Source organism: Aquarana catesbeiana, linkage group LG10 (genome assembly GCF_042186555.1).
Source record: "Aquarana catesbeiana isolate 2022-GZ linkage group LG10, ASM4218655v1, whole genome shotgun sequence".
Taxonomy (NCBI): Eukaryota; Metazoa; Chordata; class Amphibia; order Anura; family Ranidae; genus Aquarana; species Aquarana catesbeiana.
This window is the reverse complement of record NC_133333.1, coordinates 235,427,681-235,499,769: the sequence shown is the minus strand read 5'-3', so window position 1 is coordinate 235,499,769 and position 72,089 is coordinate 235,427,681. Positions and strand designations below refer to the sequence as shown.

General features: G+C 44.0%; 2 protein-coding genes across 2 annotated transcripts; one reads left to right on the top strand and one right to left on the bottom strand.

Annotated features, from left to right (window-relative positions):
* Positions 1–17,879: 17,879 nt before the first annotated feature.
* On the bottom strand, positions 17,880–59,614 carry LOC141111293 (exosome complex component 10-like). Its single transcript, XM_073603458.1, is given in 22 exon segments — positions 17,880–18,033; positions 21,237–21,330; positions 21,732–21,806; positions 22,898–22,990; positions 26,228–26,334; positions 26,449–26,524; positions 26,603–26,650; positions 28,943–29,054; positions 30,696–30,746; positions 30,837–30,985; positions 35,103–35,259; positions 35,335–35,525; positions 37,958–37,999; positions 38,001–38,102; positions 38,557–38,667; positions 41,580–41,655; positions 42,581–42,683; positions 46,719–46,884; positions 46,980–47,084; positions 49,587–49,710; positions 53,923–54,059; positions 59,462–59,614. Coding segments are annotated over 22 exon segments (2,235 nt in total). The 5' UTR covers positions 59,552–59,614; the 3' UTR covers positions 17,880–18,007.
* A 7,763-nt stretch (positions 59,615–67,377) lies between these two features.
* On the top strand, positions 67,378–70,077 carry LOC141111292 (uncharacterized). Its single transcript, XM_073603457.1, has 2 exons — positions 67,378–67,544; positions 68,614–70,077. Exons 1-2 carry the CDS (start codon positions 67,533–67,535, stop codon positions 70,042–70,044), a joined length of 1,443 nt encoding a protein of 480 aa, XP_073459558.1. The 5' UTR covers positions 67,378–67,532; the 3' UTR covers positions 70,045–70,077.
* The last annotated feature ends 2,012 nt before the right edge of the window (positions 70,078–72,089 follow it).

Genomic DNA, 72,089 nt, shown 5'->3' with positions numbered 1-72,089 from the left:
CTGTTTACGGTGGAGTTTTACTGATGTACAGCAAAACAGGGCAATAAATATAAGACAGAAAGACCCAAACTTCTATGTTGCGTATTTCTGATGAACCACCAAATACAGTTATAAGATCAATATGGTACTGGCTAGCTAAACCAACATAACAAGACAATATCTTTTCTGTTATGCAGTTCTGTAGTGCAGTCACATAGAACCAACATGGAAAGAACCCAAGCAACCTGCAGCATTGTGTTTTTCCGAAGTGCAGTAAGGTAAGGGAATCTGAAACAGAAAGCACCAACAAGCTTCAATGTTGAGTATTTCTGCTGTGCAGCCACATAAAAACAGACAGCCTTCCTAGCTGCGATCTTTCTGGTGTATTGCAAAGTAAGGCAATAAACTCCATGATGTCTATTCTTGTGTGTAGCAAAACCTCAACCAGAAGGGAAACTTAGGGCTCCCACACCTGTGCGACCCAACCTGCAACCGCAAAAACGCAAGAGAAAAGTCATACACTATGGCTTCCAATGGGAACCAATTGTGTCTGTGCAACTCCAGGTCGCGGCGCCACCAAGCAGACCCTGCTTTCTGGATCCACAGACCTCAAGATTACACAGGTCGCAGGTAACTTGCAATTTTCAGGTTGAACAAGCGAGGGGTCCCCAATGCTGTATCTCCCTGGAGGCGTGCAGCCAACAACCCCCTGCTGTGTATCCTTAAGAAGCAGCAAGGTAGAACAATGAGAAACAGAAAAGACACCCCTCACTGCTGTGCCTTTCTGATATGCAGCCGATAAGGCAGTAAATATAGAACATACAGGACACAAACAATCTTCAATCTTTGTGTATGTCTGATGTGTAGTAATATACCAATACTGAGCAGATACGCCACCATCCTCAATGTGTCTCCCTGCTGAGGCAGTAAAAACAAATCAGAAAAGGACAAGCAACCCCACTGCTGTGTCCCCTCTGATATGCAGCCAATAAGGCAGTAAATGTAAGACATAAAGGGACAGACAACCTTCAATCTTGTATATATCTGATGTGCAACAATATAACAATCTGAATAGAGATAGCACATCCATATTGAAGGGATTTGGCATGCGACTCAACATGTAAAATCGCATGCCTAAAATCGGCAACCTTTGCCGTTAATAGCACTGTCAGCCTGACGCCACTTTGCGGGGCTGCACCTATTACCAAAAGGCAGTACCAGTACTACCCCTGGCACAGGTTCAATTTGTATTTCCCCACAATTCAGGACCATCAATCTTCACTACTGCCTTTCTAATAAGCAACCAATAAGGCAGTAATACAGGACACAAAAAACCCCAGACAGAACTCAATTTTGAGTATGTCTGATGTGCAGCAATATAACAAATATGAGCAGAGATGTCATAAAACTCAATGATGTGCATTTCCGCCATGCGTCACAAGACTAGAAAGTACAGACCACCTTCCCTGTTGTATTTTTCTGATCTGTAGCCAAATAAGGCAGTACCTTTAGGATATAACAGACAACAACAAAGCTTCAGTGCAGTGCATTTCTGATGTACAGCACTATACCCCTTATGAGCAGAGATGTCACAAATCTCAATGTATATTTCTGCTGTGCCACAAAATATCCCAGCAAGGACAAACCTTCACTACTGAGGTCTACTGGTGAATCCCTTTATGCAATAACCAAACAGAGCAATTTGATCCCTAGGCATAGCCTGGGCTGTAGATACTAACACTTCACCCCCCAGTGAAGGAGCAAATTCTAAAAATGGTTAGACACCTTACCATAGTAGCTGTTGTCCTACCTTACCTCCGTAGACTGAGCAAATGCTGGTCAGCTCACACACAGGTGGGGCTGATCAGAAACTAAAGTCTCAATGAGCCCCGCCCTAGAGACCAATTTAGGATAGCCTCTAGAAAAGGTGATCACCAATTTAGCCTGGAGGAAAATAGCCACCTGCAGGCCTTAAACAAGCAATCATGTATCTATCTAGCTCTTGCATATGTTTGCACAGAAAATCCTTAATTAAAGGATATAGGAAGCGATTTATGGTAAATCGCCTTTAGATCTGTCACTGAGTTGACTGCAGCCCAAACCCACAAAAAGGTTTTTCTTACCTCCTGCACTTCAATATAACCACAATGTAAAGGTGGAGTGGGAGGTTGGGGCTTATGACTTCAGATTCCTAGCAGCTGGGCTAATAGGGCCATATAACCTAGTGCACCTGCTGACCAGGAGAACTTACTCCTGAATCCTTCAACCATTGCACAATCCATAAATTGTTCAGTGGTATACCTGGCCTGTAAGGAACTCTTTGTATCTACCAGGTCCTCCCCCCCCTTCGCTCTATTCATCCCTACTAATGTCCCACAACCGGACATGTAGGGAGAGTGTTGGAAACCTACTGTTGTGATAACCACAGTGTCTCTGCTGTAAGAGGGAGCTGTGGCTGGTGGTATTAGCAGTAGCTTCTGGGCTATTTTGTTATGCAGACCCCAGGTCCTGCACTGCACCACTTAGTAAATACAGGGGGAAGGGGAAGAAATGCCTTACCTACCTCTTTCCCATCTGAGGTGGTTTAGGCACACTCGCTCCTCTGCACCACTTGTCCACCATACAGCATCTCTGATGTAAGAGGGAGCTGTAGCTGGTGTTTTTAGCAGAAGCTTCTGGGCTATTTGAATCTAGACCCCAGGGGAGATTATCTCAAATGCCCAGAAACCATCAGGCTGGGATTGGGGATTTTGCACCTAAATTCCCAAGGTAAAGGAAAGTACTCACCGTTGTAGTCTTCCCCTTTTTCCACAGCCACCGGGCTTGCTTTTCCATCCTTATGGTCCACACGCAAGGAGGATAGCCGCCAAAGTGCCCCCCCCAACTACTGTCCCCATAGGGAGCTGCAAGGTTAGGCTGTGTCCTGCCAGTCAGTATATACACCTGGGGGGGGGGGGGGGGCAATGCCGTACGTTCCTCATTCCATTCTGGAGGTGGTTTAGGCAGACATCCACCGTAGTGAACTGGTGCCTCCTCGAAAGGAGGATGTGGGCACCTGCTCCTGCTGACTCTCAGCCTTCCCTCCTGGGTAAGAACGCGGGTCGTTCAAGCGGCGCCCTCCCCAGCAGCCCACGCGGGCTACCAGGGGCCCAGGAGTCGGGGGCCCTGGAAAGAACTGACAGCCAGCACCCCTGTCTGAACGGACGCCCGGACAGGTAAGGGGGGGGAGACAGGAAAAAGGCCCCTGAAGTTCTGGGGACACCACTGTACCCAGGGGCCTTCAGCTCTCAGGGGGGCTCTTCCAGTTTCTGCTGCCCCCCCTGAGGAAAGGATAGGGGAACCCCCCAGGAAGGATAAATATATCCGGCCAGACCCAGAGGCCCATCAGGTACTAACCAGGCCCGACCCTGCTTTGCCTCCGAGATCCTACGAGATCGGGCAGGCGGCGCCCTCTTTCACTTTCAGGGTGATGTGGCCGTAGGCCTTCCCCAGGCATTTGGTCCGGCTCCCAGGGGGGGACCACCAGCGCCAGGCTTCGGGTCATTTGAAAAAAACAAACGGTTTCGCTGTGTAGGGAGAAACACAATCAAAAACTGAGGATCAAGGGGAAGGGTGGGGACTTAAAACAGCTGTCGATTGATTGTGTTTCCTGTAGGGAGGAGCCTCTCATCTCAGGTGTGCCGTCCTGGAAGATGACTAGAGAAATTGCCGATATGCATGGCACATGCTTTTCTGCCCAGATTAAGATCTGGTTCACTTCACTTTGAGCTGCACGACTCCTGGTGCCTCCTTGGTGATTGATAGAAGCCACTGCTGTGGCATTGTCAGACTGGATCCCGACAGGGCAACCCTGTAGCCTGAGTGTCCAGGCCTTTAGGGCTAGATACGCTGCACGGATCTCCAGAATGTTGATGGGTAAGGTCCTCTCGGTTTTGGATCATCTCCCTTGGACAGTCGACTGTTCCAGAACTGCTCCCCAACCTGAAAGACTGGCATCCATTGTTACCACTTTCCAGGTAACCGGTAAAAAAGGATTTTCCTTTTTGCAGATTTTTGGGTATTAACCACCAACTGAGGCTCTGACGTACTGTAGGAGACAGATGCATTGGAAAATCTAACGCCTGAACCCTCTTGTTCCAGGCATACAGGATACTGTGTTGCAGCAGTCTTGAAGGAAACTGAGCATAGGGAACTGCTTTGAATGAAGCCACTATCTTTCCCAGCAGCCTCATACAAAGGCGAATAGAGGGACCCTTCTTTGCCCTGACTACCTGAATCAGTTCTTTTATGGCACTGATCTTTGCCTGGGGTAAAAATACCTTCTTCTGGCTTGTATCCATGATCAGGCCCAAATACTCTAGTCTTCTTACTGATTTTAAAGAAGACTTTTCTAAGTTGAGAACCCAACCTAGGTATTCCAGGTAGTTGACTGTGGTGACCAAGTTCTGGGCCAGGTGGGCTACAGACCGGTCTATCAAGAGCAGGTCGTCTAGGTATGCTATTACTGTTATACCTTGGGCCCTTAATCTGGCCAGAGGAACAGCCAAGTTCTTTGTAAACACCCGAGGTGCAGTAGCTAACCCGAAAGGCAAAGCTATAAACTGAAAGTGGCGTTTTTCTACTTCAAAACGCAAGTACTTTTGATGAGCAGGGATAACAGGTACATGCAGGTACGCATCCTTGATGTCTATAGACACCAGAAGTTGTCCTCCTTGTAGGATGGAGACTACTGATCGGATTGATTCCATGCGAAAGGACCGAATCTTTAGGAATCGGTTTAGATCCTTTAGATCTAGGATCTAGAATAGGTCTGACATCTCCATTTGGTTTTGGAACCGTGAAAAGGTTTGAATAAAACCCCAATCCCTGCTCTTCCGTGGGAACAACCACGATAACTTTTTGCGACAATAAATAAATAAAATGATGCGCTTGTATTATCTATTAATTCATGTGCTACCTCTTGTGCCTATTTATTGCTTCTAAAATAAGTGAAACATTGTGTCAAACTTTTGTTAAATAGTATCTTGTGTTTAGATAAACCAAAACAACTCCATTGCATAGACACATATAGAGATATGTTCAGGAGACAATGTGTTCTGAGCCTATTTCTATTTAACACACCCAGAAGCTATCAGCCAGTGAGTAATAATAAAGATTTCCAATATAATTATAACATCAAAGTCAAAACATAGTTGTTAATCCACCTAAATAAGTTAGAACGATACCTCCTCCTCTGATAAACCCAGATTCAATGAGATTGTTAGCTGTGGAGCGGCTTGTCTATGGTAGCCGCCGGCATAGAAGAGAAATGTTCTCAGCTCCTTCTCCTCCTGTTAACACTCCCAGACACTTTCAGCCAGTGAATGATAATGAGAATTACCACTAGATAAAGCTTATAGTTATAGGATCAGAGACAAAGCATAATTGTCAATCCACCAAAATATGTTAGAACAATGCCTCCTCCTCTGATATGCCCAGGTTAAGTAAGACAGTCAGCTGTGGAGCATGCTTGTCTGTAGTTAGCCGCCGGCATAGAAGAGTAGGTTGCTCAGCTACTTCTCCTCCTATTATAAGCCCAGGCTCAGTGAGACTCAGTCAGCGGTGGATCAGCTTGTCTGTGATCATCCACCCGAATACAGGAATAGTTTGCTCACCTTCTACTTTTCTTCCCCCATATGCAGGATAAGATTAAAAAGAGAAAAGAAAATACCATTGCGCAGATATCAGCAAAATTTTAAATACCATAAGAAGCCACTTAATTCCACTCACATGCTCCCTATGACATAGTGTTATGGAAATGATTAAGAGCTCCAATCGAGCTCAAGGTTATCTGCTGCTGTCTCTAATTTGAAAAGTGTTGATATGCATGCATATAAAAGTAAACACACTGAGACACGCTCAGTTTCGTTACTGTTACACTTCTAATTTATTCAAGGCGGTGTTAATGTTTTATACACACAAATACGTCATTGCTATGTCAGTCTAATAGGTACATCTCATTGGTCAAGATAGAAAAGAAGATGGATAATTTTCATAACGAGGTTTGGCTCTCTTTGTTCTTATCTCCAGTTCCGCGTTCTTCTGTGTGTGGGAGGTAGGGGGTACACGCCATTTTGAGAAAATATAGGAACAGAGCAAATCTGTATACTTATATAATGAGTAAGGAGAAAAATATGTATGCACATAAGAAAATAGACATTTTCAGATTACTATTATTATTATCTACATCACATTCCTTCACAATCCCCCCTAAAATGACTATTTTCTCTTTTCTGTCCCTAATACTAAAGGTCCTACTTTTTAGCCTGGCCCTTCTCCTCAGCAACTCTTTTAGGCTGTATATAGAATTGGGCAGCAACTGTTCACTTCCCTCCTCGATACAGCTGGAGAGGTGCAGTCAGGCGCTATCTATCCCTATAACCCTATAGGATTGTGAGATTATGGACAGGGAGTGACTGTAGAGGAGTGAAGGGTTTGTCATCTTCCATCATAAGGAGGTCCTCTTCTTCTTGGTGGAGAAATGTAGGTGTGCTATTGTCTACAGCCTTGCTCATTAACTTTTTTACAAAAGGTAGAATACAGCATATAATCAGGGCTAAAAGGACCAGGATTATTAATACCGTTACCCGTATCTGGGCGAGCACCTTCTGCCACCCACTCATCCAGCTAAAATATTGGTCCCATGGGTCTGTGATACCTGAGTTCTTCTTCAACTCTAGTGACAGATCTTCTAATTTCTTTATAGCTAAAGTAACCTTACCATTTGGGCCAATATTATCAGGAATGTATGTACAACAGGTTCCCGTTTTTTCCTATGATTTTACAAAACACCTCCTTTCCCAGATAACACCATGTCTAAGGCCATCCGGTCCTGGAATGTCATGTAGGAAGTGGGGGCTAACTGATCAGAAATTCCCTGGAGGGCATCTTTAGAGTAATTTACAAATCTCTGTTGGTTATAATATGTATAGTGTCAGGTCACCTAGAGGCTGGGTGACAGATGCACACCGTTGGGATCAGGAGTGCACTGCAAGGTAGTAGACCCTACGGCTGACTGCTGCGGATTGTACCCTGGGAGGTTCAGGAATCAGGTTTACTGGATCACTGACACAGATCCCACTGGGAGCTAGAACATAGATTCCCCAGGGCGCGGAGTCTAAGAGCCAGCAGGTGTTCACCAGAGCCTCTAGTGGTGAGGATGGACTGCGCTGCAGTCTGGTTCCAGGTCGCGGTCCCCAGGGTCTCACAGCTCACGCTCACGGTAGACTACAGGAGATGAGGAAGGAGGGAGCTGGCTGGAACATCAGGGTCACAGGCAAACAGGGATGGTCGGGAACAGGCCAAAGTCGGTAACAGGAATCAGATGTAGGAAACACAGCAAGTACACATAGAGGCTAACACACAGTGGTTGATCAGCACTGCTGGCTTGCAGTGCACAGGTTAATATAGGGTTCCCTGATATGGCCTGGGGTGGGGCCATGCTTAGAGGGGAGGTTACAAAAGCAGTCAGGTGAGGGTCAGCTGGTCTCTAGAGATGAACACATGGAGACAGGTATGCTGATCGACAAACTCTATTGCATAACCATGACATGTAGTTAATTCAATCTACATTCTTGCTGACAGTTGTTATGGGGATCAAAGACTCAAAACCAGCTTTTACCTGATCCCTGCCTTTAAACTCATCAGGGACCCCCCTTGTAACCCCTATGACATGTATGTATACATGAGGATCAAAGCTTCCGGAGAGAGCTGCTCGCTTCCTCCTCTGACTGTGTGCTGGGTCAGTGTATGTATCAGGGGTATCTTTGGTTAGGATATGGGGGCTTTCTATTTTCATCTTTTTTGTCTAATGCACTCTGTGGTCGCCCAGTCTGGCCCTGTGTTCCAACCCACTGGCCCCCACAGAAACCACAACTCTGTCCCCAGTAACTGTATGTATGGCATACATATATGTCCTTACCGTCAGGGATATCACTGTACCAATGGCATCACCATGAAGGGTCAAACGGACAAGGTACTATGTCACAGTAATCTAAGGTAAAGGTGGTCACATGTGTACCTGAAGAGTTACACCAAAACGTAATTATGTTATCATTTTTGTGATGGCCACCTCCTGGGCCCCTCCCCCCTAGATCAAACAGAAAAAGGATATGCAGCACCCGAAAACACGCTCTCCTGCAGTGATAAGCGTGCATTCAGGTGTTCTTCCTGGCCAACTTGACTGAGGTGGCTGTGGTCAGCAAAACTTGGAATGGACCATCATAACTTGGCTCAAGGATCTCCAGACAGTAGTTGGTGTGTTCCTGTATCTAATTCAGGATCTGGAATGGAAGAAAACACCTGGACATGCATTCAGGTTAATTCTCGTGATAATGTGGTTACATAATTAGTCAACACATCAGACTGTAACTGTAACTGTTGTGGAAAGTAACAACCAAGTCTGGGAGCTGAACCAAACAAAATTTCATAAGAGGATAGGGCATGTTTCCCCTGGGGGTGTGTCTGACACTGAACAGGGCAATGGGCTAACTGTCTGGCCAACTCATGTTAGTCTCTTGGGCCATCTTTAACATCCTGTTTTAGTGTCCCATTCATCCTTTCTACCTTCCCGCTACTTTGAGGGTGGTATGGGATGTGTAGTGCCAACTGAACCCCCAGTGCTGCCCAAATCTCTTTAGTAAGGGTTGTTGTTAGGGCTGGTCCCTGATCTCTCAATATCACCTCTGGGACCCCAAATCTACATACTATCTCACTCAGTAATTTCTTAGCTGTGGTCCTGGCAGTCATGACCACTTCCACTAGGGCGTATTCGAATCTGCCACTTCTTGGCACTTGAGAATGATCAATTTGCATCCTCTGGAATGGGGTATAGGGCTTTTGCCAGGTGCTTCTTCTGTGCATTCTGGGTTACATTTGGTGCAGATAATGCATGATCTGCAGAAGCTGTCGGTCAGTGGAGTAACTCTTGGTGCAACACTTGTTGATAAGAGAGTTCATAAAAGTCTTTGTCAAGTGGGCAGCTCCATGTGCCCATTGCACCACGGCTGGGTACATACTCCTGAGTAGACAAGGCTTCTTGTTGCACTCGAATAGTCCATTTCTGAGAGTTGCTCCTTTTCTCCATTTCCAGCTTTCCTTCTTATCCGGACTTGTTGTTTCCTGTAGTTCTTTTAGATAAACTCTGTCCACTGGGAAAGTCTGTAAGGTAAGCACGGGGTGGTTTTCTTCTACCACCCTGCTGTCCACTTCCCGCGGACCACCAGCTGTCTGTTTAGCAGCTGTATTGGCTCGATGATTGTCTTAAGCTTCCTTTGAGTTCATTTTGTCGTGTGCTTTTACTCAGAATAGTCACTTGGGTTGGGAGAAGCAAGGCATCAATCAAGTTTTCACAGGTGTTCCTGCAGCCATCAGGAATCCTCTGTTCTAGATAACACCATAATCATGGGCAATGTTGAAAGCATATCTTGAGTCCATATAAATGTTGGCTCTTTTTCCCTCTGCCCATTTACGTGCTGTAGTAAGTGCTTATAGCTCTGCCTCCTGTGTAGACATCACCGGTGTTAAGGCTTCAGCTTGTAGAACAGTGTTTTCAGTGGTGACCGCGTGTCCTGTGCGGTCACGGGGGTAACAAGTCAAGACTCTACTCCTCCTCCTCCTTTCCCCCCTCGAGAAGTGGAAGAAGGGTGGTAGGGTTCAGTGTTTGACAACTTAATAGAGTAATGCTGTCCAGTAGGAGGGAACACAGGAGTCTCAAGTGTCTGGTAGTGGACAAGTGTTTCGGCTGGATCTTGGTTGAATATGGCAACAACGTCATGGGGAACAAGCAGAACGAGGCAGTGTCCGAGGACCAAGTTCAAAGTTTTGTCAAGCAAGTCTTGTGTAGCAAATCCAGCTCGGAGACACAATAGGCCTCCTCTTGCTACCGCATCCAGCAGACAGGAATAATATCCTATGGGGCGTAGGCTGATGCCATGTGATTGGGTGAGTACACCTGCAGCATGTCCCAGACGTTCGGATACAAAGAGCTTGAGCGTTTTGTCGTAGGCTGGGAGCCCTAGCGCCGGGGGTGGCGCACTCAAGGGTTTCAAACTTTAGATATTTCTTCAGGAGACATCTGGAAGGGTCTGATTGCAGAGCATCAGTAGGAAGGCTTCTGGAATCCATGCTCTGCACTAGGAAATTAGTCCAAGGAAAATGACAGGTGTTGAGCACCACTGCAATTTGGGCTTTGAGGCTCTGCAGCCCTGGTTGGCAAGATAGCACAACAGGCTTTCTGAGGTGACTTCAACAGGGGGTAAGTCAGCTGCACAAAAGAGAAGGTCATCAACATGTTGGAAGAGAATCACTTCCGGGTGTTCCTTTTGTCATGTGTTAAGGATGATGGCCATAGCTTTTGCAAACTGGCTTGGAAAGTTCTGTGCCCCTTGTGGCACAACTGTTTAGGTATGTTGCCGTTTCTTTCCGTGGATGAATGCGAAAAGGTACCAGCAGAAGGGGTGAGGGTGGACACTGAAGAAAACGTTTGTAAGGTCCACCTCTGTGAGGTATTTTGCAGTCAAAGGCATCCACAGTAGGTACCTGGTTCTCTTTTTAGGATTCTCTTCTTGGGGTTATTGTGGTTTCCGGGGCAATGAAGCGCCCTCTTTTAGCTTGACTGAAACTGGTGGCACCTTTAAGTTACCGTTGTCTCCCGGTCCTGTGGACCATAGGCACGCAGGGATTCTGTCAAGTACTTCCTGCAGTATTGAACTTGAAGTTTTTTTTTTTTTTTCTTCATTAAGTGTCATCAGGAGAGGCAGAGAACACAAAGCAGATGAGTCTTCTAAAGATAGGGGAGTATGTAACTTCACCCCCCTTCAGGCGTGTCCTGATTGAGGCCTGTAGTCTGGACAACACATCAGCTCCTAGTAGATTCAAGGGACATGTAGAGGACACCACAAATCTGGCAAGCAAATCAGGAAGTGGAAAGGAAAGAATTATTAGGCAGGTTCACCGCTCTCAACACACTTTTGGCTGCACCCCTGTCAATGAGGAAAGTGGTAGGTTTTTCGTCTGGGACATCTTGGGGCTCTGCATTCTTTTTTGAAGTGACCCCGTTTCCCACAGTTGTAACAGGTGATCCTTTCCCTGGTATTGGGCAGTGGTGGTGGACTAGTGTAGGTGGGATCTTCGTCATGGGTTACCATGAGGGGCGTTGGTTTTTTACCTTTTTGATTTTCTATACCTCTGGCCACCAACAATAAATCAGACATTTTCATTGAATGGTATTCAGGGCGGGCCACCATCAGGCCTTTTCTGATATCCTCTCTGAGCCCTGAAACAAAAGCAGTTGATAACATGTGTGTGTGTGCCTTTATGAGTCTAGCATGATACTTCTTCACAGACTCCCCTTTATCTTGGGTAATATCTTGGATTGTGGTCTTCTGATCCGTCAACTTCTCCTTTGCCCAGTCGTGGAGTTGTGCACAGAACTCCACGCCTGAGGTGTAGGAAGTGGCACTTGTCAGGCAGGCATCATTGAAGGCCATCTGCATGACTGGCCAAAAGACATATCCTGCTTTGATTTGGCATAGGCTGATCAAGTCTCTCCAGGCAGCTGAGTAAGTTTCTTGTATCTGCACTATCCTGTGGTAGAAGGGAATTGGCTGCTTCTCTGGGTCAGGCAGACTTGTCACTAAGGCCGCTGCTTGTGATAGAGTAAAAGCGACATACATCACTGGTGCCCCTTCTGGTAACCGAGACTGTTGTTGGGGCAGGGGCTGACAAGAGGCACTGTTCTTTACGGTTGCCAGCATGTGTTTGAGATCCTCTCGGAACTGAGAGTCTGGAGCCGGATTGGGGGTTAAATCAGTGGGTGGCCTTGCTGCCTGCTGTCGGGCTTCCCACTCAGATGCTTCTTCATCATTAACATATCCAGCCTGGGAATGTGATGCTCCCGTATTGGGGAAGACAGGTGTGTGGTATGAACCATCTTGGTCTAAAACAGGGAGGGCTGGGTACAAGCTGTTTAAGCTTACTGGGTGTACCAAGATGGCCGCCGGCAGGAAGTGCACTGGACTGGGTAGAAAGTGAAGGCATGGGTGCACTAAGATGGCCGCCGGGCTGAGTTGTCACAGTGGGTTGTGCTTGGGTGGTGAGAAAGGAGTGGTTGTTAGACGGAGGGCAGTGCTGTCCCTCCCCTCCTTTGTTTAAAGTTCCAACATATCATCAGCTATACATACATAATACAATCGCCATCTTTCTTAACTTCCTTTATCCAATTTTCTTTATCACACAGGATTTTTCTCCCTGTTTCTTCTGCAACATAACTTTCGTCACTTCTTTCAACTTTGTTAACTATTTCAACATCTTCTTCTCTCCTTCTTTACAATATCACTTTCATTACAATATCACTTTCTGTTTCTCGGCTAACGTCTTGAGAGGGGAATACATACAACCAAGGAGTTAATATTTTTCTCAGCGTTCTTATCAGCAAATTCCTTCGGTGTGGGCACATAAGACTAATGTACAGTTAATCTCAGAACAAGAACAAACACATCAGGGGTAGTGAGGAGCAACGGCCCGCGACCCAACAGATCTCCCGGGCAGCCCCCCTCCGACTTTAACCAGTCCCCACCCCCTCTCGTGTATATAGCAAACAATAAACCACAAATACAATCACGACAGGACATTACACCTGCCACTCTCTGAACCGTAAAGCCTCAGCAGGCTAAGATAAACGCAAGGGCAGACCACCCTGCAAAAATAAACCCGTTTATAGACGTTTTTCTACAGCTCTACACCAAGAGGCCGACAACTCTTCTTGGGGTGAGTCCTCTGTAACGCTTTCAGACTGCAAAGCCAGCAGCTGAGATAACTCTCAAAGGTTCCTTGAACCTAGAGTACACCTGTCTATAAACGACTGCTACAAAAAAACTATCTCATCCCAGAGGCCGACAGCTCGTCTGGAGATGAGACCATACATTCACGCATGTAGCACTTTTAGACTGCTGAGTTTCGTAACCCAAAGAATGACAGACAGTGAACAAAAAAAAATACAGTCAGCAGAAACCCATCAGCAGGTTCGTTAAACAACCTCAGGCGAGGAAATACCTGCCTCTAAGACAGTCTCAGCATACCGACAGAATCCAGCCGTCAACCGAAAGATAAGAGAGTCGTACAGTGGTAAGAATATAAATCAACTCACCGGTACTGTTAGGGCTGCGCAAACCCCACTCTCATTAATCAGTTAACGCCCGAATGCTTGTCGCGGTATAACTTCGACCGTAGCCTGAGGTCCCGGGTTTCGGCACCAACTGTTATGGAAATGATTAAGAGCTCCAATCGAGCTCAAGGTTATCTGCTGCTGTCTCTAATTTGAAAAGTGTTGATATGCATGCATATAAAAGTAAACACACTGAGACACGCTCAGTTTCGTTACTGTTACACTTCTAATTTATTCAAGGCGGTGTTAATGTTTTATACACACAAATACGTCATTGCTATGTCAGTCTAATAGGTACATCTCATTGGTCAAGATAGAAAAGAAGATGGATAATTTTCATAACGAGGTTTGGCTCTCTTTGTTCTTATCTCCAGTTCCGCGTTCTTCTGTGTGTGGGAGGTAGGGGGTACACGCCATTTTGAGAAAATATAGGAACAGAGCAAATCTGTATACTTATATAATGAGTAAGGAGAAAAATATGTATGCACATAAGAAAATAGACATTTTCAGATTACTATTATTATTATCTACATCACATTCCTTCACAATAGATCGCATTTAAGAGGATAATGGTCAGTCACATCCAGCTCCGTGCTGCTGCTCACACACTACCAGGCAGATCGCACTCCAAACAGAGCGTCACAGGCTAATTCTCCCCATGCGTATCATCACTGACACGTGACTTTTTCAAGCAAAAAAAGTCACGTGTCAGCGATGATACGCGTGGGGAGAATTAGCAGTGGAGTTGTTTTGGTTTATCTAAACACAAGATACTATGTAACAAAAGTTTGACACGTTTCACTTATTTTAGAAGCAATAGATAGGCACAAGAGGTAGCACATGAATTAATAGATAATACAAGTGCATCATTTTATTTATCTATTTATCTTAATTAACTGTGGGGTGTCACTAATTGACTGCAGCTGTATTACCTTTTATTTATTTATTTTTCACTATTGGATTTTTATTATTTCCACATAAATCTTTTTAGTCCACTTCAGCGCTTTAGGAATTGTATAATTGATTTTTGCGACAATAGTCGCTCCAACGCTAGAAAGAGAGAGACTTCTTTTTCTCTGGGTCTCTGGGAACATTTGATCTGAGGAAATGAGGAGAGGGGAATTCTCGGAACTCTAGTTTGTAACCTAGAGTTAATGTGGAGAACACCCATCTGTCCTGGAAATCCTCAAGCCAGAGCCTTGAGAACTGTAGCAGTCTTCCCCCCGCCCGAGCGAGCGGGGGGCGCTCCTTCATACAGAGGCTTTAGCGTCTTGTCTAGTAGGCTTCCTCCCCCAGGACTTCTTTTGTCCCTGGGTCGACTCTGAGATTTATTTCTTGAGCCTGGCGGAGGAGGCTGTCGCCTGCCTGGAGGCTGATGCTCCTGGCACTGGGGACAGAGCCCATTTAAAAGGCACGTTTACTCCTTTTCTTAACTGGTAAGAGTGTGCTTTTCCCACTAGAGATCTTTTGGATATAATTGTCCAAATCCTCTCCGAACAGCCTTGCGCCACGAAAGGGAAATCCAGCCAGAAGCTTCTTACATGGCGATTCGGTTGACCAATTTTTCAACCATAATATTCTACGCATATGCACCAACCCAAGCGTAAGGCGAGAGGTTTGGATGATAGAATTAAAAAATTCTTGGAGTCTCCCTTACCTTATCCAGCTGCAGGGTTCTGTATAACAGACCCAATCTTCACCTCCCACAGTGGGCTCCGTTTGAAAAACCTTCAGAGACTGGGGCCCCCTTGAATAGGGGGTTTCGCAGTTCTGAGCCTGTAAAGCACCCCGCCAGGGATATGGCTGAAAAAAAAAAATACTGGATCCCGGAGTCTAGCTCTCTAAAAATAGAAGCGTTACAGGTAAAACCTCGTTTCTTTGGACACGAGGCCTGGGTACCATCCAATTTGGCTTGGAAAAGACACTTTGAATGGATCCGGTTGCATGACTTGCCCCAGTATAGGATATTCCTTTGGAGCTCAGCACAGCACATCTTTACTCGTGACCAACACCTAAGACACTGGCGAAAAAACGGAGGTATTCCCAGTCAGGGGAGGGATTATATAGGGGGTTGAACTTCCTGTCTAGGGTGTGCTAGTGTCCAATCACCTAGTGATACCCTATATAACCCATCAGTAATTACTGAGGCTCTGTGTCCCGTGATGTACAAAAAAAATAATAATATATATATATATATATATATATATATATATACACACACACACACATACACACACACACACACACACACACATACATACATATATACATACACATACACAGTGGTGGTATTTTTTTTTGGGGGGGCGGGGGGGGGGGGTAAACAATCCACCCACCGCCATTAGTGTCAATGGTCACATATCTAAAGAGGCAGAAAATGCTCATTTGTCAAGGAACCCCTAGCAACGTCTGGAAGAACCCTAGGGGGTTCCATGGAGCCGTGGTAGGGAAGGGCTGGTCTACACCAGAGGTGTTTCTGCCCCAGTACATCTTGATCCATTTGAGTGGTTTTAAAGTTTCATTCCCAAAGTATACAGAGCAGGAGTTCTGACTTCACTTGCTGCACACTTGTAGTGGTACAGTGACTGGAAAGCCAGAAGCAGCCAGTAAATTAGCATTTTCAGCAGCAGCTCAGGCATGGAAGACCCTCTATAGTCTCAGTAGACGATTACCTGGTTTATGAAACAAGGGATGGCTGTGTGCCAGGGGCTACAATGTCTCCTTTAGTCATTGCATCGCTTTAACTTTTCTAATCAGACATGATTCACTAAATATGAGTAAAAATCACCCCATACACTCCAAGGACCCCCATCGAGCCCCCAGATAAGAAGGAAATACAACTACGCCCCAGCAATTTATTGCCATAGTGTATACAGCAGAAGATAAGACATCATAGAGAGATCTCTGCATACATCTGCATCAGCAAAACATCGGACTGCACAACACCAAGCTTATCGATCACATCACACAGACAGCGATCACACACTGCGAGGACAGACCCCTCGAACAGCCAGGGGATGTGCTGCTCCAATAGGTAATTCTTCACGTGCAATGTGTTCATCCTGCAGCTCCTCTATGATCTTCAAACCTGGATCACCATGATCTCTGTATGCCTCCCCCTCACTGCTGCCCAGTGTCTCCTCCTGCCTGAGCCGCAATCTCTGGAGCAATCCCGATCCTCGGCTACACCTCCAACCCCACCAATGAGCGACCTCCTCCTCCTCTGCGGCCAATAGGATTGCTTCTCCTCTCAGCCAATCGGACGACGGGTCTCAGGGCCCACTTCCTGACTGGCTGGGAGGAGAATCAGGAAGAAAATATCGAATATTAATTTGCTATTGTCACACAACTGGGTGGGCTCGGGGCGCACCCTTTATTGAAGACAATTAGAGCCCCAGGCTCAAATCAAGTGCAAAAAACCCCCCCAAAAAAACCCACCCCATTGGAATCTATGCGTCCGACACCCTGCATGTAGATTAGGGGCCGGACCCCCTGCGCCCCATATGGACGGGCCGCCACTGTATACACATATTATAGATATTCAGTGTCTGGATGTTTATCAGCATCCAGTAGTGTATTTAGGTTTTGTGCTGCCCTAGGCCTGACTAAACTCGTGCACCCTCTAATTTAAATATGACCTACCCCTTGCTGTTTAAGACCCGACCTGAAATTTTTGAGTTGGGACACTAGTTCTGAGGGCAATGGATTCCCTTAATTTGCATAGATTTCCTCTCACTTCCTGTTTGGCTATGGGGCAGGAAGTGAAGGGAAATCTCTGCAATAGGACAGGGATGGTTTAAAAAAAAAAAAAAAACAAAAAAACAAAAAAAAAAAACCTGACAGGGGCTATAACCCTCCCTTATTCTTTCCAAAATGAAGGAGGAGGGAGGAGGAGGAGAGTTGCCTATAGTTCTACTTTAAGCACAAATTTCTGATAATTTTATGGAGAGGACTAAGAAGATAGAACCATGCCAATGGTGCAGCAGAAAACATATAGCACAGTGAGGAAGGTTTGTGGTCCAGGATGAGAGGACAGTCAAAATTAGAAGCAGCAACCCCCCCTCCCCCCAGTTGTTGAATGCTGGCCGCCTGCATATCGGAAGCAGTGCGGCCGCTTTATGGGGGCGCTAGACTAATTTGCCTCTCAGCCCAGTCCACCCCATAAGACTGCCGCTAAACAGTAAGCCAGACTTTCCGTGCTGCCCCCCTGCAAAGTGCTGCCCTAGGCCTGGGCCTTGTCGGCCTAGGCCAGAATACAGCGTTGTCAGCATCAGCAGGCCCTTCCTCCAAATACTTCTTTCTGGGCCCCCAAATCTTAGGAAAACAGCACCAACTCAGAATAGTGAAGCCCCAAAATATAAGAAAATCCCCCACACGAAGGGTAAAGTGGCACCTTGACCTGTCTGTCACCTCTTAATATGGCCCTGTCACTTTAACATGTATACAAAACATAAAGCAAAGCCCAATGCTGGCATACAGAAAACATTTAAGATCATCATTTATAGTTCTTACTTTTCCTGACTGTGCTTGTTTATTTGGGTCAAACTCAGACCGACCTTCCACACGGCTGCTACCTGTATGGGAAATAAAAGATTTCAAGGGTGAAGCTTGGAAAAGAAGAGAGATGTATCACAGGAGTAATGCCTGCCCATAAATGACCCAGAGTGCCACTCACCTGCAAACACCTTGAAATCCGACTTGCTGTAGTCGAAGGGAATGAAGGGAACCTTGTCCACAGCCGCTTCCTCCCCTGTCTTCTCCACGTGTTTTAACCTCTTCTTGTCTGATTTCTTGGTTTCAGCTCCTGGCTCGCTGGCTATTCTCTCACGCTTCCTGCTTGCATCCTCCTGCTGTGGAAAAAAAGGCATGTAAATCCAAGAACAAAAAAAAAAAACATATTACATCTTACCAGGCTGTATAAGTGGTGGGTGCTCTAGTTTATTTTTCAAGCTGTGAAATTAACTTGCCCCTGGCTAAAAACACACATCTAGCCTAGACCGACAATGTTGTGATCATCTGCACTGCACATGGCTCATAACATGATTCTGTGCTTGTATATATCTATATATCTATATATATATATATATATATATCTATATATATCTATATCTATCTCTACACACACACACACATTAAAATTTATATATATATATATATATATATATATATATATATATATATATATATATATATATATATATATACACACACACACACACACACACACACACACACACACACACACACACACACACGCAGCATCCAGAAAGTATAAATAAAATAAATAAAAAAAAAAATTTTTTTAAAGTGCCCCTGTCCCCGCGAAGCGAAGAAAACTCATACGGAAGTCGCGCCCGCATATGTAAACGGTGTTCAAATCACACATGTGAGGTATTGCCGCGATCGTCAGAGCGAGAGCAATAATTCTAGCCCTAGACCTCCTCTGTAGCTCAAACCTGGTAACCGTAAAATTTTTTTTAAAGTGTTCCCTATGGAAATTCATAGGTACCGTAGTTTGTCGCCATTCCATGAGTGCGTGCAATTATAAAGGGTGACATGTTTGGTATCTATTTACTCGGCGTAACATCATCTTTCACATTATACAAAAAAATTGGGGTAACTTTACTGTTTGGATTTTTAAAATTCATGAAAGTGTCCCTTTTCCAAAAATTTGCGTTTAAAACACCGCTGCACAAATACCGTGTGATAAAAAATATTGCAACAATCGCCATTTTATTCTCTAGATTCTCTGCTAAAAAAAAATATATAAATATATATTATATATATATATATATATATATATATATATATATATATATATATATATATATATATATATATATATATATATATATATATATATATATATAATGTTTGGGAACTCTACGTAATTTTCTAGCAAAAAATACAGATTTTAACTTGTAAACACCAAATTTCAAAAATAGGCTTAGTCATGAAAGGGTTATTAAAAAATAAAAAAAACCCATGTACATAAGTGTATGATGCTACAAGCTTGGCACACCTATTTTTGGGCAGTTTCTCCCATTCTACTTTGCAGGACCTCTCGAGCTCCAACAGGTTGGATCGGGAGCGTCGGTCCACAGCCATTTTCAGACCTTTTCAGAGATGTTCAATCAGGTTCAAGTCTGGGCCACAAAAGGAAATTCATAGAGTTGTCCCGTAGCCACTCCTATGTTATCTTGGCTGTGTGCTTAGGGTCAGACCTTTGCCCCAGTCTGGAGCAGGTTTTCATCAAGGATGTCACTGTACATAGCTGCATTCATCTTTCCCTCGATTCTGACTAGTCTCCCAGTTCCTACCACTGAAAAATATCCCCACAGCATGATGCTACCACCATGCTTCACTGTAGGGATGGTATTGGCCACGTGATGAGTGGTGCCTGGTTTCCTCCAGACATGATGCTTGCCATTCAGGCCAAAGAATTAAATCTTTGTTTCATCAGACCAGAGAATTTTGTTTCTCATGGTCTGAGAGTCCTTCAGGTGCCATTTGGCAAATGCCAGGTGGGGTCATGTAAGCCAATCCTCAGTAAAAGGCACATCTGGCCACTCTACCATACAGGCCCAATTGGTGGAGTGCTGCAGAGATGGTTGTTCTTCTTTAAGGTTCTCCTCTCTCCACAGAAAAAAGCTGGAGCTGTTAGAGTGACCATCGGGTTCTTGGTCACCTCCCTGACTAAGGCCCTTCTCCCTCCGATCACTCAGTTTGGTCGGGTGGCCCACTCTAGGAAGAGTCCTGATGGTTCCAAACTTCTTCCATTTATGAATGAGTGAATGGAGTCCACTGTGCTAATTGGGACCTTCAATGTTGCAGAAAGTTTTCTGTACCCTTCCCCAGATCGGTGCCTCCATGCAATCCTGTGAGGTCTACAGACAACTCCTTGTACTTCATGGCTTGGTTTATGCTCTGACATGCACTGGTAACTGTGGGATCTTATATAGACAGGTGTGTGCCCTTCCAAATCATATCCAATCAACCTAATTTACCACAGGTGGACTCCAATCAATTTGTAGAAACATCTCAAAGATGATTAGTGAAAACAGGATGAACCTGAGCTCAATTTTGAGTATCATGGCAAAGGCTGTGAATACTTATGTACATGGGAATTTTTGTTGTTTTTTTTTTTTATTTTTAATAAATTTGCAAAGATTTCATACAAATTTCTTCCACGTTGTCCTTATGGGGTATTGTTTGTAGAATTGTTAGGAAATTATGAATTTAATCCATTTTGGAATAAGGCTGAAACACAGAAGAGTGGCAACCACTGTAGACCAGTCATCTAGAGCTGTATAAGATTTCTTGTGTATTATAAACCGGTGTACTCCTTTTAACCACTTCAGCTCCTGAAGGTTTTACCACCTTAATGACTAGGCCATTTTTTGCCATTTAGTGCTGCATTACTTTAACTGGTAACTGCGAGGTCATACAACGCTGTACTCAAACTAAAAACTCATAATTTTTTTCACACAAATAGAGCTTTCTTTTGGTGGTATCTGATCATCACCACAGGTTTTTTTTTTTTTTTTTTAATTTATATCATAAAAAATAAAAAGTTTTATTTTCTGCTATAAAACATATCCAAAAATAAATACATTTTGCCCAAAATGTATTCTGCTACATGTCTTTGGTAAACAAAAAATGTTATAGCATCTACAAACTATGGTATACACTGGAATTTGTTTTTTTTTAAATATATACTACCTACGGCGGTTATCAGAGACTTAAAGTGGACTGTGATAGTGCCGTGGGCAATCTGACACTCTCACTGGGGGGGAACTGACTAACTGCCATTACCAGTGACATCGCGAGAATACTATACACTGTCACTGTACTGACACTGGCTGGGAAGGCGTCAACATCTAGGGGTTAAATGTGTGGCCAACAATGTGTAATGTATTGCTTTTTACTAAATATCTTCTATGCAGGGAAAAGAAACAGCAATCGTTCCGCTCTGTACAGAGCCCTGTGTTGATTGTCACCTGCTTCAACCCCCCCCCCCCCCCCCCCCCCCCCCCCCCCCCAGAGGTCCTACCTTTTTCTGCAATCCTCTTCTGTTTGGCCTCTTCCTTGGCCTTTGCTTCCCGTTCTTGTTGCGCTATACTCACAAGCTTCCAGCGGTTGCTGATCTAAGGTAGGAAGGGGAATTAAAGTCAAATCTGGACCATTCGGCAGTGATGGGAAATATGTTGTCACAATGTACTGAGTGGTCCCATGCTCACTTTAGAATACCTGTACATATGTTTTTATAGATTATTTCAAGTTGTACCCCAAATGTATGTTACGACATGCATAATACACTGCATGCCATTTTCTAGTTTAATTCTATGCTAGCCATACACCTCACATATCTTTGTATTAGCCCTCTTACACCCCCCCCCCAGTACTTTAGTACTTTAACTTTATGACAGATGAATGGACACAACATATCAGAACCATGACCCAAGTTACATATTTATTTTGGGCCTTAATTTGTTCCACAGATATTTGGGGGTTTTCTGAGCAAACATAACTTGTTAAACGTGTTCACCTCAAACATTTTTGTGTTAGGATCCAGCTTAGCGGCCTGAGAAGCATGGGCACCTCGGATGTCAGATGGAAGGAACTGAAAGATAAAAGAATTGCTTTGAAATACATTTCAGTCAAGATAAAAAAAAACATTTACCTAAAAGTAGGGCTTATTTTAATATTTAAAAAAACCAAAACAAACAGGTTGATACTTGCCTACTCTCTGCAATGGTATTGCACAGAGTGGCCCCTTACCTCCTCCTCTCCTGGGGGCCCCTGCCCCGATGCTCTCTGCTCCTCCGCTTTTCTGTGTGCCCCCATAGCAAGTCACTTGCTATGGGGGCACAGGCGTTTGCTCGCTCTAGAGCTGAGCTGTGTGTCCATTGACACACACAGTGTGGTTTGGCCCCACCCACCCTCACTGGATTTGATTGCTAGCAGCAGAAGCCAATGACTCCCACTGCTATCAGCAAAGCCTGTGAGACCAGGAAGAGGGGGAGAGAAGACTTGCAACCGGGCACAGCACTGGATTGATAAAAGGACAGGTCAGCATAGGCGGGGAGGGCAAACATGCAGTGCAAAGATTTTTACCCTAATGCAGAGAATGCAAAGGATAAGTTCACCTGTCATAATATGTTAGAGGTTACACCCATATTCAGGGTGTAACATAACATGTTACGAACAGACCAGCCCCTTCACCTCCCCGATCCACACTGTGACAGCTAGTGGGGTTCTTCTCCCTCCCCGCTGTCACAATTTAAAAAAAAAAAAAAAAAACCAACATGGCAGACCAGGGCTCCGCCCATGTCACTGATTGACAGGGCTCTGGGCATGGAAATAAGGTCATAGTTTTCATTGAACTACCACGGCGCTGTGGTTGTTCATTCATGCTTCTGGTCAAATGTCAGACAGGATGTACGGGCAAGCAGATACACTGGCAGATCTGCTTGGAGACCTGCATGGCATCACTGGTGCAATGCTTTACAGGCTCCAAAAAAAAAAAAAAAAAAATTAAATAAATGTACATTACTTTTTACCTGCAAAAAAATATGTGCATTTATTATTTTTTCCAAAAAGCGAACTTATCCTAGGTTAAAAAACAAAAAAACAAAAACAAAAACTTTAGTGTTTAGAAACACTTTAAAAGGCGACTGGTCTTCTTTAGATGTTCATGCACAGATAACTTACCATACGGAACGGGTTGTCAAAAGACTCCATTATACTTCTGGCCTTTTGCTTTGCTACCGAGATGTTGCTTACATCCTCCGTTTCATCAGAATCCTAATGAGGAGAACAGAAGGAATTAGTGTATTTCTGAAGTAAAGAAACACATTTAGTTACAAATACAACCAAACTGGCTTCAGAAAAAGAAAACATGCTTTATGGAGTGGCCCAGTCAGAGCCCAGACCTGAACCCCATAGAGATGCTGTGGATTGACCTCAAGAGAGCCGTTCACACCAGACATCTTACAAATGCTTCTGAACTGAAGCAATTTTGTAAAAAGGATTATTCGAAAAATTCCTCCTGAACAATGTGCAGGTCTGATTCAAAGCTACTGAATGTGCTTGCTGCCAAAAGGAGGTTCGACCAACTATTAACTACAAGGGTTCATTTACTTTTTCCTCCAGCACTGTGAATGTTTTATAAAAGACACGAGAAATTAAAGAATTGTGTTATCAGCTTAAGCACATGGTGTTTGTTTATCGTTGCAATTAAGATGAGGATTAGATCACATGTTTTTTGGCAAATTACTGCAGAAAAACAGTTATTTCCTAGGGTTCATATGCTTTTTTTTCTCATTGTATCTGTATTATTAGGCTGTATCCCAATTAATAAAATAGCCACTTGAAGACCGCAATCGGTATATTTACGTTGCAGCTTTCAAGTGATATACCAGAATGATGCCTGCAGCTACAGGCATAATCCTGGTACTGTTTGTTTCTTCCAGTGGTTGGCTTTTTTTTTTCCCCCCCAAAGACAAGCAGCCGATGCTTCTCCGGGTTCTCCATCCCTCTTGCCCTCTTACCAGAGAGCTTTTTGAGGACTTGAAGGTCTCCGATCAGCTCTATGGTAGAGGAAAAACGGAAGCGATCTGTACTGTGTCACTTCCAGTTTTCCCATATGTAAACAGCACCATTTTTGAAATGAGAAAGCATCTGATCACACTGATCTTGGTGTGATCAGATGCTTTTAAAGCGGAGCTCCGCTAAAAAAAAAAAAAGAAAAGAAAAGTCAGCAGCTACTCGTCTCCCCCTCCGCTCGGTGGCACCGGCATTCTAACTGTGGGCGCCCACTGCGCATGCGCGAGCCGCGCCTGGCAATCATCTGGGACCTGTGACGTGTCCCAGATGATTGGAGGGGGCAGAGCTGATCTCCCTTTCAACGCCGAGGGAAGTGATGCAAGAAGCCGAGGCGAGCAAGGAGGCAGATTACAAAGGACCCCCTAGCAACAGGCATTAAGAGGTGAGAAAAATAAAAATTTTCTCCAAATGTTTTTTTTTTTTTTTTAATTTCATGCATATTAATTTTTTTTTGGGGTGGAACTCCACTTTAAAGAGCAGAGGAGACATCTAGGGTCTAAATAACCCAAATATATATATATTTTTTTTAATTGGAAAGATTACCTGTCACTGTCTATTGTCGTTAACATTCTTTGTGACAGCAATAAAAGGTTTTTTTTAAAAAAAAATTTAACCACTTCAATACCAGGCACTTAGACACCTTCCCGCCCAGGCCAATTTTCAGCTTTCAGCGCTGTCGCAATTAGAATGACAATTGCGCAGTCATACAACACTGTACCCAAACCAATTTTTTATCATTTTGTTCCCAAAAATAGAACTTTCTTTTGGTGGTATTTAATCACCTCTGCGGTTTTTATTTTTTGCGCAACAAATTAATAAAGACCGAAAATTTCGAAAAAAAAACAAGTTTTTCTTTGTTTCTGTTAAAATTTTTTGTAAACAAGTACGTTTTCTCCTTCAATGACGGGCACTGACATGGCGGCACTGACATGGCGGCACTGATGGGCAATGATACGGCGGCACTGGTATGCGGCACCGATGGGCACTCATAGGTGGCATTGATTGGTACATATGGGTGGCACTGATGTGTGGCACTGATAAAACATATTGGGGGCATTGCTGGGCAGATCTGGAACATAATGGTGCCAATCGTGCCAATTTGTGGGCACTGATTGGCACAGATTGGGCACATGTGGAAGGCCATGGGTACATACCTGGCCATCCACATGTTGCCCCTTCCCTGGTGGTCCAGTGTGGTGATCTGAGGGGGGGCTGTGCTGATAAACAATCAGCACAGACCCCCCCGTCAGGAGAACCGCCAATCGGCTCTCCTCTACTCGTGTCTGTCAGACACGAGTGAGGAAAAGCCGATCAATGGCTCTTTCCATTGACAGTGTGATCAGCAGTGATTGGTCCAATCACGGCTGATCACGTGGTAAAGAGCCTCCGCTGGAGGCTCTTTACCAAGATCGGTGTAGCGGTGTGTCAGGCTCACACACTGCTCCATAGATCGCCGCGATGCACGCCCCCGGCAGCATGTTGTCCTGCTGGACGTCATATGACGCCCAGTCAGGATAACTGAACCACTGCCCGGCCGTCATCTATGGGCTGGGCGGGAAGTGGTTAAAAGAGGGTGTAAAAAAAAAAAAAAAAAAATGTGAAAAAGCACCCCGTCCCCATTCGTTGGTCTTGCACACATAAGTAAATGGCGATCGCACTACACATGTGCGTATCGCCACGAACATCAGAGCGGAAGCAATAATTCAAGTACCAGGTCACTTCAGTGCCTCTCTATTAGTAACCTGTAAGGCTTTTAAAGCATTGCCTATGGAGATTTTAAATACCGTAGTTTGGTGCCATTCTGCAAGCACACACAAATTTTAAAGCGTGGCATATTAGGTATCCATTTACTTGGCATAACAACAGCTTTTTACATTTTCCCAAACACTTTGTATTATATTGCGTTTTAAAACTGCCAATACCGTGTGACATAAAAAAAAAAAAAAAAAAATTTGCAAAACCCACCATCTATTCTCTAAGACCTCTCTCACATACATATTGTTATATTATGTTTGGGGTCCAAGTAAATTTTCTAGCAAAAAAAAAAAAAAAGTGTCAGAAAAGGCCAGGTCTTAAATAGGATTAACCTATTAGTGTCCTGAATCTAAAGCTGGCCACACACTTTACACTGACAGATCCCTGCATCAACACAAGCGGTGTGTGATGTAGGGATCTCTCTCCTGCTGACACTGTATTCTGACCTCCCCCTTACTCCCCACCAAAGTACACTAATCAGAAGCTCACAGCCATTGGACTGCGAGCACTGACAATGCTTGTTTTCCAGTATGCCCATTTGACAGAAGTCGGTTCTGTTGAACACATGGACCGAAAGTCGGTCGGTTCCTGCTGAACTGACTGATTTTCGGTGCAAGAGTGCCGGGTCTTGATCTGGTCATTGGCCTCACCTCCCCCCCCCCCCCCGTCAGCAATACTTACATTGAATATAGAGAGAGTGGCGCATGGCAGTACTTTGACAGGGCTGAGCGGTCTTGCAGGGACTGGCTCCTCATCATTAAACAGGCTGCCGGCTGCTAATGGTACCGCTAGGGAAACAAATGATACAGTTTTAAGGTTTTAAAATTGATGAAGAACATGTTAGAGAACAAACAATTTTACAGTTGAAGGTAGTGGGCAGCAGATGTGGTCAGATGTCTCACCTGCCCCAGTGTACGGGTCATGTAGATATGGAGAATAGGTCGTGTCATGTGGCCCGAACAGCTGGTTCTCCATTTTCTGAGTAAGAAAAGGAAAATGAGCTTACAGAGAGTAGCTCCCTAAATTGTACAAATTGCAGACGGATATGTAACTTACCTCGAAATTTGGCATGGGACCTTTCTTCTTTGCTGAGCTAACGTCTGACTGTAACAAAAAAAAAAAAAAAAAAAAAAAACACACCACAGTATTAATCTATCCATACCAATCTGCACAACGCAAAAGGTTACAATGGGCCAATATTGGTCATGTAAACCAAGCATGGTGGGACAAACTAGTATTACACTATACTCTTGTGCTATGTGGTCTCAGTGCTCTGATTGGCTACAGAGTTGTCGAACTGCAAAAGTTAGGATACTCCTATTCGCTGCAAATTTGTTTAGCATGTTAAGGATGACCTTCTCTGATTGCTTAAAATTTGAAGTACAGCCAAAGCTCTTTTGGCTGTACTGCTACTGTGGATAACAGGAGTGTGGTTCATTCTGCACTCCTGTGACCCAAGCTTGGAAAAATTCACAACCATATGGTTAGGATCTGCCCACATGCCTGGACCGGCACCCAGCTCAGTATCTCAGCGTGCCACTAGGGAAACGCTGAGAGGCCCCCTCCAGTGCCCACCGCTCTGGCGAGCATGGAGGGGCAGAGCAGAAAGCTACTGACTGACAGTCACCACCTCTCTGCTCAGGGAGCTCTGAGAACCAAGTGATCAGCGACGTTTGATTGCTCGGTTATCCGGGTTACAGCCAGCGGGGAACAAATGCTGCATCAGACCGATGCGGCATCCACCTAGGCAGGTAAGAAAAACACAAACCCCAGACTTCTCTTTTAACCCCTTCCCGGCAGGTTGGCTCCCCTGGGCGAAATTACATTACTTTGCCTTTTGACCACTAGGGGGCGTGCGCCGGAGGCACACGCACGTGGCTTGCCACCGGAGCCGATGCGAGTGCCTGGCTGGCGCGATGACCGCCGGGCACCCGCGATCGCTTGTGACAGAGCGAAAACCGGAATACAGTAATCAGTGCATTTTTTTGCACCGATCGCTGTATAATTGTCACTGGTCCCAAAAATGTGTCAAAAGTGTACGATCTGTCGCAATATCGCAGTCCTGATAAAAATCGCTGATCACCACCATTACTAGTAAAAAAAAATAAAATAAAAAAAAAAAAAAAAAAAAAAAAAAAGACATAAATCTATCCCCTTTTTTGTAGACGCTATAACTTTTGCGCAAAACCAATCAATATATACGCTTATTGTGATTTCTTTTTACCAAAAATATGTAGAATACATATCAGCCTAAACTGAGGGAATTTTTTTTTTTTTTAATTTGGGATATTTATTATTATAGCAAAAAGTAAAAAGATGGTGTTTTTTCAAACTTGTCGCTCTTTTGTTTATAAACGCAAAAAATAAAAAAAATTAAAAAAAAAAAAAAAAAAACGCAGAGGTGATCAAATATCACCAAAAGAAAGCTTTATTCGTGGGAAAAAAGGACATCAATTTTGTTTGGGTACAACGTCGCATGACCACGCAATTGTCAGTTAAAGCGACGAGGTGCCGTATCGCAAAAAATGGCCTGGTCATTAAGCAACCAAATCTTCCAGGGCTGAGGTGGTTAAAGGCTAAGACCACCTTTTAGCAAAAAAAAAAAAAAAAAAAAATACATTCATATTTGAAGGAAGAAAAAAAAAAACAAGAAAAAAAATTATATTTAGTATTTTTTTTCCCACCTAGAAACCTGCAAAGTGTTGCAAATGTGATGAGATGAGTGGAGTGCAGGTGCAATGCAAGGCTCCTGCACACTCCTCCTCCAGCTCTTGTAAGGGAGGTACAGGCTTTCAGTCACAGAGCTGGAGATAGCGTCAATGGACTACGAGTGCGGTGATTACTGCACTTGTGCTTGATTTGGAATGACATGTCTGTCTTCCGTGGCTTCTTGTAGTTTAGTTTATTTACAGATTTCTGTGACTGAGTGACACAGCTATGCAGTTTGGAGGAGAGTGTCACATTTGCACAATATTACACCCTAAAAAAGTTTAAAAGCACTTAAAAAAAAAAAAAAAAAAAAAAAAAAGAAAGAGTTAGTTTTCTTCAACAAATACTCCCAATGCTCTAATTCAGGAGTCTCGAACTGATGGCCCTCCAGCTGTTGCGAAACTACAAGTCCCATCATACCTCTGCCTGTGCTTGTAACGGTCAGCCTTGCAATGCCTCATGGGACATGTAGTTTCACAACAGCTGGAGGGCCCCCAGTTCGAGAGCCCTGCTCTAATAGGATACAGGCGGGCCTTGACCTACAAATGCGGTGACGCTGAGATCGTTTTATTTGGACCAGCCTGCAGCCAATGTCCTAGACATCTCCAGGTCTGCTCATGATCAAGGCTGTGGCCTCATCCTATAACAATTCATTATATTAAAAAACATTCAAGTAACGCTCCTTACCTTCAGTAGCGGGACCTCTCTGGCTTCTTGAATAAGCAATATTAATTCATTTATTTGTTGTCTCACAAGAGGTGGCACTGGATTACAGCAAGCCATGATGCCCTGTGGCTCCCTACACAAAAAAAAAAAAGAAAAGAAAAATCATTTCAAAAACAGATTTCACAGAGAAACAGTCCAAATAAACAGCACTTGAGTCAATTGACAAATCTCTCGAAGGGTTATTAAACCCTCAAAGATGAAATATATACTGTATGTAACAGCAGAATTCACACATTTCTCATAATGCTGGTACATTTTTCTAAGCATCCCTGCTTTTCAGAACAATTTTGCATCCACACGGATACCTATAGTACTTTCTCCTATAGGGTGACTGTGCTGCTAAATGGGGTCTTTCTGGAGCCCCAGTCACCATAATGTGAACTCCCCTGGCCAGGCCCATGCACAAAACAGTACTGAAGCCCTTAACACTAAGACACTGCCCTGGATCTCCCACCAGTACAGCAATTGACAGCAGCTTCCCTTGAGCACTTCAATACCGGACACTTAACCCCTTCTTGCCCAGGCCAATTTTCAACTTTCAGTGCTGTCACACTTTAACGGCTTCAGATCCGTGCTATTACCAAATGACGGCAACAGCGCGGATCTACATTGCCGGGACGACGTCTATTGACGTCGACCCATGCACGAGCGGCCTGCGCGCCCCCTGCAGGGCACGCTCGGTGATCAGTGAGTCTATGAGACTCGCCTGATCACAGATCAGAGTAAGGGGTCGGTCCCGACCCCTTACCACATGATCAGCTGTCAGCAAATGACAGCTGACCATGTGATGTAAACAGAGCCAGTAATCGGCTATTTTTTCTCCTCGCGCTGACAGCGTGAGCAGGAAAAAAAAAAAGCCGATCACCGGCGGCCGTGAGAGGGACATCAGTCCCGATCACGGCGATCATCTGCCAACTGCCAGGGACACCTAGCAAAAAGGGAGCAGTGCCACCCTATCAGTGCCGCCTTAACTGTGCCCACCAGTGCCGCCTTAACTGTGCCCACCAGTGCCGCCTTAACTGTGCCGCCTATCAGTGCCCACCAGTGCCGCCTATCAGTGCCCACCAGTGCCGCCTCATCAGCGCATATCAATGAAGGAGAAAAATTACCTGTTTGCAAAATTTTATAACAAACTATGAAACATGATTTTTTTTTTTTTTTCAAAATTTTCCATCTTTTTTTGTTTGTTTTGCAAAAAATAAAAATCCCAGCTGTGATAAAATACCACTAAAAGAAAGCTCTATTTGTGGGAAAAAAAATGATATATAAATTGTTGTATGACCGCGCAATTGTCATTCAAATTGCGTCAGCGCTGAAAACTGAAAATTGGTCTGGGCAGGAGGGGGGTTTAAGTGCCCAGTAAGCAAGTGGTTAAAGGACAATCAGTCATGCAACACTGTACCCAAATGAAATGTTGATTGGTAAATAACCACAGTGATTACTTAGATGATCACTGTATAAGCAATCATTTCTCTGTGTGCTGGCATCCAATATTAAAGTGTTTACTACTATAATTGCTGCGATAAGCCATAGCAATCACATGGTACAGGGACGCTGTGATTGGTCACAGTGATCACATGGTACAGGGCCAATCACAATAGAAAACAATAGCATCACGAATGACAGCCATTGTTTACCACTGGACATGCAATCACAGCCTAGTACAGACAAGAGGTCCATTTGGCCTCATTACTATTAGTGGGGAAAAACTTACCTGGGAAGCTCCTCAGAGATCTTGAACATCATGTGATTGGGCAGGACATACCTGAAACACACAAAATTGGTGGTGAGAAACCCTAAACATAGAGATTAGAGAGCTTGCTCTTGCGTAGTTTACTCTGCTGGTTGTCTGTACCCTGTACTTTCGTCCTCCTGGCGCGCCATCTTGTCCCTCCAGGCATACAGGAGACGGAAGGCTGATAGCTGCTGGGTGTTGAGGTGCCTCTTCTGCTTCTGATACAGCTCCAGATAGGATTCATCCGTGAAGATGGGTTTCACAAATTTCTATAAAAGAAAAAAGGAAAAACAATAAAAGGAGGGATCTAAAGATAAAGTGCAAGTAAACCCAAACAACAAAATGATCTTATTTGGTCCCTTTTGGGGGGGCTGATATCCTCATCAACCCTAAATCTACCAGTAGCTGTTAACAGCAACGAAAAAAATAAGACATAAAAAATATAGCACAAGAAAAACATTTATTCTTCTAAGGACACTAAGCTCCACATTAATATTTTTCAGTAATCTTTTCCCAGAGCTCCGATAACGCCACCTGTTCTTACAATGGACTATTACTGCAGACCAGATGGCCTCTACTGATCAGGACAGGTGCTCTTTAATCTGAGGGACATGTAGTCACCTACAGGAAAAGTACTGGAGCTGAGGGGGGAAAAGAGCATAAAGCTGGGATTATGAAATGATTGAAAAAATTCAAATGAAAGTGTCAATTGACTGTGCAGCCAAAATAATCTCTAAAATGTATTTTTTTTATTATTATTATTTTCATTTTTTTTTACTTTCATAGCCAAGAGTAGTTTGACTATCCTGCTTTAATCCCTAAACACAGTGAACATTTCCAGTTTTGCATTAAATATTACATAGTTTTGGAAAATCTAAATGAAATTATACAATTTGTAACGTGTATTGCCAGCTGTAAACCTTTTGCTACTGACATACAGTAGAGGTCATACATTGACAGCAGCAGGTTTTATACACACTCCCTGTGGGACGGAAGCGACCAGTCACCTGTACAGCTTCCCAATTGCTACCACACACCCCTGTAACAGCTCATCTTCCAACATGAACCCCTGGTATATTTCCCAGGCTCCCATCAGCAGAACAGGGAATTTGCATGACAGTGCCCCTGGGTAGAGGGGAGGAAGGTGGCCAGAGAACATCTGTTCATTGCATTGCACCCCCCCCCCCCCAACCTGAAAGGGACATCTAAAACATTACTTCTGGGTTCTGTCGTCACTTTCCCCAACCTCTATGGTCAGGGAAGAAGCTAATGGAGAGATCTGAGATCTAATAGCTTCAGTAATTGCAGATGATTGCAAAATGAGCAAACAATGTGACCAGGAAGTGGGAAAAGCAAATAGAATTCAAGGATGCATGACTAGAGGGATCACCAGCAGGAGGAAGGAGGTCCTGATTCTTCTATATAGATCTTTATATCACCAGAGGGGACACCAGCAGGAGGAAGGAGGTCCTGATTCCTCTATATAGATCTTTATATCACCAGAGGGGACACCAGCAGGAGGAAGGAGGTCCTGATTCCTCTATATAGATCTTTATATCACCAGAGGGGACACCAGCAGGAGGAAGAAGGGTTCGATTTCCCTATATAGATCTTTATATCACCAGAGGGATCACCAGCAGGAAGGAAGGGGGTCCCGATTCCTCTATATAGATCTTAGTGAGACCTCATAGAATACTGGGGTTGATTTACTAAAACTGGTGAATGTAAAGTCTGGTGTAGCTCTGCATAGAAATCAGCTTCCAGGTTTTTTTGTCAAAGCTTTATTGAACAAGCTTTAGTTAGAAGCCCACTGGCTACTATGCAGAGCTGCACAAGACTTTGCATTCTCCAGTTTTAGTAAATTAACACCACTGTGTAGAGTTCTGGAGACATCACTTACAAAAAGATGTTGATAAGATAGGAGTAGACCGGTAGCAAAAATGGTGAATGGTCTGGGAGATAAAACATATGGAGGAGCGACTTCAGGAACTTAATCACTTGACCTTCGGAACATTTACCCCCTTCTTGACCAGGCCATTTTTGCAATACTGTGTTATTTTAACGAACAAATTGCATGGTCATGCGACACTGTACCCAAATAAAAATTTGTCATGTTTTATTCCCACAAATAGGAGCTTTTTGGTGGTATTTGATAACCTTTTTTTTTTTTTTTTATGAGCTCTAAACAAAGAGCGACAATTTAAAAAAAAATATATATATATATATATATATATATATATATATATATATATATATATATATATATATATATATATATATATATATATATATATATATATATATATATAAAAAACTTCTTACTATAAAACATATCAAATAAAAAAAACCACAAAAAATCTAATTTCTTCATAAATTTAGACCAATATGAATTCTGCTACATATTTTTGATAAAAAAATCCTAATAAGTGTATATGGATTGGTTTATGTGAACGTTATAACGTATACAAAATATGGGAAATATTTATGGAATTTTTTATTTTGTTTTTTTTTTAAATATATACTAGTAATGGCGGCGATCAGCGACTTATAGCAGGCCTGTGATATTGCGACAGACTTTCAGACACTGACATTTTGCAGGAACCAGTGACACTAGTACAGTGATCAGTGCTAAAAATATGCACCGTCACTGTACTAATGACACTGGCTGGGAAGGGGTTAAACGTCTAGGGCACTCAAAGCATTAACTGTTTCTAGCCAGTGTTTGTGTGTACACAGTGTGGTGCTTTCACTAGGGGAAGAAACTGGTTCTAGTCTGCTTTGCAGAGACACAGGATCACCCCTTTCCCTGTCAGAAGTGAGTTTTGCCTTGTTTACAAAGTAAAACACAGGAGGACCGAGATATGCCTAATGATCAACGTGTGCCGAAGGACAGAGTCCCCGGGACCCACAGATCAGCTTCTGCTATCACAGCAGAAGCGGCATGCCCTACGCAGGCGGAAATGCAAAAATCACACACACTCGCTGACGAAGTCCTGTGGACGTAACGCCTCGTACAGGGGCGGAGTCTTACGCTCTGACGTCACCCGCTGCCATCTCACAGCTGTTCGGACGTGAACAGTCTGTTTTACTCTGCTTCACACCGTGTTATTTTATTATCCGATCAGCGCTATACGAGCGCACTTTTTAAAGTGTATCACACTCAATTTTTTTTATAATAAATTGCTTTACGGCTGCATCATACGGACCACTCTTAGGTGTCCCCCCCCCCCCCCCCGTCTTCCCTTCTTGCTACATTGCACGGGGAGTCCATTTGTCCATCTGCTGCATTGGAGAGACATCTGCTGGGAACTGTTGAGGACAACCAGAGGATCCGAGCCATGTTGATCCAGTGTTTATGGAATCTATGCCCTTATGACCTTCCATCTGGTAAGCATTCTATATGCATATAAGTGGAGAAGATCTTTGGTGTTTTTATATTAAGACAGGAGAATTGTGTTCCCTCATATATGGACTTTCATCTATATCATTTGCGCTGCACTTAATTTGTTTTTTATTATGTTATATGGGCTTGGTGTTAACCCTTAGTGTTACTACATTTATTTTGTTTGCGCTGATTGCTTCCATTTTTGAGAATATTATATATATATATATATATATATATATATATATATATATATATATATATATATATATATATATATACACACATATATACACACACATATACACACACACACACACACTGCTGCCCTGTAGCGGTAAGAGTGCTATAGGACAGTCAGCAAGTGGTTAAATGTGTACAGTCTGGAATAGAGAAGGGAAGGCGTGATTGAAACCTTCAAATACATCAATAGGGTGAATAAGATTCAATAGGGCAGGATTTTCAATATGAAACCAAAATCAAGAACACCTGAACATGACCTCAAACTAACTTGAGGAAAGTTCAAAACTAATCTTATAAAGCATTAATTTTATTGAAAGGGTAGTTGATGCTTGGAATAGAGTTCTAGCAGAGGTAGCGAGTCAGTCAACAGTAAGGGGTTTCAAACATGCTTGTGACAAACATAGATCAAAACCAATGAAAATGAAATATATATACCAAAATTCACAGTAGCGAAACAATAACACCTAATTAGTTCAGTGTTCAATTGAACACTGAATTAGGTGTTATTGCTGCACTACTGTGAATTTTGCTATATATGCACTTTGGTATATATATTTCATTTTCACTGGTTTTGATATTTATGGTTGTAAGTTACAGCATTGGTTGGTAAAGAGAACCCGTCTCAAAAAAAAAGCATCACATAGGGCTCTCTTTGCCTAAATGAAGAAAAATTACGTTTACTGAAAAAAAAAAAAAAAAAAAAAAAAAAAAAAAAAATTTAAAAGCAAAGCAATTAAAACCCTCCTCAAAACATTTCCTACCTTCAGACAGATCTCTTTGCTCTTTTGCCAGACCAGTTGTAGAAGGTTCTGTTTACCGTTGGCGGCATTCAGAAGATCTGTCCTCATGCGATCGTAGATGTACAGCAGAAAGTGAGTGTCCGCCCGGGCATACTCGATCATCTCCTGTGGTAATGGGCTGTTGGCCAGAAATAGCTGGTTAAGATTGACTGTATTCTCAAGTATTTGTTGCGTTTATTGGTTGGGGACTCACCGGATCCTCCAGTCAGCCAGTTGGTACTTCTTATCAGACACAACGCTGCAGTAGTGTTTGAGGAGGTGATCTAGAGAGTTCCTCGCAAGGTTCAGCAGGCGAGATCCTTGGTGGGTGTCAAACAAGTTTACAATATATAAGCCAAAATCTTTTTGTAGCCACTCAATATCAGAATCTGCACCATGCAGGACCTGGCAGTGGGGGGAAAAAAAAAAATAAAAAAAAAATAAAAAAAAAGGGGGGGGGGGGGGGATTAGTATCAGATAAGTACAATTACAAAAAAAAAAAAAAAAAAAAAAAAAAAATAATATCGTACACACTGGTTAAAAAGGAGATATTTATTGAAGATTTACAGAAAAAAAAAAGAAAATACAGGAATAAATTGCTGATGGCAGGAACAGGTGCTTCATAAAACCCAAACGTTTAGGACACCGACATCAGTCCCCCACAGCTACAACATTATACAAAGTCCCAAAAGGAATACTAACAAAAAGACATTTTGTCCCAGTGCATATACGTTGGAGACACTCTCGGTCTGTTCCCAGAGACCTCTGTCCATCCTCTTCTGCACCCTCTGTTCGGCTTTTTATGCATTTCTACTTCGATGAAACCTTCATGTGTATTTCATGTTTTTAATCACTTTGACCAGTGTTGGGTCATTAGTATCCTCAACACTAAGTACCGCATTTAAACTCCACCCATTGCCAGAAGAGCCACCAAAATATATATTTTGATGAATGGTTTTAACATTATTTTTATTTTGTAGACTGTACCTACAACATTAATTGCAAAAAACTATCCCTGAGGAATGAGCCAAGATTACTTCAAAACACGTAGGATATGTTGACACAACTCTTTATAAAAATTGGATAGGTGTACTGTAAAAATATGGTGCGGTAACATGTACTCCATTCTTTTATTGTACATTGTCATTTTTTGATATGTTTTTCGACTTTTTGTAAACCAGAACAAATTCAACTTTAAATTTTAATGCAAATATTTTTTACTCGGTCATGCCTTTAAAGCCCCATGTTAAGGGGCGAAACTGTGCTTTTCCATATATTCTCTCTCTGTTGGGGTCCCCCAGGGTTCTGTTCTTGGGCCTCTCCTATTTTCAATCTACACCTTCTCCCTGGGTCAGCCGATAGCCTCTCATGGCTTCAAATACCATCTCTACGCTGACGACACCCAAATCTATTTCTCTACCCCTCAGCTCACTCCCTCCTCACGTATCACTAACTTACTAACAGATATATCGGTCTGGATGTCCCACCACTTCCTCAAACTCAATCTATCCAAAACCGAACGTATTAAATTTTTCCTCCACCACTTGCCCCTTTCCCCTGATCAATGTCAAAATCGATGGCACATCTATCAGCCCATCCCCGCACGCCAAGGTCCTAGGTGTAGTCCTGGACTCTGAGCTATCGTTTAAGCCCCATATCCAATCACTGTCCAAATCTTGCCACCTCAACATCTCCAAAATACGCCCCTGCCTAACCAATGAAACCACAAAGCTCTTAATTCACCCCCTGGTCATCTCTCGCCTTGACTACTGCAACTCCCTCCTCATTGGCTTACTTTTATATAGGCTATCCCCCCCCCTTCAGTCCATCATGAATGATGCTGCCAGACAAATCCACCTTACCAATTTGCTCTGTCTGCTACTCCTCTCCGTCAATCCCTTCACTGGCTTCCGCTCACCCAACTAAATAAATTCAAAATACTAACAACTTACAAAGCCATCCACAATTTAGCCCCCAGCTACATCACTAGCCTAGTCTCAAAATACCAACCTAATCGTTCCAAGACCTCCTGCTCTCTAGCTCCCTCGTCACCTCCTCCTTTGCTTACCTCAAGGACTTTTCCAGAGCCTCTCCAATCCTATGGAACTCCTTACCCCAATCTGTCCGATTATCTCCTACTCTCTTAGCTTTTAGACGATCGGTGAAAACCCTCGTCTTCAGAGAAGCCTACCCACACCTAACAACTGTATTTTCAATTTCTCCATCAGTTCATCCCCCCACAACTATTACCTTTTGTTTCACTTGACCCTCCCTTCTAGACTGTAAAGCTCTAACGAGCAGGGCCCTCTGATCCCTCCTGTATCGAATTGTATCGTAACTGTACTTTTTCCCCTTATGTTGTAAAGCGCTACACAAACTCTTGGCGCTATATAAATCCTGAATAATAATATTATTATTATTATTATTAATATTATTATTAATAATAATATTCCAGGGTTGTGGCTATATTTAAGCAGATAAGTGAAACCTATTTTTTTTTTTTGAGTACTAACAAAAGATGTTAACTAAACCATTGAGATGTAGGACTCTGTACAAGGGCTTACCAAACACAGTGATACCACAAGTCTGACATAGCAGCACTATAACTGGAACTCCAGGAGTTAAGCAGCTGAGAAACAATATACATTCTTAACACATCAAGACCCCCAAGCATAACCACTAAATTGGAGTCCAAACGATTGCTACAACCAAGAATCTGTTCAGTCCTACCACATCCTAACACCAGAGACAGAAAGCATTATATATGTATTTTACGATTTCGCCCATAGTTACAACTTTAAACGTTCAGGAGGTTTACAACGGTTTAATCTTCTGACCTTGACAATGGAAGGATCCGTAAAACTCTCATTCAGGATGTAAAAGGTCACCGCGGAGCTCAAGAGGATCAATAATAAAATCCTCACTGCGGGTGGAGATCTGCAGGAGGCAGGTGAGGCCCAGGAAGCTGCGGTACGAATGGTGCTGCAAGAGGAAGAGGACAATTATTAACGAACAGGCAACAAACACTAAAGATTCTCCTTAACCTCTTGCTGCTCATGCAATGCTTGTGAGCGGCAGCAGGGAAGGTGGACTTTACCGACCACATGCTACACATATGTGTCCATAGGCGGCCCAGTTTTCTGTACTGAAAGCGCGCTCACAGCACAGTGATCAAGCTTCCAATCTTTAGTAATGTTCGGGAGCCGGCGTCAGTTCCTGATCATGTAACCACGGGGACAGCCAATCACAGAGGTCACGCGATTGGGGTTTAATAGTAAATGTTGATAAGAATCATGTTTGCAGTGCCCATAGTAACAAGCATTTAGCTTCTCTATCTGAAAATCCTCAGACTAGAATCTAATTATTTTGGGTAGCGCAAATTTTTCTATTCCTACAGATAATATAAAAACAATTCTTGTATCGGATGACGTCTTACCTCCAGATCCACAGCAAACTCTGAGCATTTTAACAACTTCTCATTTAGCGCTACAAGATCATCCAGCGTGTTGATAAAATGGTAGGGGACGTCGTTCAAAGGTACAAATGGCTGGTAAAAACAAAGCAACATAATTAGTTTTGCTGCCATACTGTCTTTGCATTATAAAGTTGCAAACTGCATAGCTGTAAAAATAGCAGCTGTGGCAAACATTGAACCTTCACTATATTTTTATACCGATTGGTTCTCTTTAACAATCATGAATGTGGTCAAATTAACAAGTACTGAAGTATCAAACAATGGCACATAACGCCAGATCTGAAAATCGATTTTGAACAAGGTCAAGGAGACAGGACTATGGTTACATGAGTAATGGCAGGAGGTCCTTACATGTAACATGTAGTGATGGCCTGAAAATTATCAGCCGAAAATAGGGTTTTCAGCCTTGTGCCAAAGGGTAAAAAGTGGCAATAATGGCTGCCAAATATGCACCAAAAATGCAACAAGCAGGATTTTTAACACCGCTTCAAAAAAGGTGCCGATAATGGGCAAAAATAATTTCACAATATTAAATTTAAAAAGGTTGAATATAATACATTTATAAAAATATTTATATATATTTTTTAAACTGTCAATTTTGGTTTTGGCCAAGTGCATCCTGAACTTTCGGTGCACCACTAGCAACATGTAGAGAGGGCATTAAGGAAATGGGTCATATATAAAATATTCCCATTGCAAACATTTCGGGAGATGGCAAAAAAAAAAAAAGCAAGCATGTAGCAACTTCCAGATGGTAACATTATAAGCAACAGTATACAGTATATTGCCAATACACTATGGATCTTTAGGATAATGTCCAAATGTTTATTCTGGTGATCACATCACCAGAATAAAAGGTACAACATTGGAGAGTCACGCAGGACCCCTTTGTGGCTCCGAAACGTTGTACGATACCGATGTGATCTCTTGAAAAAATAAATAAAAGTTTGGGATGTTATCTTAAAGCTCCATGATGTGCTGGCGATATGTATGTACTCTTGCTAAAAATTAGGGGTGCAACGGATCAAAAAACTCACGGTTCGGATCATTCCTCGGATTAGGAGTCACGGTTCGGATCAAAAAAAAAAAAAAAAAAAAATCTCCCCCACTGTAATATCCACAATCTCCCTATTGGCAGGGTGTGGCAGAGTACTGCAGGGTATTGGTGGGTATATTGGCAGAGTATGAAAGAGTATTGGCAGGGCATGGAAGAGTATTGGCAGGGCAGTGCAGGAGGGCATTGCAGAGTATTGGCAGGGCATTGCAGAGTATTGGCAGGGCATTGCAGAGTATTGGCAGGGCATTGCAGAGTATTGGCAGGGCATTGCAGAGTATTGGCACTGCTGCCATCCGATCTCTCCCCTCCACTGTACAGATCAGTACACAGAGGGGAGAGAGGAACTGGCGTCATGACATGACGCCGGTTTGTTACAAGTGATCGCTCTGTCATTTGACGGAGCGATCACGTGCTAAACGGCCGCCGGGTGTACCAAGATGGCCGCCGCTCCGGAGCTAGGCAGAAGCCGCTGCCTTTCCTATGGCCGAGGCCACAGAGCGCTCCGCGGATCGCGGGTGTCCCGTACGGATCAACCTCCACGGATCGATGACGATCCGTTGCACCCCTACTAAAAATGGTAAGGTAAGGCCTGGAGGAGAAAAAAACAAAAAAAAAAAAACACAAAAAAAAAAAACCAAACTTACAAAATTGGGAAAAACAACATTTTTTTTCTTTTTTCCTCCCCAAAGCCCTTTATTTTTTGGTAAACATTGAATAAATAAAAAAAAAAAAAAAAAAAAAAAAAAAAAGAAGGGGGGGACGGAATATGTTTTTTTACAATGATAAATAATATTTCCAAATGTTGCAAGGATGGCAAAACACATGTAAAAATACTTTATGGAATTAAATGATGAGGACCATAATTAAAGAGTTTTTCCCTCCAGAGTTCATTCCAGAAACATTTTTGCAGCTTCTGGATCATCACAAAGTATTTCACCAACAGCATCTTCAATAGGACTTTAAATTAGCAAAACTGCTCCACACCGATTTTTTTTTTTCCTTAACGCTACTTACCGTGTTTGGAGGAAGAAAAATGCTGACTATGACTCGAAGAACACCATCCCTACAGTCAAGCACGGAGGTGGAAACATTATGCTTTGGGGCTGTTTCTCTGCTAAAGGTACAGGCTGACTTTGCTGCATTCAGGGGCCAATGGACGGGGCCATGTATTGTAAAGTCTTGGATGAGAATCTTCTTCCCTCAGCCTCAACACTGAAGATGGGTCATTAATGGGTCTTCCAGCATGACAATGACCCAAAACATACCAACAAGGCAACAAAGGAGTGTCTCAAGAAGAAGCACATTAAGGTCATGGAGTGGCCTAACCAGTCTTCAGACCTTAATCCTATATAAAATGTATGGAGGGAGCTGAAACTTTGAGTTGCCAAGCGACAGCCAAGAAACCTTAAGGATTTAGAGAAGATCTGTAAAGAAAAGTGGACCAAAACCCTCCTGAGATGTGTGCAAACCTGGCCACCAACTACAAGAAATGTATTACCTCTGTGCTTGCCAACAAAGGGTTTCTCCACCAAGTACTAAGTCATGTTTTGCTTTGGAATCAAATACTTATTTTACTCACTGAACTGCAACTCAATTTATAACATTTGTGATGTGTTTTTCGTCTGGATTTTTGGTTGATATTCTGTCTGTATCATTTAAAATACACCTGTGATAAAAATTATAGACCCTTCATTTTTTTGTAAGTGGGCAAACTTACAAATTCTGCAGGGGATCAAATAATTAATTTTCCCCACTGTGTGTGATGATTCAGGGATTAGTCAATTAAGACCACAAGCTACAAGGGAGACCCCGGACAATTTTTGGGATGCATGTTTCAATAGAGAACTTAGGCAGCACTGACATCATGTATTAAGGATAAAATGCAATTATGTAGTTCCTCAATGAGTAGTCAGGCTGCAAAACTCACCTGTATATCTGGCATTTCCATATGTTTCTCCAGAGGATCAAAGTGATCCAATTCATACCGATAAGGGTGAGCCAGCCTGAAAAACACATCATTAAAGTTAGAGAAGACGCTATACATTATATGAGAAAAAATATTGCTAAAAAGGATGGTTGACCAGCCAATAAAACCATAATTACAGCAGTACCGTTGGTACCCAGAAACACCTAATGGTGGATGTTAAGTGTGTGCATACTGAATCACTCTCAATGGTCTGCATAAGGAGTCACTCTAGTGCAGGGATCCTCAAACTAGGGACCTCCAGCTGTTGCAGAACTACACATCCCACGAGGCATTGTAAAGCTCTGACATTCACAGACATGACTCGGCATGATGGGAATTGTAGTGTTTGAACAACTGGAGGGCCGTAGTTTAAAGACCCCTGCTCTAGTGTGCGTTTCATTTGAATAGGGAAGGAGTTAACTCCTTTCCTATGCAATGGGAAAGCAAGCAATCTGCATTCTATTTCTGATGCCTTAAATAAGGGGTGTCTGTTCCATTAAACTGGTTATCCCTTCTAGAACAGAAAAAAAAAAAAAACGCATCACGGAAAAAGCCTTTTTCTCCCCCGATTCAGGAAAAAGGGTTACAAATCAGTTGTATTTTTTTAAGATTTATTCACAAGTGTGTGACTGCTACAGTTCACATCCCTCTTTCTGCTTGTGCAGTGACCACACCACACAAGCAGAGCCTAAAAAGTTAACAACCCTCCTCCTTCCTCTCGTTTTGGGCTGAGTGGAGGACGGGGACGGGCAGAGACATCGGAGGATGCAGCTCCAGTTCTCCTGTTCCATCTGTCATAGAAAACGCTAGAACAGACAACTGATCCTAATTAAAAATGGTACTTCAGCGCCTTTTGTTTAGGGGCAGCATCTGCTGTATTTTCTCTGTTTATGCTTGTACCACTCTTCCCGTTTTTTTTTTTTTTTTTTTTTTACAGATGATTTTGTTTTCATGCATCTTACATGTCACTTTCAGGCTGCTGTAATCGCTGTTGATGGATAAAATCTGCTAGGGCTGCCGGGACATCCAGGTCTTCAGGGCGCTTCTCCCGTTTAGTCCTGAGAGCTGGGGAAAAACAGAGCACAGTCACCCCCCATTACACAGGCGAGTAGCCGACAGGCTGCAATCTCATGTATTGACAATTTGAGGAATTCTAAATGCATATTACAGCTCCAAGAAGGTTTGCAAGTCATGTTACACCGAGCCTCACAAATCAAACAGAGGTTGATTTATTAAAGGCAAATATACTGTGCACTGCAAGTGCAGTTGCTCTAGATCTGAGGTGGAAGCTCTGATTTCTATCATCCAATTTTGTTCAAGAAAAAATGCTTTTTTTTTTTTTTTATTTCCCTTGCACGTGATTGGGTATTCTTTGAAGCTTTACCTCATTTACCAAGCTCTGGAGCAACTGCACTTGTAGTACACAATAGATTTGCCTTTAGTAAAATCGACCCCATATTTTATTTGTACCAACTATCAAGATGCAAGTATGGAAAAATCAAAGAAAGTTCCTGGAATTATTAAGTAATCTAATTTAAAGTGCATGTTTTCTTGGTTTTGAGTAGAGTGGGTAAGGGTTAGAAGTCCTGTCAAGTTTTTTTTTGTATTCTTTATTTAAGTGCTGTACAGAAGTCACACATGACATTAAACTTTCAACTGATTTTCATGGTTGCCAATGTGTACTAACAACATCTGTCACATTCATTAAAGTAGAATGATAGCATAACTATAGCATTAAAATTATATATATATATATATATATATATATTTATTTATTTATTTATATTATAGAGTAAGGGAGGGTAATAACCCCTGAAAGGTTAATTTTTACCATCTTTGTCCCATTGGGGAGATTACCCTTCACTTCCTGTCCCATAGCCAAACAGAAAATCCCTGCAAATTAAGGGAATTCTTTGAGGACCCCCATGTCACCAGAACTAGTGTCCCCATTGGAAGATATCCCATCTATTACTTTTCTGGGGACAACCCCAAATTTGAGCTTTTCTTTTACTTTCAATGATAATGGTAAACAGGACAAATAGAGAGGGTGAATCTCCTTAATGGGGGCACAGACAGCAATAAAAACTAGCGGTGTTCCAATCCTCCTCCCCTCTATCCAAAGCTAAAAAAATAAATAATTTTTTACCTTTGGTTATACCTTAAAGTAATAATAAAATCGCATTTGATTGGTTTACTTACCAGTTCTGTGCAGTGGTTTTGCCAAAATCAGCCCTGATCCTCCTCTTCTTGGGTCCCCCCGCTGGTGCTCCTGCCTCCTCCCCCTGTCAAATGCCCCCCCCATAGCAAGCTGCTTGCTTTTGGAGCACTCGTGCGTGCTCGCTCCCGAGCCCTGCTTTGTCTCTATAAAACGGAGCATGAATCGGCTCCGCCCCCCCCCCCCACTTCCTCCTCACTGGCTCCGATTGACAGCAGCTGGAGCCATTGGCTCCTGCTGCTGTATGTGATGCAATGAAGAGTTAGAGGCCTCAGTTCTTGTGCACATGGCTGGATCGAGATAACGCTCAGGTACAGTCCCTTGCAAAAGCATTCACCCCCCTTGGCTTTTACCTATTTTGTTACATTACAGCCTTTAGTTCAATGTTTTTTAAATCTGAATTATATGTGATGGATCAGAACACAATAGTCTAAGTTGGTGAAGTAAAATTAGAAAAATATATACATAAAACTATTTTTCAGAAATAAAAAATGGATAATTGGCATGTATTCACCCCCTTTGTTATCAAGCCCAAAAAAGCTCTGGTGCAACCAATTACCTTCAGAAATCATAATTAGTGAAATGATGTCCACCTGTGTGCATTCTAAGTGTCACATGATCTGTCATTACATAGACACACCTTTTTGAAAGGCCCCAGAGGCTGCAACACCCAAGCAAGAGGCACCACTAACCAAACACTGCTATGAAGACCAAGGAACTCTCCAAACAAGTAAGTGACAATGTTGTTGAGAAGTACAAGTCAGGGTTAGGTTATAAAAAAAATATTCAAATCTGATGATCCCCAGGAGCGCCATCAAATCTATGATAACCAAATGGAAAGAACATGGCACAACAGCAAACCTTCCAAGAGATGGCTGCACACCAAAACTCATGGACCGGGCAGGAGGGCATTAAATAGAGAAGCAGCACAGAGACCTAAGGTAATCCTGGAGGAGCTGCAGAGTTCCACAGCAGAGACTGGAGTATCTGTACATAGGACGACAATAAGCCGTACGCTCCAAAGAGTTGTGCTTTATGGCAGAGTGGCCAGAAGAAAGCCATTACTTTCAGCAAAAAAACTAAATGGCACGATTTGAGTTTGCGAAAAGGCATGTGAGAGACTCCCAAAATGTATGGAGGAAGGTGCTCTGGTCTGATGAGACTAAAATTGAACTTTTTGGCCATCAAAGAAAATGCTATGTCTGGCGCAAACCCAACACATCACATCACCCAAAGAACACCATCCCCACAGTGAATCATGGTGGTGGCAGCATCATGCTGTGGGAATGTTTTTCAGCAGTCAGAATTGGAAAACTGGTCAGAGTTGAGGGAACGATGGATGGAGCTAAATACAGAGATATTCTTGTGCAAAACCTGTACCACTCTGTGTTTGATTTGAGGCTAGGACGGTGGTTCACCTTCCAGCAGGACAATGACCCCAAACACACTGCTAAAGCAACACTTGAGTGATTTAAGGGGAAACATGTTAAATGTGTTTCAAATGGCCTAGTCAAAGCCCAGACCTCAATCCAATAGAAAATCTGTGGTTAGACTTAAAGATTGCTATTCACAAGCGCAAACCATCCAACTTGAAGGTGCTGGAGCAGTTTTGCAAGGAGGAATGGGCAAGAATCCCAGTGGTAAGATGTGGCAAGCTCATAGAGACTTATCCAAAGCAACTTGGAGCTGTGATAGCCGCAAAAGGTGGCTCTACAAAGTATTGACTTTAGGGGGGTGAATAGTTATGCACATTGACTTTTTCTGTTATTTTGTCCTATTTGTTGTTCGCTTCACAATTAAAAAAAAAAAAGAAAAAAAATATTCAAGAGTTGTGTGCATGTTAAATTAAATGATGCAAATTCTCAAACAATCCATGTTAATTCCAGGTTGTGAGGCAACAAAACACAAAAAATGCCAAGGGGGTGAATACTTTTGCAAGGCACCGTATATATTTAGGGAGGCTGCGAGGGAAGCTGCAAGCAGAAGGTTGTTTTACCTTATGCACAGAATGCAGCAAGGTAAAAAAAAAAAAAAAAAAAATATTTTTCCCCTTTCTTTTTAAAACCACTTTAAAAGAGAAGTATGGGGTTTTTGCAGATTTATACTTGCCTAGGTAGATGCAGCATCGGTCCCCCGATGCCTCTAAGACTGAAAACCGAGCGATCCAACAGCGCAGATCACTCGGTTCTCACAGTTCCCCCGAGCAGAGAGCTGCTGTCAGTCACTGCTCTCCCCCCTCCTTGCTCATTGGAGCGCTGGGCTGTGGGGGGGGGGGGGGGGTGAGAGTGGCCGACTCAGGCTCTCAGCGGCTTGTTGAGAGGCTCAGCCGGTGCTGGTCCAGGCATGTGGGCAGATCCAGACTCCATGACCTTACCTGAGCCTGGACCGGCTCTGTGATGTCAGCCCGCTCTCTGCTCAAAATGGGTCAAAGGAGTGCTAAATGAACTGCACTCCTGTGATCCATAAGAGAAGTACAGCCAAACGAGCTTTGCCTGTACACCTTTAACAGGTAATCAGCTCCTGTCAAATTTTTACTGCTATTCAGGGCTTTGTTAGAGATTTCAACTCACTTCCTTTCCTGCTGACGTGCTGCTGTAGAGGAAATGAGTGCAACTTTCAAACAGCAACATAGACAAAAACATTTCTTTAGCAGAGTAAGGGGGAGGCCAATACCTCTGTCACTTTATTTCTGTGTCCCTGGTGCTGATTTCCCCTCACTTCCTGTCTAGTAAAGCGGTTGTCAGGACAGGAAGCGAAGGCAAATTTCTCTAACAGAGCCCCAGATAGCAGTAGGTAGGTGGGATCACTTCCCAAGTTGCGAGTGCCATCAAGGAACGTGAACTGGTAGCAGCGATAGGTTTCCCAGTGCTATGGCAAGTCCTTACTCTCTGGAAGCGGTTTCTGCGCGTTTGGCTTTATAAATATTTTTGGAACAAAAGGAGTGTTCGTGTTGTCTATCTTTTCTTTGAACTTCAGCTGTGGTCGCACAATGTTCTTGGCCTGTAGCAGACGAAATGTTTGTGTCTTGTGTTTCTTGCTTGTGTCATTGCTCTGCAAATGCAAAAGAAACAGGCACATTAAGAGCATCGCCACCAGAATAACAATGATAATCTGAAAGAAGTCCGGGGTTTGTGGGTTCTGCTTACCCGGCGATTCCAGCTGGAGATAATGGTCTTTGGTGCCTGAAGACCTGCAGGCAGAATGGGCTCCTGGCTACGGTGCACCCCTGAAGCTTCATCCAGCATCATGCCCTGCAAAATAAGAGTACCTGTCACTGCTTCTGAATGACTGCCCAGCACTCAGCCCAACTTAAAGCAGTAGCAAACTCAGTACAAAAAAAAAAAAAAAAAAAAAAAAAAAAAAAAACACAGTAGCCCAATATCACTATGTAATGCATTTATGAACACAAAGATATACTCTTTAGCATCCTATCAGTAGCCTTACTATTGATGCAGCTTGTTTCGTTAGTTGTCTGTTCCAGCTGAAGCTGGCGCCATCTTTGCTGCAACCTCCCTATTCCTTCCATATGTGTACTTCCGCCCTTTCTCCTGCATCACTGCAAGAACCTCATATGCTCAGTACAAGTAAACCAAGCCTCGTTTTCATCTGTTACCATGGTGCTTTAGCCCCACATAACCAATCAAAATACACATGTAAATATCTTACTCCTGATTTGCTGGCTGTGCAATAACCATCGAATCAGTGCCTTTCCTTGCTCAGTGTTGATGCTTTGTAAACACCCCATGACATAAATAGTCACATGGGGTTTTTCGGGAAATGATGAATGATGAGAACGCTCGCAAGATTACAAAGACACAGCACATAGCTGTACAGTAACGGCATACTCAATGTGCCGTCAATCTGGATACCACTGCGCATGCACCAGAGACATAATTGAAAGAAGGAAGGGATACCATCTTCTAAACCCCGCACCTGGACTAGATTTTTTTTAAATTAGAAGAGAAGTATCAGGTTTTTTTTTTTTCCCCTAATCATACTTACCTAGGTGGACGCTGCATCTGTCCCCCGCCAGCTCTAAGACTGAGAACCGAGCGATTAAACGCTGCTGATCGTTTGGCTTTGGCTGTACTTCTCCTTTAAAGCGGTGAATAAGAAATAGGAAAATAAAGTCAGAAACTACAAAATACTGTAGCTGCCGACATTTAAAGGAGAAGTCCAGCCTAAGCTTGTTTGGCCGGGCTTCTCCTATGGGTCACAGGAGTGCAATTTGTTTTGCACTCCTGTGACCCGTTTTGAGCAGAGAACTGAAGTCCGCTCTCTGCTGACGTCACAGAAATCAGTCCAGGCACCGCGTAATCCCGACAATGGAAGTCTGGCTCTGCCAGGTACCTGGACTGACACCCGTCTCCCCGCCCCCCTCCCCCCACAAGCTCAGCACTTCAGTGAGCGCGGAGAGGGCATTTAATAGGGTTGCACTGATACTGAGTACCACAACTTTGCGGTGCGATTTGCGTCAATACAAAATAAATGGGCACCCTAGCATTTAATTTATTAGGAGAATGCAGAGCATTGCACCTACAATCACCAGATAGCGTGTGCAATCCCAGGCTCCTGCAGACTCTCAGCATAGCTGTCTGCTCATACCTCATACAGGCAGACAGTTACCTGAGAACAAGAAGATCAATGGACTACGAGAGAACTCACCAGCTCAGCTCATTGAGAACTACAAGCCGTCAGCTGCAATGGCTGACGGTACTTGTAGGCATTCATTCACAGGACACAGTGAATACAATGACGCGACCATGTGGCTGCAGATGCCGGATACTGGAACATGTTACACGTTCCACCCTAAAAAAACAGGTGAACTTGACCTTTAAAAAAACAGATACATAACAGTCCCTGGAGTCCAGCGTTGTCTTTTATGCAGATGATTCTCATTAGGGCATCTGCTCCTCTGCACAGCCATTTTGGTTTTAGGAGCCATCCGCGACTTCCTGATGTCCCTCAGCTGGCTCCCCTGCTGCGCATGCACAAGCAGCAGCCTGCAGGGAGACTGTTCCTACATCCTCCTGAAATATGATCCCAGGAGGCTGCTGGCAGGCAACATCGTACTGAGAAAAATGTACCGATTCCAAAAAAGTTTTTTTCTTTTTTTAATTAACATTTCTGCAGAGGCTGAGATTCAATAAATGAAAGCAGAGAAGTCATTTTTGGATGAAGATCTAGATGCTTTTATGTGTGTTATTTTTGTGTAGTTTATTAATGTAGGAGTATATGCACTGATCATTTGTATTGTCAATTAACACTATACATTGTTTGTAATAATTATTTATACTTCTACAGTGGTAACTTGGATTACGAGCATAATTTGTTCCAGAAGAATGCTTCCAAAGCACTCGTATATCAAAGCGAGTTTCCCCATAGAAGTCAATGGAAACTCAGGTAATTAGTTCCACAGTGACTTCTATTGTTTGCAGTACCACATGTGGCCAGAGGTGGGGGAGTGCCAGAGACACTCGGAAACCCCCCGTTCCCGAGTGGCTCCAAATGTGACACCGGTGCCCCTGCACCTCTGGCCAAATGCAGTACTGCACACCGCAAAAGCTTGAATCCTGCTTGTTTTGCGAGACAACGCAAACTGAGTCAGGATTTTTCATTGCATTGCGAAACGCTCATTAACCGAGTTACTCGCAATCCGAGGTATTACTTTGTAGGTTTATTTTTTTTACTTCATAGTGCTATACAGTTGTTGTATTCTTATATATTATTTAGCTACAAAAGTAAGCACCCACCACTCTCTCCAGAATGGCGTCATTAGCATCCACCAGCAAATCCATCTTGTCTTCCAGGGCACTGTCCTTATTGTGATTCCCGGTGTAACTGCGGCAGCCATGATACTGCATAATCCGACTCATGCTGTGTGTGAAGAAGACCGGATCCCAAAGAAAGTAAAAACAGAACCCAAGACATTAATGAAGTAGATATGGAGGAAGTTATTGGTTATGCTGTACATTGTTCTATTTAGATGTAAAACAAAGCAAAATTTAAAAGAGACCATCTCCATCAAGGCCAGCGTTTCTCATACAAACAGGATATCATAGAACCCTGGGGTGCCTCCTGAAGCTGCTAGGGGTTCCTAAGGCAGTGGCAACTTTATCTCCCATCTACAACGACACCAAATGCAGAGTGGCAATTTGCCATGGACCACCACAGTGAGGTGTTACTTCTACATGGATCATTATTCTTAAAGTGATACTAAAGTCTTGGTTTTTCTCCTTTAAAAATAACATACATGTTATACTTACCTGCTTTGTGTAGTGGTTTTGCACAGAGCAGATCCTCCTCTTCTCAGGTCCCTCTTCGGTGCTCCTGGCCCCTCGTTCCTGTTAAGTGCCCCCACAGCAAGCTGAGCCGAGTCGCAGCTCCGTGTGCTAATTCAGACACAGAGCCTCGGCCCAGCCCCGCCCCTCTCTCTCTCTACTGATTGGCTCACCGACTTTGACAGCAGCGGGAGCCAATGGCACATCTCTGCTGTTTCAGGCAATGAGGAGGGAGAGTCCCGGACAGCCAAGTCTCTCCTGCAACAATTGCTGGATAGAGATGGGGCTCAGGTAAGTATTAGGAGGCTTCTGCACACAGAAGGCTTTTTATCTTAAAGCGGGATTCCGGCCAGCGAAATTTTTTTTTTTAAAGTCAGCAGCTACAAACACTGTAGCTGCTGACTTTAAATACGTAGACTTACCTGTCCTGGGTTCCCGCGATGTCGGCCGCTCGAGGCCGACCCGTCCCTCGGCTCCCGACACCGCCATCCTAAGTAAGGGAAACAGGCAGTGGAGCCTTGCGGCTTCACTGCCAGTTTCCTACTGCGCACACGCGAGCGGCGCTCTGCGAATGGCCCCGTGGTTTTCTGGGAACACACACACACACAGTTCCCAGAAGGCAACAGGGCCGCTCACCGAGGAGCAGGACACACAGCGGAATAGGAAGAGGCAGATTACGAAGACTGCCTAGCAACAAGGGTTTAGGTAAGTTTAAAAAAATTTTTTTTTTCTTTTTCAAATTTAAAAAAAAAATTTTTTGGATTTTTCATGCAATTTTTTTTTTTTCAGGATGGCCCTCCACTTTAAAAGGCATAGAATGCCAAAGATAAAAAAAAAAAAAAAAAAAAAAAAAAACCTACTGCCTTTACAAACAATTTAAACTACACTAGTAGAATTTCATTCAACATTTTTTCGTTGCAAGATAGTTTGATTGTTTTTCTATTAGTGGGATCAAATCAAGGTTCGTTTTTAATTGCAGTGAAGAGAACATTTGAAGGGGTAGGATGTAAAATCTTTTGCAAATGTATGAATTTATCAGTGAACGTGCGTTTCTTTTTATAGTCTATTTATTCCAAATGTTAATGGCAAACAAAACCTTGAACTACAGCTTTTCTGTATAATATAATTTTTATAATACATATAAATAATAAAAAAGTATTGAATTTTTTTTTTTTTTAGAATCATACTTACCTAGGTGGATGCAGCATCGATCCTACGCTGCATTTGTACCCTGCTGGCTCTAACACTGAAAACCGATCAAACACCGCCAACCATTCGGTTCTCAAAGCTCTGTCAGCAGAGAGCCGGTAACTGTTAGGCTCGGTTCACACTAGGGGCGGCACGACTTGCAGGTCACCTCACCGAGGCAACCTGCACACAACTGCAAGCCGCCCCCAAAGTAGTACAGGAACCTTTTTCTAAGTCGGAGCGACTTGCGTCGCCCTGACTAGAACAGTTCCATTGTACAGAACGGGACGCTACTTGTCAGGCGACTAGGTCGCTTGACAAGTCGTCCTAGTGTGAACCGGCACTTAGTCACCGGCTCTCTGCTCTAAAGCTCCCCCCCTTCCCCCACACTCACTGGAGCGCTGGGCTGTGGAGGGGGGAGAAATGGGCGGCTTAGGCTCTCAACGCCTCACTGAGATGCTGAGCTGGGCGACAGTCCAGGCATGTGGGCAGATCCCGAGCCTGGAGCGGCTCTGTGAGATCAACCGACAGCGGGCTTCAGCATGCTGAAAACGGGTCACAGGTGTGCAGAATGAACGGCACTCTTGTGATCCACAGCCAAAACAAGTTTTAGCTGTACTTCTCCTTTAACCACTTCAATACCAGGCACTTAACCCTTCCCTGCCCAGGACAATTTTCAGCTTTCAGCTTTGTGGCACTTTGAATGACAATTGCGCGGTCATGCTACACTGTACCCAAACTAAATTTTTATCATTTTCTTCCCACAAATAGAGCTTTCTTTTGGTGATATGTGATCACCTCTGGGGTTATTTTTTGCTAAACAAACTAAAAAATACCAACATTTAAAAAAAAAAAAAAAGTTTTCTCAGTTTCTGTCATAAAATTTAGTTTTTTCCCTTCACTGACGGGCACTAATAAGGCGGCACTGATATGTAGAATCGATGGGCACTGATGGGCACTAATAGGCAGCACTGATAGATGGCACTGATGGGCAGCACCAATGATGAGGTACTGATGTGTTACTGACAGGTGTTACTGCTGGACACTGATTGGCATTGTAATGGGCACTGGCAGTCTTTTATTATGGGGACACTGCTGGGCACTTATTGGCATGTGATTGACACAACTGAGGGGGCTGTGCTGATAATCAATGTGCTGATTATCAGCACAGACACCCCCCCCCCCCCCTTCTGACAGGGAGACTTGCCCCGATCGGCGCTCCCTTTCAGTGCAAACCGAGGAATGCAGTTTACCGCCAATTCCTGGTTCACACAATGATCAGCTGTGATTGGTCACAGCTGATCATGTGGTAAGAAGCCTCTGACAAAGGCTTCTTATCACGATCGGAGATGCGGCATGTGAGACTGACACACCGCACTCGTGATCGCCGTGGTGCGCGCCCCCACGGCATGCTATCCTGCTGGATGTCATATGACGCCCAGTCAGGAGAATAGAACCACTTCCTGGATGTCATTGACCGGGCGGGAAGTGGTTAAAAAATATAACACATACATATACACACACCCCTAAATATTAAAATTACCGTATAACACGCACTTTTTTCCCCTTAAAATCAGGGGAAAATCGCGGGTGCGTGTTATACGCTGATCCCCTGCGATCCTGACCTGTCAGAATGAAAAAAAAAAAAAAAAAAAAAATCGCTGACCGCGATTTGAAAATGGCGCCGCCGGCGCCGAAATACACAGTGCCGGTCCTCGGCTCTTCTCGGCCGCTTTCGTTTTAACTCGAGCGCCGCCCGAACCTAGCCGAGTATACTCGGCTAGTTTCGGATAGCTCCGCTCACCGTCCGAGTGGAGCCGAAAGTGAACGAGAGCCGCCGAGAAGAGCCGAGGACCGGCTCTGTGTATTTCGGCACCAGCGGCGCCATTTTCAAATCGCGGTCGGCGATTTTGAAGTTCAGAGGCTTCAGCAAGACTGCACTGGGGCAAGGCTGGACTGGGGCAAGGCTGCACTGGACACTGGGGAAGGCTGCACTGGCAAGGCTGCACTGGCAAGGCTGCACTGGCAAGGCTGCACTGGGGCAAGGCTTTACTGAGAAGGCTGCAATGATGGGCATTTAAATGTAAGTTTTTTTTCCCTTCAAGTTCCCTCCTAAAAGTTTTTTTTCCTTAAAATTCCCTCCTAAATTGAGGTGCGTGTTATACGCCGATAAATACGGTAAATGTATAATTAGTCATTTCAAGATCTTTACCAAAAATAATTCTGTTATACACAGCAGGTGGGTGTTAATCTGTTGTGGAGGTCATACAGCAATGTAAGCCACATTCTTTTTTTCTTCTTGTATTGAAAACTTTCTACAACATATAAAGCTAATGTACCACAAGCTGTATGTATAAATAGATTTATCTGGAGTTTCCTTGAACCTCTGGGGTAAAACACAAAAAAATAAATAAAAAAAGTGAAGAAGGATGAGAAAGGCTGAGCTCGGCTGGCCAAACTAAAGAAGGAACAACCAATCAGAACTCAGTCCAGTATTTTCTGCTGTGCCCCAGTTCTTGATGCCCCAGAGTCCAAAAAATAAAACTTTTAGAGTCAGTCTGAACAAAGAACACATCCTCATTAAACCTCTCTGTGTCTCTAACAGACGGTAATGACGTACCAGTGAAGCAGGCGGTCACCCTGTGTTTCACAGAAGGAGCGGAAGCCGGGAAAGCTGCGATAGAAGTCATACTCATCTCCAGACTGTGGAAGACCGGTCGATGACTTTGTGGTGGCGACGACCTTCCCCAGAGCATACTGCAAGAAACAAACCAATGAGAAAATGGCATGCTATGTCGTGAACAGTGCGAGAATAGTCCAGCACAGTACATAGGCTAAGCCCAGCACTGACAGAGTACAGTACACAGTTCTTTGCCCTGCAGTGATAACAGTACCGTACAGTACGATCACAGCCCAGTAGGGCAGAAATAACTAATTGAAAATCGATTATAATTTATATGCTAAATAATTGTCAAGTTTTGTTTACATATCAGTATACACAGTGCAGCACACGTACAGCTCAGTACACCATCCATATACACTGACCGGCCACTTTATTGTTAGGTACACCTCGCTAGTACCGGGTTGGACCCCCTTTTTCCTTCATTGTTCGTGGAATAGATTCAACAAGATGTTGGAATTGTTCCTCAGAGATTTTGCTCCATAGTGACATGATAACATCACACAGTCGCTGCAGATTTGTCGGCTGCACATCCATGATGTTCCACCAAATCCCAAAGGTGCTCTATTGGATGAGATCTGGTGAGTGTGGTGAGATCTGGTGAGTGTGGAGGCCATTGGAGTACAGGGACTTCATTGTCCAGTGGTGAGATGATTGGAGCTTTGTGACATGGAGCATTATCTGCTGGAAGGAGCCATCAGAAGATGGGGACACTGTAGTCATAAAGGGATGGACATGGTCAGCAACAATACTCAGGGAGGCCGTTGTGTTTAAACGAAGAGTTGTTACTAAAGGAGCCCAAAGTGTGCCAAGAAAATATCCCCCCCACCATTACACCCCCACCACCAGCCTGAACCGGTGATACAAGGCAGGATGGATCCATGCTTTCATGTTGTTTACACCAAATTCTCACCCCACCATCTGAATGTTGCAGCTAAAAATCAAGACTCATCAGACCAGGCAACGTTTTTCCAATCTTGGTGATCCTGTGTGAATTGTAGCCTCAGTTTCCTGTTCTTAGCCGACAGGAGTGTCACCCGGTGTGGTCTTCTGCTGCTGTAGCCCATCTGCTTCAAGGTTGGATGTGTTGTGTGTTCAGAGATGGTATTCTGCATACCTTGGTTGTAACGAGAGGTTATTTGAGTTACTGTTGCCTTTCTATCATCTCGAACCAGTCTGCCGATTCTCTTCTGACATCAACAAGGAATTTTCATCCACACAACTTCCGCTCACTGGATATTTTCTCTTTTTCGGACCATTCTCTGTAAATCCTAGAGATGGTTGTGTGTGAAAATCCCAGTAGATCAGCAGTTTTTGAATCAGACCAGCCCCCCTGGCACCAACAGCCATGCCACGTTCAAAGTCACTTAAATCCCCTTTCTTCCCCATTCTGATGCTCAGTTTAATCTTCTGCAAGTCGTCTTCACCACATCTAGATGCCTAAAAGCACTGAGTTGCTGCCATGTGATTGGCTGATTAGAAATGTATGTTACCAAGCAATTGAACATGTGTACCTAATAAAGTGGCCGGTGAGTGTATATTACTTCTTTCACAGCATAAATTAACCCCTGATAGTAGGGATAATCTGCAGCCGAGCAGTAGATTATTTGTTTTTGTGCTATGAAGGGGTAATTTTTGTTTTTTAACCCCTTCATGACAGGTGATACAAAAAAAGCATACTGCTGCTACTAAATGTCTTAGTGACAGAAGATGCTGACAGCGGATATCAAGCTACCTGCCTATGACAAGGGAGTCCGACATACATATTATATTACAGTCCTGCCTGAAAAACAGCGTTTTAAGTCTTTTTTTCTTTAAACAAAAATTATGATTGCTTTGTCTGATATGTACCAGATTCAACCTCTATAAAGTATATACTGTATCTCTTCTGTTATTCTGAGAGTGGATAAGATTTGTTGTTCCTAATCATATAGCTGGTCATTTTTTACCACTGCATATATAGTATCTCACAAAAGTAAGTACACCCCTCACATGTTTGTAAATATTTTATTATATCATTTGTGATGTGACAACACTGAAGAAATGACTCTTTGCTACAATGTAAAGTAGTGAGTGTACAGCTTGTATAACAGTGTAAATTTGCTGTCCCCTCAAAATAACTCAACACACAGCCATTAATGTCTAAACCGCTGGCAACAAAAGTGAGTACACCCCTAAGTGAAAATGTCCAAATTGGGCCCAAAGTGTCAATATTTTGTGTGGCCACCATTATTTTCCAGCACTGCCTTAACCCTCTTGGGCATGGAGTTCACCAGAGCTTCACAGGTTACCACTGGGGTCCTCTTCCACTCCTCCATGATGACATCACGGAGCTGGTGGATGTTAGAGTCCTTGCGCTCCTCCACCTTCCATTTGAGGATGCCCCACAGATGCTCAATAGGGTTTAGGTCTGGAGACATGCTTGGCCAGTCCATCACCTTTACCCTCAGCTTCATTAGCAAGGCAGTGGTCGTCTTGGAGGTGTGTTTGGGGTCGTTATGTTGGAATACTGCCCTGTGGCCCAGTCTCTGAAGGGAGGAGATCATGCTCTGCTTCAGTATTTCACAGTACATGTTGGCATTCATGGTTCCCTCAATGATCTGTAGCTCCCCAGTGCCGGCAGCACTCATGCAGCCCCAGACCATGACACTCCCACCACCATGCTTGACTGTAGACAAGACACACTTGTCTTTGTACTCCTCACCTGGTTGCCCCCACACACGCTTGACACCATCTGAACCAAATAAGTTTATCTTGGTTTCATCAGACCACAGGACATGGTTCAGTAATCCATGTCCTTAGTCCGCTTGTCTTCAGCAAACTGTTTGCACTCTTTCTTGTACATCATCTTTAGAAGAGGCTTCCTTCTGGGATGACAGCCATGCAGACCAATTTGATGCAGTGTGCGGCGTATGGTCTGAGCACCGACAGGCTAACCCCCCCACCCCTTCAACCTCTGCAGCAATACTGGCAGCACTCATATGTCTATTTCCCAAAGACAACCTCTGGACATGACGCTGAGCACATGACCTCAACTTCTTTGGTCGACCATGGCGAGGCCTGTTCTGAGTGGAACCTGTCCTGTTAAATTACTGTATGGTCTTGGCCACCGTGCTGCAGCTCAGTTTCAGGGTCTTTTCAATCTTCTTATAGCCTAGGCCATCTTTATGTAGAGCAAAATTCTTTTTTTTAGATCCTCAGAGAGTTCTTTGCCATGAGGTGTCATGTTGAACTTCTAGTGACCAGTATGAGAGAGTGAGAGCGATAACACCAAATTTAACACACCTGAGACCTTATAACACTAACAAGTCACATGACACTGGGGAGGGAAAATGGCTAATTGGGACCAATTTGGACATTTTCACTTAGGGGTGTACTCACTTTTGTTGCCAGCGGTTTAGACATTAATGGCTGTGTGTTGAGTTATTTTGAGGGGACAGCACATTTACACTGTTATACAAGCTGTACACTCACTACTTTACATTGTAGCAAAGTGTCATTTCTTCAGTGTTGTCACATGAAAAGATAGAATAAAATATTCACAAAAATGTGAGGGGTGTACTCACTTTTGTGAGATACTGTATATATTCAAGAATAATTTGTGTACATTTCATCTAAACTGCACTCCACACTTTTTTTTTTTTAAGGGTTTTATCCAATCAAAACAATAAAGAATGGTTAGTTGGATCCTCACAGTCCAGTACAGTGTGACCACGGGCGAGTACCAGGGCTGATAATAGGGAGGTAGAGGTGGCCCCCATCAGTTCAGCGGGTGACCGGGGGGGCAGAGAGGGGTTTAAATAAACACATTTAGGTACAGTAACCCCACAGGCCGTGGCTCTCCCTACAGTGAGATGAAATGTCCCTTGGGTCTCTCAGTTCTGCAGCACAGGCCGGGGACAACGAGGGGACTATTTACTTATTTTCAGGAACAGGCGGAGCAATCCTCCATGCCCGGCTTCCGATAATCAAAGTTCTGACCTCTTTTTCTATATCAATTCGCCAACGCAGGCTGGAACATTCATCTGTCAGAAGTGGCAGGACAGAGGACTACTCCACCTGTTCCTGTACATAGTCCCCGGCCTCTAGGCAGGCTGTATGGCTGGGGGGGGTAAGGGTTCTAGGCAGGCTGTATGGCTGGGGGGGGGGGTAAGGGTTCTAGGCAGGCTGTATGGCTGGGGGGGGGGATCAGGGTTCTAGGCAGGCTGTATGGCTGGGGGGGTAGGGTTCTAGGCAGGCTGTATGGTGGGTGGGGGCTAGGGTTCTAGGCAGGCTGTATGGCTGGGGGGGGGGATCAGGGTTCTAGGAGGCAGGCTGTATGGCTGGGGGGGGGGGGTAGGGTTCTAGGCAGGCTGTACGGCTGGGGGGGGGGGGGGTAGGGTTCTAGGCAGGCTGTACGGCGGGGGGGGTAGGGTTCTGGGCAGGCTGTACGGCGGGGGGGTAGGGTTCTGGGCAGGCTGTACGGCGCGGGGGGGGGTAGGGTTCTAGGCAGGCTGTATGGCGGGGGGGGGGTAGGGTTCTGGGCAGGCTGTACGGCTGGGGGGGGGGGGTAGGGTTCTAGGCAGGCTGTACGGTGGGGGGGGGGGGGGGTAGGGTTCTAGGCAGGCTGTACGGCGGGGGGGGTAGGGTTCTAGGCAGGCTGTGCGGCGGGGGGGGGTAGGGTTCTAGGCAGGCTGTACGGCGGGGGGGTAGGGTTCTAGGCAGGCTGTACGGCGGGGGGGGGGTTCTAGGCAGGCTGTACGGCGGGGGGGGGGGGTAGGGTTCTAGGCAGGCTGTACGGCTGGGGGGGGGGGGGTAGGGTTCTAGGCAGGCTGTATGGCGGGGGGGGGATCAGGGTTCTGGGCAGGCTGTACGGCGGGGGGGGTAGGGTTCTAGGCAGGCTGTACGGCTGGGGGGGGTAGGGTTCTAGGCAGGCTGTACGGCTGGGGGGGGTAGGGTTCTAGGCAGGCTGTATGGCTGGGGGGGAGGGGGGTAGGGTTCTAGGCAGGCTGTACGGCGGGGGGGGGAGGGTTCTAGGCAGGCTGTATGGTTGGGGGGGGGATCAGGGTTCTAGGAGGCAGGCAGGCTGTATGGCTGGGGGGGGGATCAGGGTTCTAGGAGGCAGGCTGTACGTCGGGGGGGGGGGGGGTAGGGTTCTAGGCAAGCTGTATGGCGGGGGGGGGGGGGTTCTAGGCAGGCTGTATGGCGGGGGGGGGGGTTCTAGGCAGGCTGTATGGCTGGGGGGGGATCAGGGTTCTAGGAGGCAGGCTGTACGTCGGGGGGGGGGTTCTAGGCAAGCTGTATGGCGGGGGGGGGGGTTCTAGGCAAGCTGTATGGCGGGGGGGGGGGGGGTTCTAGGCAGGCCGTGGGGGGGTGGGCACCCTATCAGGCTGTATGGGGGGGGGGAGTGCGGTGACCTCACACACAGGCTGTATTGGGGGGATTTCCCCTCATGAATCTCTATAAATACCCCCCGGAAGTGATCTCAGTACTGAGGCACCTTCACAAAGCTCTCGGTGTCGGGATATCCCGGGAACGGTCCCGCTTCCTCCTCCATCTTGCTCGTCACACCACCTACGGGCGCCGCCATGATGCCACCGAGTACCGAGCGTGGTCATAAAAGCGTGACCGGGCAACGGACTTTGACGTCACGCCCCTGCCCTCCTTTAGGCGGCCATGTTTGTTGAGGGCAGTGCTGGGATTCTCCCTCTGTGATGTGTCGGAAATTCCTTGTCTTTGGAGGTATTACGACTTTTACCGCTCCCGATCGGCCGATTTCTAGGCATACCCCCCCCATGCTCCATCTTAGTAGAATTGTTCCTGGAAATCTGCCCACAATTACCTCCTATTATGATGCCCATTCTGCTGGTTTTAGTTATTTGATGAAAAGCTTTAAAAAGTACCAAATAAAGTTTGATGATGACGCTGATGATGATGATGATGAAGACGCTGATGATGATGATGGTGAAGACGCTGATGAAGATGATGATGAAGACGCTGATGAAGATGATGATGAAGACGCTGATGATGATGACGATGGTGACGACGATGATGATGACATTGATGAAGATGATTATGACAATGAGGTATGGTGACGCTGACAGCGCAATGACAACTAATGACTCTTCCGTGGCCCCATTCAGGGTGATCCCTGTCATTGTTCAGATATGGCCATTTGTTTACATTCAGCTGTCTGCTGGGGAATCTCCTGGCCAGCAGCTGAATGGGGCCAGGAATATACAGTATCATTAGTTGATAGGAAACCAGTGGTTGCCAGCACCCTAGCAACCACAAGCCCCTGTGGTTGTGGACTTGTATTCCCCATAGACCATGGGTTGTGTCTCTACCTTCAGGTGATCCGAGCCTCACGGAGTGGGTTTGTGTATATGAGGGTGCACTGGGGGCATTCCCTGCAAAGATTTTGCTAGAGTCCTTTTGATGGACAGCTTGATCTGTTGAAAAATAACATACGTACTGGCTGGATCGGGTGTAAAACCTAAAAAAAAAAATGAATGCAATCACCACGTTGCCTATGGATGGATAGTAAAAAAAATGGAGTTATGTATCATTTTCTTTTGCATTAAAATTTTAAAAAGTTAAAAAAAAAGTGTATTTTAAAAAAATATTTTTTCAAAAACTTCGTTTGAAAAACCGCTGTGCAAATACCGTGTGGCATAAAAAAATTGCAAAACCCAACAGTTTATACCCTAGTCTAGGGCCTCTGCTTTAAAAAAAATTATAAATATATATATATATATCTATATATATATATATATATATATAGATATATATAATGAATATGGGTTCTAACAAAGTTTTTAGCAAAAAAAAAACAAAAATGATTTTCACATGTAAACAAAAAGTGCCAGAAAATGCCTGGTCTTCAACTGGCTAAAAATCAATGGAGCAAAAATTTCTATAGTAAAGTGCATAAAATTTCACAACGTGCATATGTCCTATAAAGTGCAAAGTGCAATAATCAAAAACATATGACTTAAAATAAAGTGACATGAGCGAACACATTTTTCTTAATTGAATTGTGACCGTATAACTCAGGGAATAGCACCAGAGCAAGTTTTTCTTTGCACTAAGTTGGACATTCATTGGACTGTCCTTTTGTCCTTTTTTTTTTTTTTTTTTTAGAAAATTTGTCTTTTTTTTTTTAATTATTTCTCATTTACCATACAGTTGTAAATTAATTTGGGTACATGAGTTATATGGTCACGATTGAATTAACTAAAATGAGTTTGCTTATGTCACTATATTTTAGGTCATATATGTTTTTGTTTATTGCATGTTGCACTTTATGGGAATAATGCACTTTGTGAAAATGTTATGCACTTTACTATAGAAATGTTTGCACCATTGATTATTAAGGCTTTTGTGTATGCCTGTTTTGGTATTTATGATTATAAGGGTTTTTTTTTTTTATCCCAGTGCACATTGGTTGAGAGCGCACAAGATTATTATTTCTATGAAATACGAACAAAGCATATCCCTCTATAGTGTGTTCATGTCTCAATTAAGAGCACTAAGTGTAATTTCTGTCTGTGGCTTCCTTCTTCTGCTATCAGCAAAAATCACTTTTGACAAGTTTCCCTGACACCAAGAGAAAAATGGTGACAAATTTTCCAACTCTCACACAAAGACCCAGTCCATAGGCTTGTTTTTGTTGTTTTATTGGGGAAAACAACTTGAATGGATAATAGGGATTATGGGATGCCCAACTTACCCAATTAGAACACCACAAGGACAACTTCCTTCTCTCTGTACTCTGAAAAATGGCAAACCCTGGGCTGTATTCCATACAGAACAATGACAGTCTATTTTAATTTGGCAAAGTAGAATTCCTCTTATAGGAGCTCTGTGTTCCCTTAGTGGAATTATAGCAAAGTCCCAAACTTGTAGGAGCTCTATGCCCCCTCTCTCTTGAAAATACTATTCCATCTGGCCACTTGGTAAAGTATCCCAAAACAAAGGATTGGGTTTAGCTTGTCAGCACAGTCCCAAAAAAGCCTGCTGGATATTAAATCTGGCAGCTTTAACCTTTTTTGGCCCTGGGGGTGTAGAGGTACCCACATTGTTCCTGAAATCCTGCTTCTTTTGAGAAGACTGCTGTTTAGGCCTCCTGCTTGCCAGGTCCTCCTATGCTAGCCAGGGTGTCTCCTAGAAGAAACTGTAGGGTAGTAGAGATCCCTCTGTCATTCTTCCTTCTTTTCTCCAGCTCCCAGCCTGGAAAAAAGTTAATATTAAAATTTTTGGAAGATTGGGTGTAGGGAAGAAGGAACAGAGATGTGGAGAAAAAGGCCTTCCGGGTGATCCAAAAGTAGATGGAGTGTTCCAAACGTCTACTAAAGGGCTGCATGTGAACCTTGGGCTACAGTTTGGGCACCAGAGAATTACATTCATTGCATTCTATAAAAATTGTGTCTACTAAGAACTAAGAATGTGAAATTCGTAGAAAAATGTGTAGTTTTAATTAGTAAAGTCCTGCTTCTGAGAATATGACAATTTATTTTTAGTGGAAGGTTAATTGAGTGAGGCCTCAATGACAGGTCCTCTTTAATCACGGACTGTCTATACTGACAGGTGCCCATTACTGGTAGATCCAAAGATCAATAGGCCTTCAGATGTCACGACAGGTCCATTGCTCAGAGATTGGGTGTAGGGAAGAAGGAACTGAGAAGTCGAGAGAAGTGGCAGGCAAGGGTCCAAAAGGTAGGTGGAGCAGTGCCGGAATTACCAGGGTCGCAACAGTCGCAGTTGCAACTGGGCCCGGCATTCCGCCACTGTGTGTGGGGGGGGAGGGGCAGCGGGGTTGATCCTCACACACGACTCTGAGCGGAGATCGTGTGTCATAGATTAATAGCACAGAGAGACTCCGGCGGCATTAATGTTCTATTTGTCGGTCCTCTCTGGCACGGATGAGAGAGGACACACAGCTGATCTCACGGCTCCCCCTTCTCCCCCCTCCCCTCTCCTGTGTATTCTATGGGCAGTCAAGTGTGAAGCTAAAGAGCTCATATTTCCCACGGAGCACACAGGAGAGGGGAGGAGGGAGAAGGGGGAGCCGTGAGATCAGCTGTGTGTCCTCTCTCATCCGTGCCAGAGAGGACCGACAAATAGAACATTAATGCCGCCGCCAGTGTCTCTCTGTGCTATTAATCTATGACACACGATCTCCGCTCAGAGCCGTGCCGTCCTGAGAAGGCAGACAGCACTGATAGAAATTAATAGCAGGGACTGATGAGCACTGATAGAAGGCACTGATGGGCACTGATGAGCACTGATAGAAGGCACTGATGAGCACTGATGGGAACTGATGAGCACTGATAGAAGGCACTGATGAGCACTGATGAGCACTGATAGAAGGCACTGATGGGCACTGATGAGCACTAATAGAAGGCACTGATGAGCACTGATAGACGGCACTGATGAGCACTGATAGAAGGCACTGATGAGCACTGATAGAAGGCACTGATGAGCACTAATAGAAGGCACTGATGGACACTGATGAGCACTAATAGACGGCACTGATGAGCACTGATGGACGGCACTGATGAGCACTGATGAGCACTAATAGAAGGCACTGATGGGCACTGATGAGCACTAATAGAAGGCACTGCTGAGCACTGATAGACGGCACTGATGAGCACTGATAGAAGGCACTGATGAGCACTGATAGACTGCACTGATAGACGACACTGATGAGCACTGATAGAAGGCACTGATGGGCACTGATGAGCACTGATGGGCACTGATAGACGGCACTGATAGAAGGCACTGATAGACGGCACTGGTAGAAGGCACTGATGAGCACTGATAGAAGGCACTGATGACGAGCACTGATGGGCACTGATAGGAGGCATTTATGGGCACTGATAAGAGGCACTGATGAGCACTTATAGGAGGCACTGATGAGCACTGATAGGCCACATTGATGAGCATTGATAGGCAGCACTGATAGGAGGCACTAATGTGCACTGATAGGCTGCACTGATAGGTGGCATTGATGGGCACTGATAGATGGTACTGATGGGCACTGAGGAACACCAATAGGCAGAACTCAGGCAGTATTGATGGGCTTTGATGGACAGAATTGAAGAGTACTGATAGGTGGCACTGATGGACGCAGTTAGGTGGCATTAATGAGCACTGATAGGTGGTGCTGATAGGCAGAATTAATGGGCACTAATAGGCAGCATTAATGAGCACTGATAGGTAACACTTGTAGGTGGAAGTGATGGGCACTGATAGGCGGCACTGATGGGCACTGATGATTGGGGCACTGATTATCAGTGTAAACAATTTACTGACATTCTTGACAGTTAATGGCAGTCCTTTCCTAACACAAACACAGCGTGTGAGAAAAGGGCTGTGGATAACCAGTCTGTTTACATGTGATCAGCTGATCACATGGTAAAGGGCCAATGTGATTGCGCTGGATGCATGTCCCAGGGGTCATGTGGGAAGCACCGTTTTGGGAGGATGTCCATGGACACCCTCCCAAAATTGGAAGCCGGGGCTCGGATGGAAGGGGGGCCCATCATGGTTTCTTGCACCGGGGCCCTGAAGGTTCTAGTTACGCCTCTGAGGTGGAGCGTTCCAGCCATGTACCAAGGGCTTGCATGTGGACCTTGAGCCGCAGGTTGGGCACCAGAGAATTGTCATTGCATTATGTGCCCACTAAGAGCTAAAAATGTGAAATTGGTATAAAATTAAAATTACACATTAAGTATTTTTTTTTTAATAATGAACACACAGCATGTCGCAGTTTGTTGTGTATGGGGCTGCGTAGCTGCAGACCGGTCAGGGTGCCCATGCTGACCTGTGTCCACACCCAAAAGCACCTACAATGGGCACGTGAGCATCAGAACTGGACCACAGAGCAATGGAAGAAGGTGGCCTTGTCTGATGGATAACATTTTGTTTACATGATGTGGATGGTTGGGTGTGTGTGCATCTGGGGAAGAAATGGCACCAGGATGCAGTATGGAAAAAATACATGCTAGCGAAGGCAGTGAACTGCTACTGATGGCTTTGCACCAGATACCACAGCATACCTACATAGGTCTAGTTGAGTCCACGCCTCGATGGGTCAGGGCTGTTTTGGTGGCAAAAAGTGGACCTACTCAATAGTAGGTGGGTGGTCATAATGTTATGGTTGATCGGTGTTTAAGGCTCAACTCACAGAGCTAACACATCAAAATCAAAAAAAGCATCCTTCTACTTAAAAAAAGTGACAGTTACTTTTTAGATGAGTCCAATGACACTTGGAAATTACAGTTAACAGGATTGACGGTTGGGCTGGTGTTGAAGGGTAAGTTCACCTTTACAGAAAAATTATTATTTCTGTGTAAAGATTTTATAAAGATCCTGTGTAAGTTCACCTTACAGAATTTTTTCTGTAAAAGTGAACTTACCCCTTAAAGATTCACCTTTACAGAGTCACCGATTTAAAACATTGTAAAAAAAAAAAAAAAAAAAAAAAAAGGTGTTTTTTTAAAAGTTGCCTGCAGTATATTTCCAGTATATTTCTCAATTTACAAATCTTTACACAAAATGTAGGATCTTTATTTTCAGGCATGTGCTTGTTATTTTTAAATCTCATTGGATAGGTTCTTATTACTGCCAGTGTCCCCAATGGGGCGATTCACATTAATTTCCTGTTTAAACAATGGGCATCAGAAAGAATTGAAAGGGGAAATGTCAACAGGGTGCATTTAGAGCCTCAGTGAGATTTATAAATGGTCACCAGTCTATACAAATCTAAAAAAAAAAAAAAAAAAAAAAAAAAAAAATGCATAATATATTTGTCTGGAGTCGGGTTTTACATTTAGATTTCAGGTCCAATGTAAGCAAACTTGTCACCTGGCAGGTTCCTCGGACAATAATGACTTTTTGTATTACATTTATATTTCCATCATGTATCCCCATCACACTGCTGCACAGGTGTCATGTCATGTCTTGGACAGTTAACTCCTTTGACCATATAAGGTCATTGATTATGACATCATAGTGTAGGGCAGTATATAGGAGAGGTCAGTGGCAGACACACCATATAAGGTAATTGATTATGACATCATAGTGTAAGGCAGTGTATAAGAGAGGTCAGTGGCAGACACAGCCAGTTTTTGCTGAGAGTGTGAAGAGGTAGGTCATGCTTTGTTATGCTCTGTGTAGATTGTAGAATATGTGTGTGTGTTTTCATGGAGAAGAATAGAATTTGCACTATTTTTAGAGCCTCAGTGAGATTAACTGTCACCAGTTTACCCCAAAAAAAAAAAAAAAAAAAATATATATATATATATATATATATATATATATATATATTTGGCTGGAGTCAGGTTTTACATTTAGATTTCAGGTCCAATGTAATTAAACTTCCTCAGACAAAAATTGCTTTTATATTACATTTATATTTCCATCATGTATCCATCACACTGCACAGGTGTCATGTCATGTCTTGGACACTTTACTCCCCAGTGAGATTTTTAAATTGTCACCAGTTTATACTAAAAAAAAAATAAAATAGTGTAAGGCAGGGTATAGGAGAGGTGTGTGGCAGACATGGCCAGTTGTTGCTGCGAGTGTGAAGAGGGAGGTCATGCTTTGCTATGCTCTGTGTAGACTGTGTGTTTCCATGGAGACGGGGCAAGGCAGCCAGTAACAGAATGTGCGCTATTTTTAGCACCCAACTGACCTTTCAGTTTAAATCCCTTGCGGCAGTTATTTGAAACGCAAACCCGGGCAAACTCCTATAATCTGTCCTCTGTAGAATATTGTAGATTTAGAATATTCTGCATTAATTGTAAATAGTGAAAAGTCCATGTTAAAGAATAATTCCAGACTTTTCCCTCATATTCTGAGTCCTGCAGTCATATCTCTGGTTCTATCCAGTAAATCATTGATGATTACAATAACCAGTTGAGTGTCAGCCTGTATACATCCCTTCATTTCCAGCCATTTATCAATTTTCAGTGCTGTGATAGTTTGACTGACGAATACTAGTAATTAATTAATGTACCCAAATAGATTCTAAATCATTTTTTTTTACAATAGAGATTTGGTGATATTTAATGACCACTGGGGTTCTCATTTTGTTATTATATAAAAAGGGGAAAATGAGTGAACGTTTGGATTTTCTTAAATTTAAATTTTTTTCTTTAACTTTAAAAAATTTAAAAAAAAATCATTGATGGTCACTGGAGCTTAACCCCAACCCCCCCCCCCCCCCCCCCTTCCCCCACTGTTAAAAATTCTGTTCAAATCATAAGACGTTATTGCCTTGGCCTGTGGATCGGCTCCTGGTCAGTCATCGTCTAATGATTGCTGTTAGTCGTAGTTCTGGCCAATGACTGTGTCTAGTTATAGGAAATGATCGCTAAATCTTGTCTTTTTTTTCTTTACAGTTTGTTATTATACTTTGAGCATCAAGAGGAATTTACAGTTCGTTGTTATACTTTGAGCATCAAGAGGAATTTACAGTTCGTTGTTATACTTTGAGTATAAAGAGGAATTTACAGTTGGTTGTTATACTTTGACTATCAAGAGGATATCACTGAGCAAAGATGTCCAGCAGAGTAAGTATCTATATTTCATTTCACTATTCTGACACTTGTAAATACACATACACAAAGGAGGGGCACATGACATCATTGACAGGATATGGACACATGGCCACATTCATTTTCACTTGCCCTTTATTCCCACCTACATATCCTGTGAAGAACACATTTCCTGTCCCTGGGTGGCCATGCTCACTCCTTCACTGTATCTATGGAAGGGTTTATCACCACCACCCAGGCTGGACTACAAACCTGTTCATCTCGATTACATATAGGGGATGGGGAGATTAGTAGTGTACAGAAGGAGAACATCAGTAATACTGTCTATTCACAGCAGTTTTGGCAAGATCACTGGGCATTTTCTGTAATTGCTGAAAATGGTCTTAGCCTGAAAAACTGCAATATATTACATTTTATTCTTGGTTTAAATATTCTTTAAAAGTGTATGTAAAGGATAGAGATAGACTGGATAGAGTGGTGAGAGGTTAGACACTGGGGGGAGGAGGGGGTTATTATAACTGGCGCACTCTGAATCTGGAAGCGGATTGTTTTTTTTAAGCAGAGGCACACCAGATTTTGCACGCTCCAGCTTTAGTAAACTACCCCTCACTGTGTAGAGTTTTTATTGCTGCCTTTGTTGCCACTGATGAGTGGTAATCCAAAAAGTATGAGCAATTGGTGCGGGAAAAGCCTCCAATGGGGACACCCAAATGGTAGGAATTCCATTCACTTTAGAGAGATTTACTTGAATTTCCTGTTGCGTCTCTAGTACAGGAAGTGATGGGAAATCTCCTGGACACAGAATAAAAAGAACTTTATATGGGTCGTAACAATTCCAAATACTATCTAAAACTATAAAAGAAGGTTTTGGATCTACATACACTTTAAGAAAACTGTGTGCAGGGAGGGGCGATGACAAACATGGAGATCTAGAATATGGGTCACACTTTATGTAATGCAGATCAAATTTTACAGTAACTTCTAAATCATGTCACTAACTGTACAAAACTAAATCCAAATTAATGCCAATGAAAGTCTAATTTTATATCAGAACTTCCACTGACTTTCTTCTTTTCATTTATAGGTTAGAGTTAATGTGAAAGGGCAGAGGAGCCCACAGACGACAGATGAAAGAATGAGGAAGGTGCAAGCGAGGCAACAGAAGGCAAGGCTGGAATTAATTGATAGATGTAGAGGCACTGCAGAAAAAGTATGGGAGGATAAAAGAAGGGGAGAGGAGAAGAGGATAGAGGGGGATAAGAAAAGACAGGATGATAGATGTAGAACAGCAGAGAGGGATAGGAAAGTAGGGCAGGTTAAGGTAAAACGGGACCAAGAAAAGAGGGAAAAGATTCTATCCCGCAATGCCAGAATATTGCAGAAGAGAATGAAAGAGGAGAAACAGCAGGAGGAGGAGGACAAGAAGATAGCGAAGGAAGCACAGAGAAGGGATGAGGGGCGGAGGGAAAAAGAGAAGAGAGAGCGAGAAAAGTCACAAAAAATGAGGGAAAACATTCTATCCCGCAATGTGAGAATACTGCAGGACAGAATGAAAGAGGAGAAACAGCAGGAGGAGGAGGACAAGAAGATAGCGAAGGAAGCACAGAGAAGGGATGAGGGGCGGAGGGAAAAAGAGAAGAGAGAGCGAGAAAAATCACAAAAAATGAGGGAAAACATTCTATCCCGCCATGCGAGAATACGGCAGGACAGAATAAAAGAGGAGAAACAGCAGGAGGAGGAGGACAAGAAGATAGCGAAGGAAGCACAGAGAAGGGATGAGGGGCGGAGGGAAAAAGAGAAGAGAGAGCAAGAAAAATCACAAAAAATGAGGGAAAACATTCTATCCCGCCATGCGAGAATACGGCAGGACAGAATAAAAGAGGAGAAACAGCAGGAGGAGGAGGACAAGAAGATAGCGAAGGAAGCACAGAGAAGGGATGAGGGGCGGAGGGAAAAAGAGAAGAGAGAGCGAGAAAAGTCACAAAAAATGAGGGAAAACATTCTATCCCGCAATGTGAGAATACGGCAGGACAGAATGAAAGAGGAGAAACAGTGGGGGGAGAAATATATGAAGACAGTGGAGGACACACGGAGAAGGGATGAGGGGCGGAGGGAAATAGAGAAGGGAGAGCGAGAGGAACAAAAATTGATGGAAATCATTCCATCCCGAAAGTGGCAGAGAAGTGTGGAGGGGCAGAGGGCACAGCAGGTAATGGAAAGGAGGAAAGTGAGGGAAGAGCAGAAAAGGGACGAGGAGCAGAGGGAAAAAGAGAGGAAAGAGCGAGAAGAGGAACAAAAAAGACTGGAAAACGCGAAAGTCTACAATACAAGAATGCAGCAGAGGAAAGAGGAAAAGGAGAAGCAGCAGCAGAAGGTAGACATGAAGAGAGGGGAGGAAACATGGATAAGAGAGGAGAATCGGAAGGAAGAAGAGCGGAAAAAAATAGAAAACACTCGAGCCAGAAAAGAAGCTGAAGTGTTGAGAAAATACTGCTTACGACATCGCCCATACTAGACAGGAGGCAGAGAGAGTGGATAATAGGGGGAAGGGTAGTGAGAGAGGAGGGGGAACAGGAGAGGGGGAAGGGAGGTGAGAGAGGAGGGGGAACAGGGGAGGGGGAAGGGAGGTGAGAGAGGAGGGGATAGGAGAGGGGGAAGGGTAGTGAGAGAGGAGGGGATAGGAGAGGGGGAAGGGTAGTGAGAGAGGAGGGGGGGTAGGAGAGGGGAAAGGGTAGTGAGAGAGAAGGGGATAGGAGAGGGGGAAGGGTAGTGAGAGAGAAGGGGATAGGAGAGGGGGAAGGGTAGTGAGAGAGGAGGGGGATTGGAGAGAGGGAAGGGTAGTGAGAGAGGAGGGGATAGGAGAGGGGGAAGGGTAGTGAGAGAGAAGGGGATAGGAGAGGGGGAAGGGTAGTGAGAGAGGAGGGGGATTGGAGAGGGGGAAGGGTAGTGAGAGTGGAGGGGGATTGGAGAGGGGGAAGGGTAGTGAGAGTGGAGGGGAGAGGAGAGGGGGGAGTGGAGGGGATAGGAGAGGGGGGAGTGGGTGGGATAGGGAACAGGCTAGCGAGAGAAGATAGGAGAGGGGTAAGGGTAGTGAAAAAGGGGGAAGGTTAGGGATTGTGGGACCAGCTGGACCAGGGGGAGGTTGGAGGCTGGTTCCTTTTTTTAAATTATTATTTAGGTGTGTGTTGGACCAGCTATAGGGGGAAGTTAGAGGCTGGTACTTTTTTTCTTTTTTATTATTATTATTATTTAGGTGTGTGTTGAACCAGTTATAGGAGGAGTTTGGAGGCTGGTTCCGTCTTTTTTTTCTTTTGGTGTGTGTTGGACCAGCTATAGGGGGGGGGTTAGAGGCTGGTTCCTTTTTTATTATTATTTACATGTGTTGATGAAGCAGCTATAGGGGGAGGTTGGTACTTTTTTTTTCTTTTTTTTTAGGCCACTTTCACACTGGAGAGGTGGATCTGTTAGTGTCTAGTTTTAGCAGTGCTTTGCTGCTGGCGGGGTGCTTTTAACCCCCCAGAAGGGGTTAAAAGAGCTTGTTTAGCGCTGCTATCAAATCGCTTATAAAGCGTTGCCCATTCATTTCAATGGACAGGGGCGGTGGAGGTGCATTGTATACACCGCTCCCGCACCATCCCAAAGATGCTGCCCTGCAGGAAATGTTTTCCTGTCCTGCAAGCGCACCACTGGAGTGTGAAAGCACTCAGGATTTCACACTGGGGCTGCAAAAGAGGCATATTACAGTGGTCCAAAGTCCTCTTTTCTGATGAGAGCAAATTTTGCATCTCATTTGTAAACCAAGGACCTAGAGTATGGAGGAAGAATGAAGAGGCACACACTGCAAGATGCTTGCATCAGCCCACCATTTTCATTTTTGGAGCTTCGGAATCACCAACTATCAATGTAGTTGGTCAAACAAGACAATTGGCTGTTCCTAGAAGAACACTCAACAAAAAGTCTGAGGAACCTTCCCAGCGACCAGGTAGGGCTATAACAACACAGGTTCCTACATTGGTGGCGGCTGCCACCTCAGTAATCAGCGGGTCCTCCCATCAGCACTCAATTTCCATTTCTGCAGCTTCTGCAGAAGCTTTAAGGTTAAGCTTTAAGGTTAATGAAAAATATCACATTCTAAAGGGAAAGGTAGAACAAGGGGGGGGGGGGAGTATGGAAAAGGGAGAGATGGAGGAAAAGAAAGAGGGGGGGGGGCATTGGGGAGAAATAAAGGGGTGTGAGGGTTCCCCCCAACCCTCACCACCCTTCTTTCCTTCAACCTCCCTTATCTCCCTCTCTCCCTCTCTCCCTCTTCCATACTCCCCCTACCCCTTGTACTATCTTTCCCTTTAGAATGTGATATTTTTGATTAACCTTAAAGCTTAATGTCTACGTTTGGCAACTCTTGGATATGAGGCAGCTTTTGGAAGACTTGGTTCGGTTCCCCACGGGCCTAGCAGGCGGTTTACCACCAACATCTCAGGCACATTTTTACAGGTGATTATGTTTGATTGATGTATTGTCGATCTACATTAAGTAATTGATTATGTTTTTAAGTTTGGAGGC